This window comes from Gossypium raimondii, chromosome 8 (genome assembly GCF_025698545.1).
Source record: "Gossypium raimondii isolate GPD5lz chromosome 8, ASM2569854v1, whole genome shotgun sequence".
NCBI lineage: Eukaryota > Viridiplantae > Streptophyta > Magnoliopsida > Malvales > Malvaceae > Gossypium > Gossypium raimondii.
Genome location: NC_068572.1, coordinates 49,556,968 through 49,622,570, shown reverse-complemented (window position 1 = coordinate 49,622,570; position 65,603 = coordinate 49,556,968). Strand labels below are relative to the sequence as shown.

General features: G+C 34.8%; 5 protein-coding genes across 6 annotated transcripts; 3 read left to right on the top strand and 2 right to left on the bottom strand.

The window, feature by feature from the left end:
- The first annotated feature begins 8,465 nt into the window (after nt 1-8,465).
- Nucleotides 8,466-11,145, top strand: LOC105791887 (uncharacterized). Of its 2 annotated transcripts, XM_052635313.1 has the most exons (2): nt 8,803-8,946; nt 9,035-11,145. In XM_052635313.1, the coding sequence occupies exon 2, from the start codon at nt 9,076-9,078 to the stop codon at nt 10,768-10,770; it is 1,695 nt and encodes a 564-aa protein (XP_052491273.1). In that variant the 5' UTR covers nt 8,803-8,946; nt 9,035-9,075; the 3' UTR covers nt 10,771-11,145. The 2 variants fall into 2 exon arrangements, with proteins under 2 accessions (XP_012475632.1, XP_052491273.1); XM_012620178.2 differs by having other exon boundaries at nt 8,466-11,145.
- A 935-nt stretch (nt 11,146-12,080) lies between these two features.
- Nucleotides 12,081-15,117, top strand: LOC105791889 (uncharacterized). The gene is made up of 7 exons (XM_012620181.2): nt 12,081-12,404; nt 12,860-13,074; nt 13,654-13,736; nt 13,946-14,032; nt 14,213-14,361; nt 14,468-14,599; nt 14,701-15,117. Exons 2-7 carry the CDS (start codon nt 12,894-12,896, stop codon nt 14,888-14,890), a joined length of 822 nt encoding a protein of 273 aa, XP_012475635.1. The 5' UTR covers nt 12,081-12,404; nt 12,860-12,893; the 3' UTR covers nt 14,891-15,117.
- A 181-nt stretch (nt 15,118-15,298) lies between these two features.
- LOC105791888 (pentatricopeptide repeat-containing protein At1g31920) lies at nt 15,299-17,434 on the bottom strand. Its single transcript, XM_012620179.2, has one exon. It carries the CDS (start codon nt 17,139-17,141, stop codon nt 15,324-15,326), a length of 1,818 nt encoding a protein of 605 aa, XP_012475633.2. The 5' UTR covers nt 17,142-17,434; the 3' UTR covers nt 15,299-15,323.
- An 11,806-nt stretch (nt 17,435-29,240) lies between these two features.
- LOC105791885 (extra-large guanine nucleotide-binding protein 3) lies at nt 29,241-35,701 on the top strand. Its single transcript, XM_012620173.2, has 9 exons — nt 29,241-29,771; nt 30,504-31,609; nt 31,730-31,867; nt 32,263-32,367; nt 32,448-32,627; nt 33,167-33,344; nt 33,560-33,807; nt 34,402-34,574; nt 34,863-35,701. The coding sequence occupies exons 2-9, from the start codon at nt 30,641-30,643 to the stop codon at nt 35,455-35,457; spliced, it is 2,586 nt and encodes an 861-aa protein (XP_012475627.1). The 5' UTR covers nt 29,241-29,771; nt 30,504-30,640; the 3' UTR covers nt 35,458-35,701.
- A 259-nt stretch (nt 35,702-35,960) lies between these two features.
- LOC105791886 (26S proteasome non-ATPase regulatory subunit 13 homolog B) lies at nt 35,961-40,220 on the bottom strand. Its single transcript, XM_012620176.2, has 6 exons — nt 39,905-40,220; nt 38,131-38,577; nt 37,625-37,705; nt 37,031-37,227; nt 36,837-36,936; nt 35,961-36,516 (listed from the first exon to the last, which is right to left on the bottom strand). Exons 1-6 carry the CDS (start codon nt 40,052-40,054, stop codon nt 36,331-36,333), a joined length of 1,161 nt encoding a protein of 386 aa, XP_012475630.1. The 5' UTR covers nt 40,055-40,220; the 3' UTR covers nt 35,961-36,330.
- Between the last annotated feature and the right edge of the window lie 25,383 nt (nt 40,221-65,603).

Below are 65,603 nucleotides of genomic sequence, written 5' to 3'. Positions count from 1 at the left end.
CTTGATTGAAGTTGAAATTTTGAAAGTTAGTAAATTTTTAGATGTTATTTATGTTGAATAAATTGAAAAATTAGGGATTAAATTGATTGAATTTCAAGTTAGAAGTTAGTAAAAGGTTGATTTGTAAAATAAATTATAGGCTTTGAATTAATAGGGACTAAATTGAGAGAATTTTGAAATTAGGAATTTATGGTGAAAATGAAGAGTTAAAATGAGTTTATAGTAAGAATTAAAAGAGAATATGGAGTTAGATTGGGAAAATAAAATTAGTACTGATAAGGGATTAAATTAGAATTTAGCTAAAGTTTAGGTATAATGGAAATATTTTGATGAAATTGTGTATTAATGATTTTTAATTGTTTAATTACGTAGCTAATGTTGTGCAAGAGTCATTGTCCGAGAAAGGAAAGGAGAAGGTGGACAAGGAGTGATTCGAGAAAATTTCGATTAGTATTACCATAATTCAAATTTAATTATTAATTGTTAAAATTTTAAATTAATATACATGATAAACAAATTGAGGTAAGTATTATGATTGAATTGAAAAAAAAATACGTATTGGTATTGAATTTATTAATAGCAATTTTTGAATAATATGTTTAGTAAATAAAAATAAGGTGAATATCGATATTGAATTAAATGATATTGAATTGTGTGTGAATTGAATGAAATTGAAATGAAGTATGGATATGTATGAGCATTTGATGGTATATTGATTGAAAAGTGGAAAATGTATTGGTATTGAATTGCATATTGATTAGAAAGTGGAAATTGAATTTGAATTGCATTGTGATTGAATCAAAAGTGAATTTGAAATAGAAAAATGATTTGAATACCCTATTAACTAGTCGGGCTGAGTCGGATATAGTTGGCATGCCATAGGATTGGAAGTGTTCAGGGATACTTCGACCTTGAGTCGATGAGACATTGGGTGTCATACTGTTACTTCAGATAGATTCGATGAGGTACTGGGTACCAACTAACTTCGACTCTGTCGATGAGACACTAGGTGTCACTTTATTGCTTCGAACTATCCGATGAGGCACTGGGTGCCATTCTGGTGTGTTTGGTTAGATCCGTGTATCCGCCAAGGTCCGAGTCTTGTTAATAGGGGTAAATAATTGAAATGAGAAAATTTGAATAAGTGTGATTGATTGAGCTATGGAAAGAAATGAGAAAGTGAAATTGTGAATTGATATGTGAATTGGAAATCGAGATATGAGATTTGAAGATATGAACCCAAAGTTCATGATGTGATTAAGAATAAATTTTGTTAAATGATATTAGTGAGTACAAATTGCAATAGAATTGATATTGAATATAGTGATAAATTGAATGAATTGTATATGAATTGAAATGAACTATTGGAATGAGATGTGAAAAATTTAATGGAATTGAGATAGTGAAATAAGGTATGAGTACAATTAAATACAAGATTTGAAATATTGCCTATTGTTATTAATTGTCAAGTTGATTTAAAGTATGAGATAATTAATGAATAATTGTAGACATAAATTGAATGTATATAATTTATTGATTAATGTTATTAATTCGAATTATGGTAATACCACTGAGTATTCCCATACTCAATGTCTGATTGTTTCGTCTATGCAGTTAGTAGAAAACCGATTATCCGTCCAAGATCCAAAGCAATCCCGACTTCAGAGAAATTTTAGTGATGTACCTTTCTGTTGATAATGTGGCATGTATCTAGGTGATGTATTGATTAAAGTATGCTATGTATGTTATTTATTTGTGAATTAGTTATAAGTTATTCGATATGTTTGGTAATGCTCCATAACCCTGTTCTAGTGACGGTTTGGGGTTAGGGGGTGTTACAGATTACTAGTATTCAATTGGCGACAACCTATTTTAATCCTATTTTAGAGGGGCTGATAGAGTTTGCGATTTTAATGTTGGAGAGTGGTATTAACCTCGGAAAGCATACAATAGTCACCTTTAAGGAAAATAAAAAACAAAAATTCCTGTGAACCGACAAATGAAGATTTGGTGGTGGGCTTAGGTAGGGATTCTTTTCTGAGTTTTGAGTGAAATTTTTTGGGGAAAAATCGGGGGTTGGTCGGAATGGGAGGAAGTTAAATAAAACAATTCATTATCGGGGAAGTTATTTTTAAGGCGTCTGATAGCCCGCGCGTTCCTTTGTTTGAGTCTTTGAATACCATGGCTGAATTTATCACCTATCAGCTTGTTATGGATGTTAGTGCAGGTAATTCAATCAAGGTGGAAGAGCAGTAGGGTGGCTTGGAGATTCCTAGACAATGAGGTCTCTCTCTTTTTTTATGGATTTAAACTTAACCATTTTCTTATGAAACTATCCAGGATGTCCCAATACCAAATTATCTTGAGTTTTTCGGGAGTATAATTTGGAATATAGACTGGGTATCGTGTGTTTATTGGAGCCTAGAATCAGCAGTAAAAAAATGGATAATATTGTTGCTAATTTGGGTTTTCATTATTTTAATCGCGTTGAAGTTATTGGTTTCTCAATGGGTATTTGGCTTGGTTAGAAGGATTGAATTTGGTTGAGGTGATTCAGAATCATCCTCAGTTTATTCTTATTCGAGTGCTTTGTAATGTCCCTTCCAAATTCGTTTATATTTTCTTTGTGTATGGTAGCCCAGACAGGCAGAAGCTGAGGCTTCTTTAGGATGAGTTGAAATTCATGCCTTAGGGGTCATCACCTTGGGTGACTATTAGTGATTTTAATGTCATTCTTTCACATATTGACAAGAGAAATGGTCGTTCTGTTAGGAGGAGGTGCTCTATTTTTGGTAAGTTTGTTTAATCTACTAAGTTGTAGGATTTGGGGTTCACGAGACCATCCTTGACTTGGTATAGAGGCAGGACATTTGAGAGGTTAGATAGGGCGCTAGCTAATGATTCTTGGGTGTCAGCCTTTTCAAATTGTTCAGTTGCATCTTCCAAGGCTTAAATCTGATCACAGCCCTCTTATCCTTTCTATGAGGCCTAAACTAAACTTTTCCAAAGGTAAGCCTTTTTGGTTTCTAGCTGGATGGATGAAGTATCACAATTTCGCTACTTTCGTGAAAAGCAAGTGGAGTTATTCGGGTAATACGATTGAGTCTTTATCTCATTTTACCTATCGTATTAATTATTAGAATGAGTCTGCTTATGGATATATTGGTACCTAAAAAAAGTAATTAATGAAATCACTTTCGAATATTCAAAGGGGGATGGAATAGTCAAATTTTGATTGATTATCTCAGCTCGGAATGGAAGTACGAGAAGAGTTGAAGAGTGTTCTTAGTAACAAGGAGTTAATGTGGAAGCAAAAGGCTAGGTGTGACTGGCTTAATCTGGGTAATCGTAATGCTAAATTTTTCCACAGTCGTACGATTCAGAGGAGAAAGCTTAATCGTATTGTTGTTCTACAACTTGGTAACGATGAGTGTTCTTTTGATCAGGATGAAAAAACTCTCGTTTGTCATTTTTCCTTGTCTTAACTCTTTGGATTTTTTTTTTTTGGATAATGCTGTCACAAATGAAGAGATTAAGATGACATTGTTTGACATGGCGCCATTGAAGGCTCTGGGTAATGATGGATTTCATGCCCTATTCTTTCAAATTCAGTGGGATGTTGATGGTACTGATGTTTGTGAGTGGGTTAAAGGGGTGTTTACAAGCAAAGCTATTGATGTGAAGTTGAATAGTACTCTGATTGTTCTCATCCCTAAGTTAGCGAATCCTAAAAGCTTTACCCAATTTTGATCGATTAGTCTGTGCTCTGTCCTTTACAAATTTGTCATGAAAGTTATTGCTAATTGTTTCAAGTTAGTTTTTCTTAATTTTATTATATAGGAGAAGGAATGGTTATTGTTGGATGAAATATCACGGATAATATACTTGTAGCGTAGGAAGTTATTCACTCCATGAAAGGAAAATGCAATGGTAGAAAATGGATGACAATTAAAATTGATTTTGAAAAAGCTTACGATAGAGTGAGCTGTGAGTTTATCGATGCTTCCCTTCAGGCTGCAGGTATACCAGATTTTCTCTGGAAAATGATTATGTCTGCTATTTCTTCTTCCACAATGCGTATTCTATGGAGTGTAGTCCCTACTCAGAAATTTAAGCCAGCTAGAGGGATTAGACATGGATGTCCTCTATCCTAGTATCTTTTTGTGTTATGCATGGAATGAATAGGATACAACATTCATTCTGAAATAGGTTCTGGTAACCGGTTTCCTATTCGATTATCAAGATCATGACCTACTTTATCTCACCTTTTCTTTGCAAATGATTTGGTTATTTTTTGCAAAGCGAAGTTGGAGCAAGCACGCTTACTCAAGAGTATCTTAGAACACTTTTATGGGTATTTTAGACATAGGATCAGTGCTTGAAAAAGTAATATTTTCTTTTTTAGAGAAATGGATGATGAATTAAGCAACAATATTAGTGAGTTGCTTGGGTTTCATAAAGTACAAAATGTTGGCTTTTATTTGGGGGTGTCTTTCTTCTATGAAAAGGTCACTAATAGTGCTTTGAGTTTTTTGGTGGAAAATGTACGATGCAAGTTACAAAGTTGGGATGCTAGGAAGTTGTCCTTAGTTGGTAGAGTTACTTTGGCTCAATCTGTCATTATTTCAATTTTTAACTACTTCATGTAGTCTATGATGATACCAAGAGAGTTTGTGCAAAGATTGAATGAAATGGTTAGATAATTTATTTGGGGTTATTCATGAGGGCATAAGAAGATGACATTAGTTGGGTGGGAGTCTATTTATCAACCTTAGTCTCGTGGTGGCCTTAGGTTTCAATATTTGAGAGATCAAAATATGTCGTTTTTGCTGAATATTGGGTTTAATCTGGTATCCAAGGATAGTGCCTTCTGGGTACAAATCCTTTGAGCGTAAGTATGATTTGAAAGAGCAACTACTAGATAGCATTGCGCGAAGTAACTGTTCTTATCTTTGGAGGGCTCTTTTTAAGGTTTAACCCTTATTTTATGATAATTTAGCTTGGCCAATAAGAAATGGCAATAGCATTTGCTATTGAAGGACTCATGGATTTTGACAGTAGGTCTTTTGGTAAGGTATATTCATGTCCATGCTAATTTTTCTTTGGATTGCCCCCTTAGTGAGATGGTTTCACATGACGAAACTTGGAATCTTGATCTTTTTCATGTTTGGCTGGTAGAGGATGTTGTTAGGCGTATAGTAAGTATTCTTCCCCCTCACTCTTCATCAGGGTTAAATAAGATTATTTGGACACGTACGATGGCAAGATTCTTTTTTGTTTAAAGTGCCTTTTTGTCTTTAAAAGAAAATTCTTGGAATCTTAGAAACGATTTCTAGAAGATTATGTGGAAGTATCAGGGGCAACAGAGAGTCAGATTCTCTCTTTGGCTTGACTTTAAACAAAGTTTGCTACAATTGGGCACAATAGTATGAGTTAATCCATAATGGAGCCAAGCTAAGCGATCATGCATTTGGTACTCGAACATTCTTGTCAGGTAATCAAGTGCACTTATTCACTAATGGTGCGGTGAATAGAGGATCTGGAAGTGCTTTTACTAGCGGAGTGTTGTGAGATCAGAATAGAGATTGGATCTTAGGTTATAACCACTGCCTCGAAAAATGCATAGTCTTTAAGGTTGGCATGCTTATTTTACTTAGTAAGGATTTAATAGAGTTATGATTCATAATGATAACTTGGAGGTGGTTCGAGCCCTATAGGATAATATGTTGGTGGAGTCGGGCATTATAGTGCTTAGGAGGGTCCAACGAATTATGAGAACTGAAGGACAACAGTTGATTAGGCATGTCCCTAGAGAAGATAACCGAGTTGCTGAATGTTTGGCTAAGTTGAGTTTAGGATAGCAAACAAGCTTATAGGTTTATGATGAAGTCCCTCATGATGCATTAGGAGTTCTACATCAAGATAAAGCTAGGGGTACTTTCGATTAATTTATTTTGATGTAATCTTTGTTTTGTTTTTATCACCAAAAAAAAAAAAAACTACCAAGTATCAAATTAATTTTTTTATTAAACTACAATGTACTTTTGCCACTATCCCATATAATTATAATTATTATTTTGTAAAAAATATGGATATTTTAATCATTTTCAATTTCCTTGAAAAATTTAATTGAAATTTTCAATTGAATTAGTGTCTATTAACTCGTAACACATAATATAATATAACTAGAAATTTCATCATACATGTATGCGTGTATAAATCATATATGTAGAACACAAATGAATAATTAAAATTAAAATTAAAGTAAAGATTTTGTTGAGTGATAAATTTAAAATTTTACCAATGCAATTAGCTTAGGTTCACATCCCATCATATCTATATTTTCATTGTTTTTTTTTTAATTAAAAAGATCAAAGTACTATTGGACAATATAACCTATTTTAAATATTAAAGGAAATTTTAGTAATTTTCTTAACTAAGTTGGTGTCGGCTGACTCGTGACATTAACTTGGGTAGAGCTTAAATAGAAGTATAGATATGTGGTTATAAATGACAAATTTAACAATAAAAGTACCATAGAAGTCTCTGTATTAGGAGTCAGATTGCATTTTGCCCTCTTTACTAAAAAAAAAGGTAAATTAATTCTTATACATTAGACCAATGAGCAAATTTGTCATTTTGTTAAAAAAATTATCCATCTATTATTAAAAACTAGCATAGTTGGTGGAATAACTAAATAGTGAATGTCACGTGCTACATGTGCTTCATTTTGGTACATGAATAAGTTTTTAATAGTACAAATGAATGAAATTTTTAATAAAAGAACTAGTTTACTTTTTATCCAATCTAGAATAACTAATTTAACCTTTTTTAAAGTAGATAGAGCAAAATTCAATCCAACTCCTGTAACTATAGTTGCGTTTATTTCATAGAAAATAACTTCCGGAAAATTATTTCGGAAAATAATTAGTTTTTGGAAAAGTGATATTTTGGTGTTTAGATGATTTTGCATAAAATATTTTTCGTTGTTTAGCAAGTTTTCCTAACTCATTTTCTAAATGTTGTTCTTTGTTAATTGAAACGACATAAATACATATGTTACAAAATATTATAGTACAATTTCCTTTTGACAATCGAAATATATTTTATAATAAGATAATATTTTGTAATAATTAATATCATTTATAAACTTAATAATAAATAATGCCTAATTGAAACTTAATTCAAATTACATATATGAGAGTATATATTAATACATTAGAGTTGTAAGGTATAAATGAAATTAATCATTATTTAAACAAATACTCATATTAATATAATTAAAATATTCATATTTATATGAGGTTAAAATATGTCATGAGTCCATGTACTCTTCAGTAAATTTGAAATTTAGTCATTGTACTTTTATTGTTGAGAATTTAATCACCTTTTAAATTTCTAAATTTAAGTTCAACTGTTAACACTATTAAACATATTTTGTTAGATTCAAGTTCAATATAACATCATTTTTAGTTAGATGACTACCAAGTGGATTTTTTATTTAAAATATTACATCAACAAAATTAACAAAAAATTAATGGTGTTAATAATTGGACCTAATTTTAAATCTAAAACTAGAGGAACTAAATTCTGAAAATAAAATTAGAGGGACTAAATTCTAAAATTTTAAGGAGTACATGGACTTATAAATATTTTAACCTTTATACTATAAAATATTTATTATTAATATACTTATATTTGTAACATATATTTATTATTAAAATATTAGTAAATATTTTTCAATAATATATGAAGAATATTATTTTAAAATTTATTATTAAAATAAAATTTTAATAAATTATTATATTATTAAATATAAATAATTAAATATGTATGTTTAATAATATTGAAATTATTATAAATAATTTTAAAATTAAAAATTTATTAGTAATATAATAAAATTACTTATAAAGGAATGTCTTTTGCTTTTAAAGAAGGTAAATTATTTTACTGGAACAAGAATTATTTTCTATTGATCTATAAATTATTTTTCGTTAATCAAGTTATTTTCTATTAAAACAAATGCAGACAAAAAAAACTTTTAGTAAATTATATTTTGTGAAACTAAAAGATTCCTTAATACTTTTTTATAAAAAAATTATTAAAATTAACTTAGGCTAGTGCTTTTAGAATCATTTTGACATGAAAATACTTTTGAAGTAAAAATAATGCTAAACAAATAACATTTGAAAGAAAATTTTGATTTTTCAAAAGCATTTTTTCCCAAATGGGAAGTTAAATTACTTTTTATTTCTTCAGCATATGATATTTTCACTTCTTTGGTTAATTGCTTAAAAATATTTAAAATTTATTTTCATATATGAAAATATTAACAATTTGAATATTATTCACCAGGTCTAAAATGAATATTTTCAAAATTACTAATCATTTTTCAATGCAATTCTAGCTTATAAAGCTATGCTCAACAAACAGGCTTTGCTTAAAATTTTTGGCTCTAAAAAACACTTTTACTCATTTAAAAAGCTAAAATTTTCAGCTGATTCTTTAATAGATAAAAGAAAAGGAGGGGAAGGGGTTAGCTGATTTTTGGCTCTAATTTGTTTTTCTTATTGTCCAACAGGAAAAATCGGAAATCAAAAAGTAAAGAAAGGGGGCATTACGATTCCTTGTTACAGAACTCAAACCGACGAAACACACAAAACCACAACTCTGTGGTTAAGCCATCCCCTAACCTAAAAAATTTATTCTCTACCGGTCTCAGAGATGACGACCCACTCAGATGCAGAGCAAGAAGCACAACGCTTGAAAGCACTAGCTGAAACCAAATACAAGAATTCAAACCTCCAATCCGCTCTCAAACATGCCAAGAAAGCCCACCGTCTTTGTCCCAACCTCGAAGGCATCTCCTCCATGCTCACTGCCTTTAAGATTCTCCGGGCGGCTTCCAAACCCAAACATGCTCCCGATTGGTATAAAATTCTCCAGGTAGAACCCTTTTCCCACTTTAACTCCATCAAGAAACAGTATAGAAAACTAGCTTTGATTTTGCATCCTGACAAGAACCCTTTTTTAGGATGTGAAGAAGCGTTTAAGCTAGTTGGTGAAGGGTTTAGGATGTTTTCTGATAAGATTAGGAGGAAAGAATATGATATGAAGCTTAGGATTAGGATTCAGGAGGAAAGGCTTGATGGATTGGAAGGGAATAATGGTGCTGTTGGTGAGACATTTTGGACTGCCTGTTCGCGCTGTAGGTTGTTGCATAAGTTTGAAAAGATGTATTTGGGGCATAATTTGGTCTGCCCAAGTTGTAAGAAGAGCTTTTTGGCTGTGGAGGTTGATGGAGAAGATGATGGTCATGGTGAAAGTACGGGAGAGGAGGATGTCTTGGCTTCTAAACCAGGTGAGAGGTTGAAGAGGAAGATGGATGGTCCCAAAGGTGTTGGGTTGGAGGGGGGAAAGGGTACTGGTGAGACAACTAGAAGTGTAGGCTCAAGGAGGCAAGCTAGTGGTGAGAATTTGAAGGAGGAAGAGAGTGGTGATGTGGGGAAGGGAGTGGATGGTGGTGAGTGGGGTGTGGGGAGGTTGAGGAGCAGAGGCTCAAGGAGGATGAGTACTGTTGGGAAGATATTGGCAAGGTCTGTAGGTGGGAAGGTGGGAGATGATGAGATGGAGGAGAGCTCAAAGTCAAAGAGGGTAAAAGTTGCAGAGGAGACAATGACACTTGCGGAAATGCAGTTGGAAATGAAGCAAAAGGCTAATCAAGGACGGGAAAAGTTGAATAAAAAAGAAAAGGTGAAAGATGCAGGTGAAAAGGAGAAGGAAAGTGAGAGAGATGAACCTAAACAAAGTAGTCTTTCAAAGAATGAGAAACCGAAGGCATCAGAGAAGAGTAAGGGTTTTGAGATTGAGAATCAGGGACCTTCACAGGCAAGTGTAAATTTGGGGATTATGACACGTTCAACTAAGAAAAGAAGTGTAGATTTTGAAACTAAGACTCAAGAGAATGGGAAGAAGAATCAAAATTCAGAGCTCACCAAGCAAGGGACTTCTAGGAAGAGAGTGAATTCAGACATTGAGAAGCGCCGTAGTTCCAAGAGTAGGGACATGGAAATTGTGGCTGTGGAGGATTTGGATTTCTATGATTTTTATAAAGATAGATCTGAGAGGAATTTTAAGAAAGGGCAAGTGTGGGCTATATATGATGATGATGGAATGCCTAGGCGTTATGGTTTGATTGAGGAAGTGTTTTCGGTAAATCCGTTTGAAGTGAAGATGAGTTGGTTGGACTCTCAGAATAATGGGGATGACAAGTTAATTAGTTGGGAGGAAATGGGATTTCATGTATCCTGTGGGAGATTTAAGGTCGCCAGGAAGAGTTCAATTAACTCTCTGAATATCTTTTCGCACATGGTAGAATGTGAAAGGGCGGCAAAGGAATTTTATAGGATTTATCCGAGGAAGGGCTCAGTTTGGGTTCTTTATAATGAAGCTAAATTAGGTGCAGCAGGAAGAAATCGTTCAGCTAGAGATAAACACTGCTATGACATAGTTGTGCTTTTAACAACTTATAGTGAAGTTCATGGATTGAGCATGGCATATCTTGAGAAAGTTGATGGATTCAAGACGGTATTTAAGAGACAGGAGATTGGATGTCAGGCTATTAGATGGCTTGAAAAAGATGACATTAGGTTGTTTTCACATCAGATTCCTGCACGGAAGCTTTCTGGTGATGATGTCCCTGATCTTTTGAAAGACTGCTGGGAACTTGATCCTGCTTCAGTCCCTCCTGATCTTGCTATTGGCTGCTAAAGATGATATGTATTTCAGAAACCTGATTTTGCTTACCTATAGTGTGGAGGATCCATTATGATGCAAGTACCCTGCAGAGAAACATGAATTTTTTAGCTGCTTTATAATTTCTTCAAGATATATTAATAGCTACTGCAATAGATCTTACTAGGAAGAAATAACCTGTGAATACTGCCACCGACTCATGACTTTTTAACATGGTTAAGCAGGCATTTGTTTTGTGATAAGTAGAGGATAGCTGTAGTAGTGCAGTTCAGTGATATACATTTGTATTGATAATCTTTTATTTTGGACAATGGAAGACTGTAAGTTGCTTTTCACGATTCAACTTCACGTATCAATGCTCAAAGGTTTTTAAGCTGATTGCAATAGAAATCCTACAGGCTAGAATGTCATTGCCATGGGACTAGCGATGACCTTGTTGAATCCATCCTTTTAATTTGAACCCCGCAGATAGAAATTATATAAGAATTAATGACTCCCTACACTCCCAATTTGGCATCGGCATGAAAGAAGGATGCAATGACCTGCACAAGCACTTTGTTGGGCTGAAGATAGCTACTTCAAGCGTCTTCATGCAAATGATTTCTGCTCTACATCCAGCTTGAGAAGGATTCCCCATTACTGCAGCTGGGGTTCCCGTAACTTTGAATAAAATCTTCATGAAGCCATGTCGACGGGTTTTCATTTTTTCTGGTACATTAGTTGCCAATAGGGTTATGATTTGTAAAAAATTTCATGCCGGATCTGAGCTACAAGCAGGTATCTTATTAGTTCATCTCATCTTACTCTATATGTCTGAGTAAGGGATTCGGAATTGTAGGCTGATAAACAGGGAGAGATGATGGTGGAACATCATTTAAAGGAAAATGAAGGACAAGCTGGAAGAGTTCCCCAGTATTCAGTGACATCCAATGCTTATTGCAGGATTTTACATTGATCCAAATGGAACATTGGTAAAAAAAAAACAAAAGCTGCGGATATGAATATTTCTATTGACCACAAAATTTTGAATTGCTAGATGCACAAAAAAAAAAAAAAGATCCAATAACCAGAGAAAACATAACATGGAGATACTATACAACAGTTAGCAGCTATAAATGTGGTAGGGAGCCGTATCCAACACTTTCTTACGATGTGTAAAATAAAGGGAAAAGACCCACTGAAATTTTAATGATTTAATGCCTGTTAGTTAAATAAAAATGGAAAAACCACTACTAGTAAAAATAAATAAATAAATAAACAAGGCTGATAATGGAATTAGAGATCTGTTTTTTCAGTCAAACAGGATCCATAGAATAAAAGAAACAGCCTGTTTTGCTTTGGATTGAAATGAATTCTCAAATTAAACATGATCGAGGGGAGAGTTTTCAGCTTCGAGGTCGAAATTTCTTCATCGGTCAAGGTTTTTACACCGTGTATTACAGGGAAATTTTTTAACCTGTTTCTTTAGCTCAGTCATTTTTGACCGTCAGATTTGGTACTTTGATTTCGAGCCGTTAAATTCGATACTGCGATTAATTTTTCTTTTCCCCTCAGTTCACTCGTTCTTCAATTTTTCCATTAGCTGAAGAAAGAGAAAAGAAAACTTTTTATTTTTCTTTTTTCTCTGCGAGAAGAGAAATACGTTAGAGGTATGTATTTTTTTTTTTTACAACTTTGATATCTAAATTCCATTTGAATGAAATTGTGAGTTGATACTTAAAGTTGGGATTTTTCTCTAATCTTAATCGAATTTTTTTCTCATTAGAGATTTGGTTTCTTTTTCTCACTTCTTTAAAAATATTTTTGAATCACAATTTGGCTAATCCTTTTCCTACTGAATCAAAAACTTTGGTTATAATGGTTTCTACCCTTTTTGTTGCTTTCAATTTCTAGTAGAGTATAAGAGAACATGACCCAAAAATTTTCAACTTTCGAATGTTAAAACTTTGAATCTGTCTTGCTCTAAAGAAAAACTAAGCTTTTTACCAAGAGAAAAGACAATGTCTAGCCTTGAACCAGACAAACTTCCTTGCCTTTTAGAAACCTCTTAATTCAGGATTCAGAAAAAGAATTAATTTTTGAATCTGGGTTTTGCGTTTTCTAGGTTTTCATATCCCATATAACCTGAAACTCAAGCGATGGAAGGGATGGAGCAGTGGAAGGATCAATTAGAGCAGTTGAAGATTCAATTGGAGCCATGGAAGATTCAACTGGAGCAGTGGTTGCATCAAGCAATTGAATATTTGGATCAAATACCCCCAATTCAACTCTATGCTGCTATTGCTGTCTTGTTCATATCTACCCTCTTGCTTTTCTCCAGTAAATCCGCATTGATTATTAATAATGATCTTGGAATAGAAATTCTGTTTATTATTTGTTTCTTCAAGAATTAGGCAGTAGTATTTTCCTTAGTTTTCATATTTCTTCTTGGTTTATGCATTTAAGAATTTGAAATGTCATTCTTTTATAGTAGCAAAAGTGATTAAACCCTTTCTATTTATTTATTTTTAAAAGATGTATGGATTTTTCTAAATTTTATTTCATGTGTGAATTGTTAGATTTTGAAGTTAATAATTGATTATTTATCTAACAAATGGTTGTTGGATTTGGTCAGTTGCTCAATGCATAAGCATTTAGATTATCATCTTGATAAAAACCTATTTAGACTGATATAAATATACAAGATATATTACCTTGAAGTTTCTTATCATGCTTTTAATTTAATGAATTCCCATTTAAAAAAGACGTTAGTTTAAACCCTATTAGGGTGAAATGGCTTAAGGTAATGATTTAGCATTCTATGAGATTTCCTTTTTAGGCAATATTATGATATAATCAGTTTCCCATTTGGAGTTTGAGTTATATTTACTTACCTTTTCCTCACTCTTTGTCTTGCAGTCCGCTTGTTCAAGCGCACTAAATCAAATACCATAGTACTCACAGGCCTTAGTGGGAGCGGTAAAACAGTTCTTTTCTATGTGGTACACAGCTCCATTATTTGCTTTGTTCCTTTCCAAACTCTTAAAATCTGAAATATTAAATTCTTCTAGTGATGTCCTGTATGGCTGTGGAACGTACAATATACTATTAGATAGGTATTCTGATGTCCTAAGTTTTTAGCATAGTTGAAATGCTTAGAAATGTGATATTGTCGCTACTCATAACTTTCCTGACATTATTCCCATGTCAGCTTCGTGATGGTTCCTCACATCAGGGTACTGTTACATCCATGGAACCAAATGAGGGCACTTTCGTGCTAAACTCTGAAAGTAATAAGGTAATTCATCTTAACTTGCATTTCTGAAGTTAGTTTATGCTTTCTGTTTTCCTATGTGGCATATGGCATCTTATTTCATTCTGTTGTCATTGATTGGTACTTTTGGATCATTGTCCCGTATTTAACTGACTCCACATCCTCTCTCTCTCCCTCACTTCTAATAAATCTATCATTTAATAGAAGGGAAAAATCAAGTCGATTCATCTTGTTGATGTTCCTGGTCATTCTCGTCTTCGGCCCAAACTGGACGAATTCTTGCCTCAAGCAGCTGGCATTGTGTTTGTTGTGGATGCTGTGGAGTTCTTACCAAGTTGCCCTTCAGTTTCAGAGTAAGAATAGCTACGATAATGCATATGCTACACTTGCAATTCTCTTCCTTTTGCTTTCTGATTACCAAGAAGTATGTTAGATACGATTTTCGCTTTTGTGTAACAGATATCTGTATGATATTCTGACCAAGGCCAGTGTGGTTAAGAAGAAAATTCCAGTTCTTATCTGTTGCAATAAATCCGATAAAGTGACTGCACATACCAAGGAGTTCATCAGAAAGCAAATAGAAAAGGAAATGTACGATCACTAGTTTGTTTCTCTCTATATGTTCTATATTTCTGTAATTATATTTTGCATGTCATTTATACTTAATTTGTCTGTTTTTACCATTTTTATAGTGAGAAACTGCGGGCATCAAGAAGTGCAATATCAGCAGCTGATATTTCAAATGACGTCACTCTCGGAGTATCGGGAGAAGTATTTTCATTCACTCAGTGTAGAAATGCGGTTACCGTTGCAGATGCTTCAGGTTTGAAGGGGGAAGTAGCACAGGTAGAACAGTTTATCAGGGAACATGTAAAGCCCTAAGGCTAAACCATTCTGATTTAATTTTTCTGTAAAACTCTCGTTAAACTGGTTTGAGTATTCATCTTGAACGTTTAGGGCCCATGGAAGACCATTGAATTTGAAAGAAAAAAGCAGAGAGGAAAACTTCGATTCGGACTGATTTACAATACTTGCATCAATTTTTAGAACTATTTTCATATGGATTGGCAACTTTCTTCTTAATATATGATTGAAAATCATTTGATTTATGGCTGCATTCCTCACCATGTGAGTTCTGCACCGATCTTGGCTCCATTTTTCCCAGAAATACAATTGTTTGCAAGAGAAATTTGATTAAAATAACTTTTTTTTTTGGTTGTATAACAACTATCATGTATAGAGTTTAATGCAGAAGGAAATGGCAATTCATGGCAGAAGAAAGAATCAAAATCCTGATAATGAAAAGTTTATCGCTTCACCAGTAATCCCTACAAGAACAAGTTCCATTTTTAAAATGGTGGAACTGATTACGATCTCTTACGGTAATTTCACGTTCATAGATGATGGATATTAGTTTGGTATACGTATGACAGTCACTGCACATCCTGAGGTTTCTAGCTATTCTTATAGGTGTGCCTTTAGACGTATGGATGAGTGCAAATGCAATGGCTAGCTTCTGACTATGACCTTTCAATCTCTGCCTCTTCTCTTCTTCGTCAACATCAAGCAATACCTGAGACGTGTCCGGGGAATAACCCTCGAATTTTAACTGCCATTCCATCTGGTGAATCATCTCATAGACATTTCCGCATCGAGGATGAGATGTATCTTGCGAGACAAACTTGTGGATTCTTCTTCCAACTTCAACCAAGCTAAATCCCGGTACTTGGTTGAAACCTTTTCTAGCCATTTCCGTCCGAATTTTAGCCACCTCCACCCACTTTTCAGCTCGTGCATACATATTCGACAGTATCACATAGTCACCGGCGTTCTGCGAGTTTGACTCGAATAGATGCTTGGCTGCAATCTCTCCGATTTCCAAGTTACAATGAACTCTACAAGCACTAAGAAGGCTTCTCCAGACCACATCATTGGGCTTGATAGGCATGCTGTTGATGAACTCAAGAGCTTCATTGATCATCCCAGCTTTTCCCATGAGGTCTACCATGCAACCATAATGCTGAGCTGTTGGTTCTATTCCATGCTCAGATTTCATTCTATCAAAGCAATTGAAGCCCTCATCAACAAGGCCAGCATGACTGCAAGAACTTAATACGCCCACATAGACTACATCATCCGGGTCCAGACCTTCTTCTAGCATCATTGAGTATATCCCTAGAGCTTCTTCACCATGTCCTTGCATGGCAAGCCCTGAAATCATTACAGTATAGGACATTTGGTTCCTTTTGGTCATCTTCTTAAAGAGTGATAAACCTTTCTCCAAATACCCGCATTTGACATACATGTCTATCAATGAGGTTTGAACTATGACATTGAGTTCACTAATGTTCCTCAGTAATGCCCCATGTGTGCATTTCCCCAAATCCAAAGCACCCAAATGAGTACAAGCAGAGAGCAGAGTAACTAGTGTGCTTTCTTCAGGCCTCCAACATCCCTCACTACTCATGTTCCCAAATACCATTAAACACTCATACCACATTCCCAAACTAGCATTTGCTGCAATAATAGCACTCCAAGAAGCAACACTCTTTTCATCCATTTGCTCAAAAACTGCACAAGAATGTTGTATCTCCCCACATTTGCCATACATATTGATCAAACTGTTTTGTACATAAAGATCACTTTCAAACCCAAACTTAAATACATGCCCATGAATTTGCATTCCTTCCTCTCTTGCCTTTAACCAGGCACATGCCTTGAAAAGTGCAGGATAAGTGAAATTATCAGGCTCAACTCCTCTTTCAAGCATCTCATAATAAAAAACTAAAGCATCCTGAAAGTTCATGTCTTTGACATGAGCTCTGATCATGGTATTGAATTCAAAAGTACCGGGTTCATGGAATTGTTGGAAAATGGAACAGGCATAGTCCAAGCTACCCCAATCTGAGAGAGCACATGCAGCCACCAGATTGCTTGCAGAAAAGGAGTTCCAAAAGAAACCCCATTTGATGATCTGGGCATGAGCTTGCTTGAAATCTTCCAAGTTCTTGCACCTCTTGAGGAGAGATAAGCACTGTTGCTCCTTCAACCTCAAATTCAACTCGGAGAATTGTGGTGGATCTGCAGGCGGTGAAAAGAAGTTGGTCTGCTGAAGGACTGAAGTCCCAGCCATAGTTTTATCTACACATCATGATTTACCAATCTAAAGTAATGCCATGTGGAATAACATGAAAACATAATATGACAGAAGGTGAAATCTATGGACCTTTGGGGTGTGTAAGGAGATTGGCACAAAGGTCAAAGAATTTGAGACTATAGTATGTAGTAGGAGTGAAATGAGAGGAAAAGTGAAAGGAGAATGGAATGGGAGCAGGAGGTTTGGAAGTAGTGAGAGAAGAGTTTGAATGTGATCCATGAGATTGAGAAGAGAATCCCAGCCAGAAAAGCAAAGGTCAGATTATGGAGGAGTAGATTCTGGATAGGATAATGTTTAGGGAGAGCTTGGCTTCATTAGATTCCTTCTTCGAGTTTACAGGGCCTATCATAGTTTGCCATCTCAGCACCAGGGGCCAAGTAAACCAAGAGCAGCAGCCACAACCACAAGTCCTACATGACCCCTGCATATATACATCCATCTCACTTAAGCCTTATGAAAAATATCATCAACTCCCCAAAGCCTGGGAGATAATTGGATTTTAGTGTTGAAGCCCATACATACTAAGGCCAGGATTTTATGCCCATTTTACATGAGGGCAGATGAACTTGATAAATCCTAGGAGGTTCTAGGAATCCAACCCAAGCCCATATATTTGTAAAATATATTGGGACTCAGGGCTTCTAAATTTATAATAAAGTATGATGCACATATATTTTTGCATATATATATTTATATCGTTTTTGAAACTAGGCACTAAAAATTTATATTCATCAACAAAGTCACAGTTGGAGTGATAAGGTTGTTCATTAGTATCAATAGCAAATATTCAAACTTTGACAACTTATCCTCTTCTCAAAATTTGTAACAATAAAAAAAAATATATGGATTGAGTGTTAGCTCAATTGATATCGACATTGTTATAAGTACAGGAGGACGTGAGTTTGAGTGCGCTGAAGTGTATTATCTTCCTATTTAAGAGTTGGGAAGGGACTATGAATAATTCTAGATATTGTATAAAAAAGAACAAATAAAAACGTGAGTTTGAGTGCGCTGAAGTGTATTATCCTCCTTAAGAGTTGGGGAGGGACTATGAGTAAATCTAGATATTGTATAAAAAAGAACAAATATGATGAGAATTTATAATGAGAATAATGTTAAAAAGAAAGCATATATATAAATACTCATTAAGATAATTAATAATAAAACCCAATATGTAATATTCTGAAAAGTAACCATAGATACAACGTATTATAGGCTAATGTTTCTAAAAAGATCGCAGAAAGAAAGCAAGAAGATCTCTTAATTAAGTATTGTTGAATATATAATTTAAGCGTATAGAATTGATCGACCACCATTTTAGGCTCCACAAAAACACCGTATAAGCTAAACTTATTGTGAAACAAAATTTCGGAACTACATTCATTTTAAAATGATACAAATCTTATATTCAAAAAGAAAAAAGATGATAGAATTCTCAACTCAAACCTTCGACTCAATGGTTGAAGAAGGACTAGTTTAGGTAAAGGTCTTAAGCTTTAAACAAAATGGTTTGGTGCTTTCACTGTTACTTTAGACGAAAGGGGGGGAAAAAAAAAGGAAACATAAAAGACCAAATCTTGTCAAAAGTAGTATTAGGAGATCTAATTAGTTTGATTTTGAGTTTAATCAGATTTAATGTGATTGTTGAAAAGAATTTATTTTTCTCGAGTTTAGTGTAAAATACATTTATCTATGATTTCACAAATGCTAAATACTTTCCTCATATTTGAAAAAAATTAAACCCAAATCTATTTGTTAAGCAAATTCTAAATAAAACTACAATTTATATCTTTATTATTAAAATTATTGTTTATCTATGTATTCTCTATTTAGTTTATTCATTTCTCTAGTTTTAATTACAAAATAATAACATTTTAATCACGTGATATAAAATTAAGGGATATAACAATATTTAGACTCTTAATTTGACAACTTTTTCCTAGTCGGTCTTGAATTTTTTGTCCACATTAATATTGGAATTGACAATTTTTCTCAATTTGATCATTGAACTTGAATTATGTTCAAGAGTGATGACATGACATTTTAAAATTGTATTTCACCATCATTTGAAAATTAAAAATATATAAATAAACTCTAAAAAATACAAAAAATAAAGAAATCATAAGATTTTATTTTTAAAATTCAAATGATAATGTGACATAGTTTCAGAGTGATACGAGCCAAGGAGGTGACACTCAAGGGGTTGTTTTTCCTAGTGGTCCAATCACTCGAAGCAAGACACGACAATTAAAATCAAAGATGAATGCTTTTGCCCAAGACTTTGTTGCTACAAATTTAATTCATCATGTTCGTGACATTGACAAATACGAGAATGCAATTCACTGGACCAATCTTGGAATAGTGAAAGCCCATAAATTGGTGGATTAATCTTTTATGTATCTTATTATTATTATTATTTACTTAATTCTCATTGGTTGGGACACATCATTTATGAGTTAAGTAATTTTATTGGTTAGGTTATTATTTATTTATTTTCTTAGATAATTTTAAAGAGTTTTATTAGGATTCAATTACTCTTGTAACTTGTCTATAAATAGGCTTGTTTTCTACACATTGGAAAAGACACATAAAAAAGAGAGTATTTGTTTTCTTCCAAATTTGTGTGAGGCAAATTTTTGAGAGTAGAGTGATTCTTCTCTTGCTATTTAGTTTGGAGTTTGTTACTTTTGAGGGTATTTCGGAGTTACAAATATTCAAATTTCTTCCCGTTCATCGGTGTTTCTAGAGGTTCTTCTTCTAGGGGTTTCGTAGGGAGCCGCTCAATCATTGGCGTTTTTGGTTGCAAGTTAACCAAGGGTTCCATAGGGCAAATCTATTCTTTTGTTATTATTATTATTATTATTATTATTATTATTATTATTTAACTAATTTTATTTATTCTCGTTTTTATTTCTAATTTGTGTTTCTCTTGTGTCTAGATCCGGGGTTCCGCATCACAGAGTGCCACATCATCATACCTTAACAAAATCCAAGTTCATGGACTAAGTTGAGAAAAACTATCAAGTTCAATGACTTGTATGGATAAAAAAATTCAGAGATCAAATTGGAAATAATTACCAAATTCAAGAACTAAATCTTATTTTATCCCATAAAATTAAATGTATCTATTTTATTGAATAAAAAAATTATATTAGCTTCAATTAAAATTAAATATTTTAAATTTATATTCAATTCAATTGAATTATATATTAACCTTGAACCAAGTTGATTAAATCACTTAGGTAAAGTTAATTGGTTAGAAGGTTTGAAAGGAAAATAAATTGATTAAAACATTACAAAATTCATCTTAAAATTAATATTATATTACAATTTAAATTTAAATATTTAATGTGTATTTGCATAAAAATAAAAAGCTAAAACAGAATAAAAACAAATTATAATTGATAACAATTTTTGAAAATAAATTTATGTCAATGAGAAAAGATTGAAGCCCTCCAAACTTTAAAATCATAAGTTCAAGTCTAATTATAACTAAATCATATGTGAGTCATAACGATTTTATTGGCCCTTTAACTTTACAAGAAGTATCATTTTAGCCATCTATTTATTTTTTTATTATCTTTTTTAGTATTTCAGTTTGTATCGTTTGTCAAATCACTAAAAACAGACGAAAAAGTTGGGCAATTTACCAATAAAAGCTCATTTTTGTAAAAAATTACCGAAATGGGCCCTCTATATAATTATTTACTGGAATGGACCATTTTCCGCGAAATCGCGTCCACGTCACCTCGATGTCGAGTGCAGCGTCGAAATCAGCGTCACGTAAGCGCGAGATGCTTACGTGAAAGGAAATCGCTCCCTCAAGGACGCGATTTCCTTCCACGTAAGCATCTCGCGCTTACGTGAACGCGATTTCCTGACGCATACCCCGACATAGCGTTGACGTGGACGCGATTTTGCCGTTTTTCCCACGTTAGGTTTTTTTGGCTTTTAGGGTTTAGGGTTCAGGCTTTTTAGGGTTTTTAGATCCTGGAAGAAATAATTTCGAGTTGATGTTTCTGAGCAAATAGTATAAAATCGCTTTTAGCAGAATGCTCTTTGAGAAGAATTTGTGAAATCGCGGCCTCGTGGACGCGTTTTTGCTACAGTCGGTCATGTAAGAAATAATTTTTTTTTGACTTTTCTGAGCAAATAGTATAAAATCGCTTTTAGCAGGATGCTATTTGAGAAGAATTTGTGAAATTGCGGCTTCGTGGACGCGCTTTTGCTACAGTAGGTCATGTAAGAAATAATTTTTTTTTGACTTTTCTGACCAAATAGTATAAAATCACTTCTAGCAGGATGCTATTTGAGAAGAATTTGTGAAATCGCGGCCTCGTGGTGCCGCTTTTGCTCTGATAGCATGTTTTAATGAGGCTATAAATTAGGCATATAATGTTCTCGAATGCATAAGTCACAATGAAACAATTTAGAGAGGCTAAGAAAGTTAGAGTTTCAAATATGAGTGAACGTATTAGTGCTGTTATTTATTACGATGGTGAGGTTTGCCACACCGAGAATGGTGTTATTTTTTTGTCGGAGAATACGGTGCGACTGGTTTTTAACCAGAATATAGATTTGACAGAACTTCGTAAAAGAATTAGGTGTAAAATTTTCGAAACGACGCCAATGAAAGTTTTGTCCATGACGTATCAATTTTGTTCTTCGTTGATCCGGTGACATATGACTCGTTCGACATAAAATGTGCTCGTAGCTTGGAGGTAATGGTGCAGACTCATCTTGCTAATGGAGCACTTTATATTGAGTTATATGTGCAATTTACATCGCCAACTGATGTACTTGCGACTGGTGTTCGAGATGTATACACGACCCCTGACCGACACTCGGTTAGCAGGTTACAAAATTCAGAACAACCCATGTTCGGTAGCGATGTCAAATGCACATCCCTTGCGAGACACTCTATCGGTAGATGGGACATGTGCGTCGGTGGCTCGACGTTTGATGCTGAAAATACGTACTGGGGAACGGCATCAAGTTCTAGTGGGTGGCCATCTACATCCAATTGGGGACGTTATGAAATGCCCAGAAGAAGGGATGACGTACTCCCTACGACGTCAACCGGTGAGGGGACCTCATACGCTGCAGATGATTGTGGGTTAGAAGATGACTCCGATGTGGATCCACCTCGAGAGCCCGGGCCGAATGGTGCAGAAGTTGGCTTATTTTCTTAATCGGAGCCTATTCCAACAGAAGCTGAAGATGCTGAAAGGAGTTCAGATGAGGAAGAAAATCCATGACTCAGAGCATACTCACCTCCAGCCCACATGCATAATTTCGATCTGTCTGTAGATGATGCGTTAGAGTTTCCAGATCTACCACACTGGTCACGTAATCGTATAAGTTCGGGGGTAGATTTCGGTGAACTTGAAGTTGGTAATCAGTTTACCAACAAGGATAGTTTTATTGGTGCTTTGAAACAACATAGCATCAAAAACGGCGTTAACTACCACGTCGTTAAATCAAAATCTGATAAGTTTGAGGCGAAGTGTGCGGTGCAAGACGGCACATGTTCATGGAAAATCTACGCCTCGTTAAGGAAAAGGACAGGGTTGTGGGAGATAAAAAAGTACAAAGGTCCACATACATGTGCTGCAGGTACAATATTGATGGTATCTGAATAATACTTTTATTATGCAATGTTACATTATTTAATGTACTCCCTTTATAGGTGTTTCACAAGATCATCCCAAAATGGATTCAGCTATGTTAGCTAACTTAATACTGCCCACAATAAAAGCAGATCCTAGGACTTCAGTACCGGTGTTAATTGCCAATATCCATAGCCAAATGGGGTACACGCCCTCTTACCGCAAGGCTTGGATAGTTAAGCAAAAGGCGTTGGAGAAGATGCATAGTGGGTGGGACGCCTCATATAATGAAATATGGCAGTGGTGTCAGGTGCTAGAGAGATACGTCCTAGGTGCCATCACAGACTTTGAAACGGAACATGCGTACTACAATGGCCAATTGCTACGTGGATGCCAAGTGTTCAAATGCCTGTTTTGGACCTTTAAGCAATACCGAGACGCATTTCCATACTGCAAGCCATTGGTACAAATTGACGGTACCTTCATGTTCGGTAGGTATACTCATCGACTATTGCTTGCAGTGGCACAGGATGGCGGTGGGAGAATTCTTCCAATTGCATTTGCAATAACACCGGGGGAGTCGTCTGATGACTGGGATTTCTTTCTCTATAGGTTAAGGAGGCATGTCTGCCCCCAACCTGATATCTGTGTTATTTCAGATCGGGGCGCCGGTATTCTAGCTGCATTTGATTGAGAGGGAAGCTTATGGCAGCGCATACACTATAGATATTGCCTAAGACACGTTGCTTCGAACTACTACAGGCAATATCCATCTAAGAGCGAACGACGACAAGTGACCAACATGGGTATTTAGTCTATATCTGTGTTATTTCGTTTGTCAATTTGAATTAGTTTTATTGGTAGAAGTGGTATAAATTATTCGCTATGATCTTATATTGGCAGGGTATGAAATAAATAAAGATCGTTTTCACGAGATGTTGGCAATTTTACGTTTAATTTACGCAGAAGGGGCGGACTACCTTTGTAACATACGTTTCGAATAGTGGTCACAATCATACGACGGCGGCCTACGATATGGCCATATGACGTCGAACCTGGCTGAATGCATAAATTCTGTTCTTAAAGGAACGCACCATCTACCGATAACATCAGTTGTGCGGGAGACATATTTTCATTTGGCAGCGCTATTTCCAAAACGAGCAGCAGGTTATGCAAGCCAGATGCAGGGAGGCCATGTATGGTGCAGTAAGGTAGTTCAAGAAATAAACAAGGCCAAGGCGAGGGCAAACATCATGTACACAGTGTGTCATGATCGAGACAATTTATGGTTTCGCGTGACAGAGTTTGACAGACCGCACCAAGGTGTTGTTGGCGGGCAATATCGTGTACACTTGCGGAATAGGACTTGTGACTGTGGGAAGTTTGATGCACTTCGATATCCACGCGCTTATGTTATTGCAGCTTGTCAGAAACTCCGTCTGGATCCGATGAGTTATGTGGACGAAGTGTACAAATTAGAAAACATGCACAACGTCTGGAGACACGTTTTCCCACCGGTCCCAGATGAACGTAAGTGGCTGCCCGTATCTCTTGCTCCTTTTAAGCTGTTACCGGATAGAGATTTACGTCGCAAACCAAAGGGTCGACCTTGTTCGACTAGAATACGTAACAATATGGATATCCGAGAAACAACCAGTCAAACAAAGTAGTGTGGATGGTGTAGGAATCCAGGCCATACAAGTCGATCATGCCCTAATCGTAATAGTTGAATGTATTTGTAAAAAAATTAACTTTGTACAATTATTCATTGATAAATTGTATTAACTCAAATTATATAAAATTATTAATGGTTAGTGAAATTATGAAATTATATAAAATTATTAATGGTTAGTGAAATTATGAAATTATATAAAATTATTAATGGTTAGTGAAATTATGAAATTATATAAAATTATTAATGGTTAGTGAAATTATCAAATTATATAAAATTATTAATGGTTAGAGAAATTATGAAATTATATAAAATTATTAATGGTTAGTGAAATTATGAAATTATATAAAATTATTAATGGTTAGTGAAATTATCAAATTATATAAAATTATTAAGGGTTAGTGAAATTATCACTTGAGTTAGTGTTAGGATTAGGGTTTTTAATTAAGTTAGGTTAGGGTTAGGGTTTTTAATTAAATTAGGTTAGGGTTAGGGTTTTTAATTAAGTTTGGTTAGGGTTACAATTTTTAATTGAGTTTGGTTTGGGTTAGGGTTTTTAATTAAGTTAGGTTAGGGTTAGGGTTTTTAATTAAGTTTGGTTAGGGCTAGGGTTTTTAATTGAGTTAGGTTAGGGTTAGGGTTTTTAATTAAGTTTGGTTAGGGTTAGGGTTTTTAATTGAGTTTGGTTAGGGTTAGGGTTTTTAATTGAGTTAGGTTAGGGTTAGGGTTAGGGTTTTTAATTAAGTTAGGTTAGGGTTAGGGTTAGGGTTTTTAATTAAATTAGGTTAGGGTTAGGGTTTTTTAATTAAATTAGGTTAGGGTTAGGGTTTTTAATTAAGTTAGGTTAGGGTTAGGGTTTTTAATTGAGTTTGGTTAGGGTTAGTGTTTTTAATAAAGTTTGGTTAGGGTTAGGGTTAGGATAAACTTCTATTTTATTACATCAAATAATATCAAAATAACTCAAAAATTTCTATTTTTTACATAAAATAATATCAAAATATTCAAAATATTTGTACAAATAAATTTAAATCTGACAATCAATGTCTATGCGGGATTCGATTGCCACATGGCGGTATCGTGATTCTGTTGGATTCCTCCTTTCTCTAGCTTCTGGCGGTGGTTGTTGTTCCTCCGGTGGGGCTTCTGGTTCTTCCGGTTCGGCATCTGGTTGTCAGACTTGGGACGATGATCCACCTTCAAAGAATAGTGTATGTAGAGGTGTTTGCATTAGAAACGGCGACGGTGTTTGAAACCCATACGTTGGTGGGGATTGGTAAAAAAGAGAGCTCCCCGACGGACCCCCTTGTGATCCCTCGTGCGCCGCTGGCTTATGCATCAGCGATCCACTCGGCATAACAGGAAATGGAGCTGAAACGGGCATTTGGCTCCAACCTGCCATAGGACTCGAAAAAGGATACATATAAGGGTAAGGGTACATATAAGGGTTAGGAAACGCACCTGGAATCATCTGAAAAGGCGGTTGCGTGGGTATCATCGGTTGATTTGCTGCGTCGGGTGACTGGCTCGGTGCTCTCGTTGGGCCTGGTGATTGCATGGCTGCTGATGATGCGCCAGGTGAACATCTGGGCCTCGTTGAGCTGCCTTCGTCGTCTTGGATTTAGAGGCCCGCGCCTTTCCCTTTCGACACGTATTTGCCACTGCCTCTGCACTGGCGTCAGTAAATATGGCTTGCCATGGAACCTAAACCATGACATGTATTCTGGAACACACATTAACTCCGGAACGATGGTTGCTTCCCGAGTAGGTATATATTCATGCCGATCTCCCCACATATCTATGTACCTAGACCAGTATCTCGGCCGATCCGTATTCAATTGCTGAAGGTCGATTTTGTGTTGCTCGTCAAACTCCTCAGGATCCACGGGAATCGGTTGTCTACATCTAAACTGTCGTAGCACTCTGTCTGACTGGTGCGGCTCTACAGTTGCGTAGTTGATCAACACGACTTTCACGTGCCAGGCATTTGGATTTTGTAAGAACTCTTCCAAAATTACTGCCGAATTGCCGGATCCTCGTATGGTGTCCATTCAAACTATATGAACATGATAGAAATATTAGTTATATACATAATAATACTAAATACTAAATACTAAATACCAATTGACTAGCGAATGTATGGAAATATCTATTTGCAATAATACTTATACCTTCAATAGTTGGTCCAATAGAAGCCGTATATCTTCAAGAGTGGACGGTAATCGAGCATAACTTGCCGGATGGTTCCACCTAATTATATAAATTTTTAGCATACTTTTATTTTTAAAAATCTACATAATAATTGTAAAATGTAATATAAAATTTACCTCGTTATGAGTGGAAATGTATATGGGTGGTTCAGTCGAGGACGTAGAAATGGAAATCAAAATCGTACCCATGACTGCAGTAGTGACAGGCAACCTCTGATTTTGGCTCTCCTCAGTCGCGTCGCCCCACACATCTCCCGATATAATGTAGCCAAGACAGCAGACCCCCAACTTAATTCATCAGCTGCTCTAAAATCAACGAGTTTCAGCAGCCATCTTAGATGTACGCAGCTCCGTGACGTGTCAGGCATCAGATAACCTCCAATTATTTGAAGAATGTATGCCCGAGTATATCAGATTCTTTCAATTTCAGTTGAATCTTCATTCAGATCAGGGAATGTGTCACGTAACCAGCCCATCTCGACCTTACCTCCCTCCATTTTATCCGAAATTGCGCCCAAAAGCTCGTAAAACACCGCCTCCCAATTGTTAGATTGGGCAGACCCGGTGACCGGGTGCCCGTCCACCGGCAATCCCAATTGCAGATGGACATTTTTTAGAGTGATAGTGCACTCTCCACATGGAAGATGGAATTTGTGTGTCTCGGGTCTCCACCTCTCGATGAACGCGCTGATCAGTTTCGGGTACAACTTGCATCCCCGGCCTACCGTTGCCACGTGCCAGAAACTCGCTTCCCGCAGGTAGTTCTCTACCAACGGTGATGGAGGAGCATGCATATTCCGAATATTGCATTCCAATACCCGATCTACCTCCTTTTATAACAAATAACAAATTAATAATTATCTAAAAATGCATAAATAAAAAATTCTTAAATAATATTTAAAAATTAAATTTAACACTTACCATTTTCATTTGTTCTACCGATATGTGATGCTTATCAAGACGAGTCAATGATGCGGCCATTGATGAAATCGGACAAATTTTTACGATTTATAAAAATATAAAAAAATTAAAATTATTTTAAAAAAGGAAATTGAGAGGAAATTGAAATCAAATATGGATTTGAGAGAATTTTGGAAGGAAATTAAGAGAATTTCGGAAGGAAATTGAGAGGAAATTGAAATTAAATATGGATTTAAGAGAATTTTGGAAGGAAATTGAGAGAGTTTTGGAAAGAAATTGAGAGGAATTGAGAGGAAATATGAGAGAGGATTTGTTTGTGAAAAAATAAAAAGGGGTGGGGGTATTTATAGTTTTTTTTTTACCGTTGGGGGGGCAACGGTCAAATTTTTGACCGTTGGGTACTGTTCACGCGCGGGAGGAAATCGCGTCCATGTAAGCGCGAGATACTTACGTGGAAGGAAATTGCGTCCTTGAGGGAGCGATTTCCTTCCACGTAAGCATCTCGAGCTTACGTGACGCCGATTTCTCGACGATACCTGACGACATCAGTCGACGTGGGACGCGATTTCGCGGAAAATGGTCAATTCCAGTAAATAATGAAATAGAGGGCCCATTTCGGTAATTTTTTTTACAAAAATAGGCCTTTATTGGTAAATTGCATGAAAAAGTTAACATTGGTTAACTTTGCTGACGTGATATCCATGTGGATTGCCACGTCAACAATTAATTAATATTTTAAAATATAAAAATATTTTTTAATTTTCAAAAAGGTAATTAATTTCTAATGGCAATCTACAACTTTATAATCTATTTTGGAGTGATTTGAAGGAGAGATAAAATATAATTAGAGGATTATTTGAATCCATGTTATGAATTAATTTAGATATAATCAAATGTAAATTTATAATATATTGTTTAATTAAAAATGTGAATATATAAGGTCCCAACTCCCAAAGACTAAATCCATTATAGTTGCAGCTGAGGTATACCAACCATAATAAAAACCTTGGTTTATTGACTGGGACCTTCATCCCATGGTCCCCATTTGACATTAATTACTATTCTCTCCTCTCATCTCCCTATTTTCAACTCATTTTTCGGAATTGAATATTCGGGGAAAGAGGGTTCATCACCTTTTTCTCTTATAATAATTTCATTAATTTATGATATACCATAAAAGGTTAAAATCTGCTATTAATCCCTATACTTTAAGAGATAAAGATTCAATCCCTTTAATTTTTCAATTTAAAAAAATATTTCTGCTTATTTTTGTCAAATATATGCTACATCATATGAGGGTAGTTTAATCAGCATGCCAAATTAATAAAATTTTAATATAAAATACTTACAATTTTAATGATTGGAATGATATTTTTAGATTAAAAAAATTAAAGGACTTAATTTCTACTTTTTAAATATAAAGATAAATTTCAAATTTCGTCAAAAGTATAGGGACTAACAACATATATTAACCAATATAAAATTATGATAGATGATGGCCTGGTGGGAATGAGCCGTGGCCCATGGTACTATGATCAGGCCTCTGGTGATGCCTGCTCCGGGTTTTTCACGCCCACAACAAGGAAGGCAAACAAACAGACATAGAAGAGAGAATCTATCACACTCCTTAGAAGGCGCGTGATCCAACACAAATATCTTGGTCGTACGGTTCCACATCATCACCACCATAGGCGCCAACAGTACCCACGCACGAGGCCACACTCAGTAGAGCTCGGGCCTCGGGGCAGCTCATCCCCCCACCCAGTCCTCAACTCAACTACAACAAACATTAAAAAAGTGAAAACCACTCCTTCAGACAATCCTGCAACTGCTGCTGCTACTGTTGTTCATGAAGTTCTTAAACCAAAAAAGAAAAAAGAAAATAAGAAACTTGGGGGCCCACATTTCTCTCTCTTCTTTGTCTGTAGTGTTCACCATTTTCATCATTCTCTACAAAAAAAAAATGGACTGATGTGTTGTAGTGCAGGCTCTCTTTTTTGGTTTTGCAGAGAGGCTTTTTGAAGATTTTATTTTTTATTTTTCCCATCTCTCAGAGTCTGGGATTTCGTTTTCTTTTCTTGGATTTCTTCAAAGCACAGAAAAGAAACAATTCGAAGAAGCGCAGAAAGCAAAGACCTTCTCTACCTTTTCTTCTTCCTCTCTGAGGTTCACTTTCATTTTCTTCCTTTTCTTTCAGGTATCTTCTTGGTTTTTTTTTTCTTTTTTGGGTTTTGTATATAGTATTTGTTTGATTGACCCTAAGATTTTCTATGTGTGGATGGGTATGACTGCCTTTTTTTTATGTTTCTTGAAGTTTCAGTAGGTAAAATGTGATCCCAATGTTTTCCATTGTAGACTGATTCAATTTTGTTCTTTTTAGTTGGAAAGTCATGTTTAGCCTCAAAGCTTGAATGAAGCTTGAAATGTCTATTGTTTGACTATAAATGAATTCAATCGTATTTTTCTTAAAGTTGAAAATTTCTACATGAGCCTACATTACCATTTGACTATCAATTTTAACAATCTTCTATGGGTTTAGGATATTATTTATAGGTAAAAGTCTTCTCTTGGATAGACTTAACAAAATTGATTTTTCCTTTATTTTTTCTGTTGGCTGACTGCCGAATATTTCAGTTACTTCATTCCAAAAGAGTAGGTGTTTAAGCTATATGCGTGTGGGCCTACTTTGTTGTTCAAATTATGCCTGAATCCCATGCTTGGTTTTTGAACATTTGAATTTGCTTTTATTTCATTTAATTAGGGTCAAATGGTTGATCTTTTCCAATATATCCTTTGAAACTGGAAGGCTTTCTTAGGATGGCAATTTTATGTTGAAGTCTGGCTGCTTGGTAACTATTTCTGGTTTCATTGTCAAGCATGCATTATAAAGGACCCGGAAAATCTCACTGTTCTGACAATTGCTTTCCAGGTAATTCGAGCTTATTCATGCACGTCTCTGGATGTTATAGAGCATAGTTTGATAACTATGTGTGATACTTGAGGAGTTGTAATTTGAACTTGAAGCTCTATCCCAGCATATAGCACTTCGGTATTGTATTCAAATAAATGGAGCAAAAGGAGGGTGAGAGTTGGAAAAAGTTGGTCGGGAAGATGCTTCCACCCGGTGCCTCGCTCCCTGAAGATTCATTAGAGCTTGATTACTCCATAGCAATAGAATATAAAGGTCCTCCAGTTGCTTATGAAGTACCTAGAGTTGAGCCTCTGGATGTAAATTCACATGCCATCCCTACTGCAGAAGCTCTGTCAGAGTCCCAAAGATCAGTTGCTAATACTGCGACCCTGGTGATTGAGCCAATCCCCTTGCCAGTGTCTCATATTGCCAGTGTCACAAGTCCACGTACTCAGAGTCCAAGGGTTTCAGCAAGCTCTGAGTCCCTAGTGTCTGTGCTGCAAAATCCTGATTTTTCTTCAGCTTCTCCTTCAGCATCACCTGGCTCAGTTGGCAACCCTCCTAGTAATCCTCCTAAACAAGTTGTTAATGAAGGAAAGAGAGTTCCAGTTGTTACATTCAATACTGTTGAAAAGTCGGATAGGAAAGATATGGATATGGTAAAGAGAGTCTTTCCTGAATATGTTGGGGTTTCAACAGAAAAGAAGAAGAAGAAGAGAAGGGTTTGTTATCGATGCGGTAAGAGAAAGTGGGAAACAAAGGAATCTTGCCTGGTTTGTGACGCTAAGTATTGCAGCAATTGTGTGCTTAGGGCAATGGGGTCGATGCCTGAAGGACGAAAATGTGTGACATGCATTCGCCAGCCAATTGATGAATCAAAGCGCTTACGATTAGGTAAACATTCTAGGCTCTTGTCTCGACTACTCAGTCCATTGGAGGTAAAGCAGATTATGAAAGCAGAGAAAGAATGTTCTGCTAATCAGCTCCGGCCGGAGCAGCTAATTGTGAATGGATATCCACTGAAGCCTGAAGAGATGGCTGAATTACTCGGATGCCCTTTACCTCCTAGGAAGTTGAAGCCTGGAAGATATTGGTATGACAAGGAATCTGGTCTATGGGGAAAGGTAAGTTAATATGATATGCTATTTTATGTTTCACTTGGCTTTTCTATTTGAAGAAGCAAGCAGAGGAACATCTAGAATATCAGGACTTGATTCGACCATCTTTTCTTATTGAATTGGCAGGAAGGAGAAAAACCTGATCGCATCATTAGTTCAAACCTAAATTTCACTGGCAAGCTTAATCATGATGCAAGCAATGGCAATACTGAAGTCTATATGAATGGAAGGGAGATTACAAAACTTGAATTGAGGGTGCTAAAGGTAACAACAATAAAAGTTAATATGGGATCTATTATTTGTTGCTCTTGATCATTGTTTTTCTTTTCTGCTTGATTCCATACATTTAGGACTCTTAATCTCATGTTCTTGTGGTGCTAAGTTGTCTCCTCCTTTTATACTTTATATCATAACCAGTTAGAAGAAACAGATTCCTTTTACAAAACTCTTTTAACACCTTAGTTTTCTGCATTATGCCTTTCTTTTAGACATCCTAATATATGTTTAACCTCAGCATTTGATAAGAATGTGAATGGGAATAAACTATTTATCGAATGCATGTTTTCATATTGTATAACTAATCATGATCTATCCTTCCATTCGGGCTGAAATAAATAAACAAATAAATAATAATTGATGTATCCTTTTGTTGTGTTCAGTTGGCAAATGTGCAGTGTCCACATGACACTCATTTTTGGGTCTATGATGATGGTCGTTATGAGGAAGAAGGTCAAAATAACATTAGAGGAAACATCTGGGAGAAGGTACATAAACTTCTAATAGCCTGAATTGTATCATGGATATTATATGTAATGTGATGTGGGTTTTGGTTTTTATGAGACAGGCAACAACTCGTTTTGTCTGTACCTTGTTTTCTTTGCCTGTGCCCCATGGTCAACCTCAAGGAGTGAGGGAGGAGGCCAGCAATTATAGTACTGTTCCAAATTACCTAGAGCAAAAACGAACCCAGAAGCTTCTTTTACTTGGGCTTCAAGGCTCTGGAACAAGCACCATCTTCAAGCAGGTTTGGAATTTTCTTGTTGCTAATGTACTATTTTCTTTGAACAATTATGCTTTGTGTTGCTATGCCAATTGCTTTAAGTGGTATTGGAAATGAAAGTAAAGCCACTTCAGAAATTTACACCTACAAGGAAGTTAGCTAGATTATCTTGCTTGAGCATGAAGAATGTCTGTCATTCCAATCTATTAGTAGATGAGGAATAATTAAGATGATTAGGAAACTTTAAATCGTGGATTGGCATATAGTTTAACCTCTACAATGCTTTCAATGGCATTGGCTGACTGTGTAGTGGGGATCATATTAGTCAACTTATCTGAATTCTGCTTTTCTTTATGCTTTCTTGGTTTAGAAACAATTGGTATATGGTGTATACATGATTAAGATGTGGCTAATTTCCCATTGTGCTTAAGTGATAAATTCAGTTGCTAGGATCATCTAGAGCTATGTTATCTACCCAATTCAGCACAAACAGCTAGGTTTTTACAGTCTAAAAATGTTGTTGATGCCATTTTATCTAATGTTCACTATGCATTATTGTACAGGCAAAGTTTTTGTATGGAAATGGGTTTTCTGCAGAAGAACTGCAGGATCTGAAGTTGATGATCCAGAGTAATATGTACAGGTATCTTAGTATATTATTAGATGGGCGGGAGCGGTTTGAGGAGGAAGCAATGTCTGGAATGCCAGAACTAGCTGCCAATGATCAGAACTTTGATGCTGGTAATGTTTGCCAACACCAAAATCTTGTCTGCTTTTGAACTAGTTTTGAGCTTTTAAAGTAGAACATGGACTTGTTTCTTAGATGTGTTTCATTGCTTGTTTATAGAAGCTTTATACATGATGGTGCTTCTAATGTCTCTCCAAGCTGGCCTAAAAACTAATTAGCCTCATTGCAACTCTTTCAACATGTAATCAATATTTGAATCTTGTGTTAGGTGGGGAGGTCGAGTCTGGTGAAACTAACCAGTGTGCCTATTCTATCAACCCAAGGCTAAAGCATTTTGCTGACTGGCTTCTGGATATTATAGCCACTGGTGATTTGGATGCATTTTTCCCTGCAGCAACGCGTGAGTATGCACCATTAGTTGAGGAGTTGTGGAAAGATCCAGCTATACAGCACACTTATAGAAGAAAAGATGAGCTTCACTTTCTTCCTGATGTTGCGGAGTACTTCTTAAGCAGGGTATGTCAACTTATTTTTATGTTTGATGTTGGCCTAATCATTGCCAAAATTTAGATGGCTGTTGATATGTCAAGTTATTCATCTTGAAGAAGATTCCCCCCCCCCCCCCAAAAAAAAAAAAAGGCAAGAAATAAGTGAACTCAAATTACAGCAACATCTTGTGTTGCAAGCCTTAGATAGGGATCTAGTCACGGGACGATTTGGCTAGGGTCTTCCATGAGAACCAATGGCGAGAGAATTGTGAAAGAAAGGGTGGAGCTCTCCAAAAAGGGCTACCAATCTTGGAGCTTAAAGAGAGATATTTGCCTATCTCAAAGTTGAATTATTTTCTGCTTGCTCTTTCATTCCATTTGTTGTTTAAATAACAAGGTTAGGCTGACTAATTTAGGTAGTACATGATAAGGATTCTAATCCCTTTGTTATAGGACTTGACTAAAAGACATAAATAAGACTAGAATATTTATAGAATAATTAACTGATATTATTTTATATTGCTGCCTTAATTTGTGAGATCTTGATTGCATACTTGAGTCTTGCGTTGATTCTATTGATTTTTTCCATCCGTAACATGTGATATGCTTTTGTTTCCTTCAGGCTGTAGAGGTGTCGAGCAACGAATATGAACCTACTGATCGTGACATTCTTTATGCTGAAGGGGTCACCCAAGGGAATGGCTTGGCTTTCATAGAGTTTTTGCTCGATGATCGTAGTCCAATTTCTGAAACCTACACAGACAATTTGGAAGCTCCCTCACAGCCATTAACCAAGTAATTCTTTCCTGACATTCTGTTGTTGCCTTATGAAAGATTTCCTCAATAATGTTCCATAGATGCAAGCAATTGCATCACATAGAGTTACTGCACCAATGTTTGCAATAATTTCTTTATCGTATTGTTCATATGAAAAATCATTAAAGAAAATGCATTCAATTCCCGTCCTTTTTTTATTCCCCATTATCCGCAGTATCCGCTCTTACGTACTTCAACCCCAAGGCATATGACTATGAGATTTAATCTTGAATCAGTAAAGCTAATTTAGCCTTTTTGCTTTTATAGGTATCAACTCATAAGGGTAAATGCAAAGGGGATTAATGAAGGATGCAAGTGGGTGGAAATGTTTGAAGATGTACGAGTTGTAGTCTTCTGCGCGGCCCTCAGTGATTATGATCTGATGTCGGTAGCACCAGAGAGCAGTGGCAGTGGACCGCTATTTCAAAATAAGATGATGCAGACCAAGGAGTTATTTGAAACAATGATAAGGCACCCTTGCTTTAAGGATACGCCGTTTGTGTTGATACTAAACAAGTATGATCTCTTTGAGGACAAAGTGAATCGGGTGCCTTTAAGCACTTGTGAATGGTTCAATGATTTCAGTTCAGTGAGACCAGTCCATAGTCACCAGTCTCTGGCTCAACAGGCTTACTTTTACGTTGCGATGAAGTTCAAGGATCTTTATGCTTCCCTTACAGGACGGAAACTTTTTGTGTCACAAGCTAGGGCAAGGGACCATCGGGTGACCGTTGATGAAGCATTTAAATATACAAGAGAGGTTCTCAAATGGGAAGAAGAGAAAGATGAAAACTACTATGGAGGAGAAGACTCATTTTACAGCACAGATGTTAGTTCCTCGCCGTTTGTGCGGCAAGAATGACTGTGCATTTGGAATTTGCTTGTATTCTTAAAATGTAAAGAAAGCTGCGGGAGCATTGTGCTAGCTATGTATTTCATTTTCCCAGAATATCAATTCAATGATATTGGTCATGTTAGGTTTGATTCTTTGTTATGCATGATTCATTACTGCTTTGTAATGCTGAGGTGTTAAGTGTTCCATGTGATTCAGAATTATGTAAAACTAGCAAACTATGAGATTAAAGATGGGGCTTATTTTGAAGAAATATGCAGCTTATGTTTTCTCATTTACGAGTATGGAATCATATACTGTTACCTATAGTATAAAAACCCAACCTGGTGGTATATCAATCAAATAGTTTAATTGTTCAAGATTGGCAATCATCCTATAAGATTCATTCACATCACAGGTAAATGGTAAAACCTAATCAACATATTTGTAGTTAAATAACTAAGTAGCAGCAACTCGTCTAGTAACGCACTGAAGCCAAACAATATATAGATCATGCAGAAAAACATCTAATCTGAAATGAAAATGCACTTTCATCCACATAAAAGTGGATCATATCTGATTGTATCTAATGAAAAATCCCAATACAAAATGAAAGATAAGGATGATGTTTGCGGTTTTAACCGTATCCTCAGGCATTCCAGTGCCATTGTAGATCCAACAAATGCCAAAAAGTGAAAAGTTTAGTACATGAGCCGCTCCTTTCAGAACAAAGATTTAAGGATCAAGCAATACCTACTAAAGGAATCATACAAAGTTGGCTCTACCCGCAAATGACTAACGCTTATCTCTATCCTCATTGCTCATCATTTCACTTTCCCTTTTTCTTGCCCTTTTCAAATAACGAAATTGTTACAATGGCAGAAAGGAACTGGAGAAAAAAATTCATGATGCAACAAGATCAGGTGTTTCAGCCTCAATTGATAACCAAGCGTTATGTACTTTGCCCATCCAATTATCCAACCGGTCACGCAAGGATTTGATCTGTGGAATCCCCAAAACTCTTGGCTGCACCCAAGAGACATGAATTGTTCCCTCAACTTGATCAATTATGCCCTCAATCAGACGAACCTGCAGTCATTATTCGCAAAAAGGTTATACAAGTTATCTTTAGAATTTTGAACCCTCTGAAGTATAGCTAGTTGCTACATGCAGGCTTCGAATCAAATGTATACAATGGTGCATCGTCCATACGAAAAATTGAGACTTGGACTTCCACAAATGTTCACTATTCATGATAATTTGTATTTTCCTTGGCTAATATCCAAAATTTATTGTGTCCCCTTATAGTTTGCATTCCCTATTAAGGTGTCATGAAAAAACTGAAGATAAAGGAAAATGAATACGTGTAAAACAAAGATGACAACAATATTATGAATATTTTAACTTACAGACAGGCTCTTCATGAGAAGATACTCAACATCCTCAATTGACAATTTTGTTCTCTCAGCAATAACTTTTAAAGGAATAGTTCGATCATCAGAAGGGCGGCTGCATTGAAACATATTGTACTTTAGTTTTTAACCACATACAATTATCAACAACTTTGACCTGATCTCTTAGGGTACACTAAAACAATACACACCTGAAGATAATCTCCATTAAGCATAGAATATTGATTTTTTCCAAGAGCTTCTTCTCATTCTCAACCAAGGCTGGTTGAGCACTCAGTGCAGCATTATGCACGCGACACAATTCTTCATAGCGAACCAAATTCCCAGAGTTGAAGGATTGGAGGATATAATAAAGCCACTCCACCTTGGTCCCCAGAAGACTCTTTATCTGTAAATGATGCCAACAGTCATCATCTCAAACATAACAAAATAAAAACATCAAAGCAAAGAAATTCAGAAGGGAAAAAAAGAAAAAGAAAAAAAACTACAACACACAAACTCCCTTTTAAATCAATCCAACACAATGAAAAATAAGAATGCATTCATGCAATTGCAATAGCATGAAAAGAAATGCAAAACGAAAAGAGGCTCTTAATAGCAGGCACTTTTCAGTCATTAAACCTCCACATACATTAACATGAGTATCATAAACGAGGCCTATGAACCTTATCTTTGTGCAATTAAAAGCACATTTTCTTAATCAAGACTGCATCGATCATCTCCATAACAATTGGACCAGTTGCAATATATAGTGAATTTAAGAAACTTGATAAATATATGCTTACAATTGGATGAGCAAGGAGTTCTCCAAAGTTGTAGATGTTATCTCCCAAAAGAGCAGAAAGGGACAGATCAAATGCCAAATCCTATATCAAAAGAGTTCAAATAAAATTAAATGAAATGAAGTCAATGGACAAATATATTCCTAGCAATTTCTTTAGTTCATTTATTTCCATCAATATTATGACTGGGGTGTAAGGGGCTGGAAAACAGAATATTTAAGCACATCAGCCATCAGACTTCGGAGGCACTGCTGTTAGATGAATAGGTTGATAAAATGATAATTACAAGAAAAAAAAAGCAGGGGGACTCTGAATAACAAGAACTTTTAACATAAAAGCTTGATATGAGTAAAATGGCTTGTTGGTACAGTGTTAGACTTCCAATAACCATATTCAACTCTACACAGCCTAAAATATATTAAAAAACAGAAAAAAGAGTAAACTTAATGAGCTCCAATAATATCACAAGGCAGTACTATTGGACTGGCAGAGAACACATAGAAACATACCAGCTTAAAAGATTCTGAGAGAGACTCCACTGATGTGTATGCAAGATAAAGGAGAGCACTTCTGTAGAACTCAGCAAATTCTTGGCGAAATTTATGGTATTGAGATGAAACCCAGTAATAGGTAGCATATACAGATGGATCTATGTCAGTCATACTGTCAAGGGTACTCTTCCCATCTTCAAGAAGTTTCTTGCACTCCTTTTGATCACCTTGCTCAAGCTTGAATTTGGAAATTTGCATCTTAATATAAAGAATTGGCTCTTCTATGCGCTGCTCCTTAGTAGCCTGAAGCTTTTCAATCACCCCTTCAAGGAAACTAATAGCAGCCTCTTTCTCTGCGTACTGCTGAGAAACTATAACAGCGAAATGTGCAAGCTTGAGAGGATTAATCTTCGTCTCAAAGTCAGTGATAAAGTTACGATACAACTTTATCAATGCATCTCCAGCCTGAAATTTGCGAGAAACAAGTGCCATAGGAAGTTAGATGACCTAGCCAATATCTAGCACATGGGGTGCAATTAGTTCATTTGCTACCATATTATTTACGTACATATGAATCACTAAAACAAATAGAAAGCCGAGTTTCTTGTAAATGAAAATGATCAAGTAAACCACACTTCAGATTAGTTATCCATGCATTATTCACTGAGGGACACGAGAGCAGTAGGAAACCACAACTGAAATTTCCAGATGTACTCTACGAAAACAAGAGGTGTAAAGGAACATAACTAGGGATGGCAACGGGTTAGATATCTGTAATTTCAGTAAAATTTGGATTCGAGTCCGCAAATCTGCTTTAAAATCCAAATCATTATAAGCAGCTTAAATATGAGTATTACTATCCAAATCTGAAATCAAATTAATTAAATTATTAGTCAAATAACAGACTTGGCTAAATAAGTACAAAAATGTTTTTTAAATAAAAATTTCAAAAAGTAAAAAGGATAATGGATTTGGATATCCGAATCGTTATTCATATTCGTAAAGTGAATTCGCATACCTATTATCCAAATCCACATCCATTACCAGTGAAAGTAAAGTGGATTCGGATAATGAATACCGAATGTTAAAATCTGCATCAGCTTTGAATAGCTGGGATAGTAATTAGAATTTCTGAATCTGAATATTATCAGAATCCACAATATTTGAATCTATAAAAAGCAAGTTGGATGTCCACAAATATCCCAATCCGCATTATCCATTGCCATCCCTAAGTTACATAACATCACCACACTTCAAATTTCTACAATTCAGAGAAGAATTTTGCCCTAAAATAAACATGCCAGAGCTTTAGATGCTAATTATTGTTATTCATGTACTTTATCCAGCATATAATTCATGGAAACTGAAGATTTCCACTAATTCTTTTTTTACTGCAAGTTAGCAACAATTCTATGCAAAAACATTACAATAAAAAAATTAAAGGCAAAACCCAAGTGAGTATACTTTCTTTAATAAGCTCCGAGTTGTTGAACATCAAAGCAATAAAGTATAAACAATTCTTATTTATTTCGTTTCAAATTTAAGACTAAATAGTAAAAAGTAAAATAAAAAACAAAATGGTAAGAGTAGTATTAAAAACCCTAATAAATCCTCGACAATGAGATCCAAATTCTACTATAAACCCCTAGGGGAAAAACAAAAAGAAAAGAAAAAAGTAACCAGCTCCATTCAAAAACCCTAACTCCTAAATTCTTAAAACCATAATATAAAAGAGATCTACGAACTCTAAACCCAAACAACACGGAATATATATACATAGAGAGAGAGAGACCTGGAAGACGGTGAGACCAACGAACTGCTCAAGCTTGAGAGTGAGCTGATGCCAGAGCTTCTTTTGATACAGATCTGCAAGAGAATTATACCAGTCGGCTAGCTCTGGATGCTCATTTCGAAGAGAGTCTAGGTATTGCAAGGCCGCCATCGATCCCAAATTTACTCCACAGAGTCGAAACAGAGAAAGAGAAGCTGAAGCCTTAAAGATTTAGATGCGTATGTTCTTTTTTTTCAACTTTGGTTCTCTGTATCTATATGAATTCTGAAGGGGAAAACAAAGAAAAGCCGTCAGCTCAATCGACCGAAGGAATAGAAAAAAAACATACCCAAAAAAGGGAAAATTATATGTCGGGTCGGCTTGTGGTGTGGGTCGGATCATTTAAGACTTTGGTTCATAATGGGCTTTGCTTTTCCGTGTTTCATTATATTGTTTTTGCACAAATGATTTGGCCTTCCATTAAGCTAGTAATTCAGGGCAAAAACTAAAATTTGGATTTTAGGATTTTGTTGTAATTCTTTATGATTTCATATGTGCAGTAAGATTAGATAATTATTGTAATTGTCATCACGATTTGAAAAAGTTCCTAACAAGTTAGATATGAAAATATAAGTAACGTTAGGATTAGAGTTCAAAAAGAGAAAAAAATATAAGTCCAAAAATGGCTTAAATGGTACAATTTTTGGTCCGTGCCTTGAATCAGCTGTTTTATTTTTGATTCGTTGTTTGTTTTACTACTATTTTATTATTATATTACTATTATTTTGTTTTCATTATTTAGATGTTGTATAACTTTTATTTTATTCTTAATTTTGTTATTATTTTAAGGTATTTGTTTGTTAAGTTATAATTATTTTAATGTTATTTAAATATAAACTTTTTTAAATATGTTTTCAATTTATTGAGAAATATTTATTTTAATATTTTTAGTGTATTTAACGTATTATATTTTTAAAATTTATTTTATATAAAAAATAATCTAAAAAAATTAATACAGGCGGGTAAGACTCAATTTTAGCATTTTTAATTTGAGTCAAGTTTGAGTGAACTTTTAGGTCTATTTTTCGAGCTGAGCTGAACCCAAACTTAAAAAATAAGCTTAAAATTTTATATCCGAACCGGTGACCAATTTAAGATTATTGTGGTTAGCCAGAAAAATAGATTTGATATACTGGGTTTGGTTTGGAAGTTCAGTATTGCAAAGAAACTATATGACATTTTTATTAGGGCTTTCTAAGTTATTTAACCAAAGTTTCATAAATTAATGACTTCAATTAAGAAATCAAACAGAAGATTAACATAGATATTAAACAAGGTTCAAAACCAAATATGAAATAAAAAACAACGCTAAATATGCTTGGGCATTAATGAACAATTAATAATCCCTGTAACATATAAATTTCATCAAGAAAAAATAATTAACCAAGAATGAAATAAATAAAAAATTGAATAATGAAGCAGAAACCAGATAAACAAAATTAATTAAATTTGAAACTAGATTTAAAAAAAAAAAAAGTGCTAAACGAAGAAAAAGACCTGATTGTAAACATGCCAAACATAGATGAACCTTGCAAGCAATTAATCCCACAAACAAATAAATGTCAACTGCTCCACGTGAGCAGACAGCTTTGGTTCAATTTTAAAGCTGCACTTATTTTCTCCGTTTGAGGACTTGGAAGTTTTGGAAATTTCTCTCCGTTTGCTGATTCTTGGTCGTTCCTTTTGGTGTAGAGTTCCTTATTTAAAGTCAAAACTAGTTTGTATTCATATACAATGCACTTTTTTTTCTTTTTTATAATATTAGGTTTTTTTTAATTTTTAATGAATTTCTTCAAAAAAATATTTAATAAATTTAAAAATAATGTAATTATAAATATTTTAAAAAATATTTAATTAATTTAGAATTAGTTACATTAATGTTATTTAATTTTAAAAAATTAATATTAAAATAATATAAAAATTCATCATGATTTGAATGTTAATATTAATATATTATAACATAAATAATAATATTAATAAATTCTTACAAATTATTATTTTAATGTTAAAATTGAAGAGGATGGAAAGCATCTTTTTGGAGAATGTAATTTTGTCGAAATAGTGTGGTTTGGCTCACAATACAAGATTCGCACCGGGGAAATCAGTATAAGCTAAGTGAAAGAAAGGATCCTACAAATCATGAAACTTACACTATGAGGCAAATAATTTGTGTCAAATGAGCTTATAGGGTTGGCAACTTATATTATGGAAAATAGGGTGCAAAGAAACAAAGTAATTTATGTGTTGACATCATTTTTATTTTGAAAAACGGGGTTGACTTGGATTTTAAAAAAAATAAAAATGGGAGTCGCCACCGATCCTTTTTATTTAGGTGTGATCGGGTCACCTCAAAAAGTGATTATTTTTAATAAGCAATTTGACTTTATTAAAACAACAATTTTGGTCCATGAAATTCAGAAAAATGGGTTCGAGAGTCGGTTACGTACGAGGAAGGATTAACACTCTCGTAACGCCCAAAAATTGGTACCTAATTAAATAATTAATGTCTTAATGTCGAAAATAGAAAACTTTGAATAGATTTAAAATACGATCTTTTTTTTAAAAAAAAACTTATATAAAACAAGTTACTCGATAAGACCCTCTCATTTCGAAAAGAGAAAATGTCACACCCAATGAGTTAGGGCATGATATTTCACTGCCTCAAAAACGAGCTTGTCCAAAAAAAACTCGTGCAATAAAATTTAAAAGGATATTCAATTGTTTAAGTCAGATGAAAAAATCGCAGCCCAATATGTTAGGGCACAATTTCTCAAAATTCTAAACATTGAATATTACCTTTATTATTTTTAGAAAAAATCCTCATATCGAGAAAACAACGTGTCATATCTAATGCGTTAGGACACAACGTATTGAATTCTCGATAATGAGCTTTTTATTTATGTTTTGATTAAAGAGCATTCTCGATTATTCAGATTCAACGAAAGAGTTGGAACCCAATACGTTAGGGCCCAATCCTCTTGAAGATTCCAAATGCCGAGTATTGCCTTTATTTTTCAAAATTCTCTTTATACGAATTTGGGTAAAAATTATAAAATATAAATATATATATATATATGTACATATTTTAATATGTAAAAAAGTATGTATATAAAATTATGAAACATAGAAAATATATAAAAGTATGTGTATATATATATTTATAAAAATTAAAAATGTGTACGTATATGTATATATTATAAAACGTATGTATGTATACATGCATATATATAACAAAATTTGAAATTTAGAGGCATAAAAAGTAAATAATAATGATACAAGATTAATGATGTCACATAATAGTATTAATAATATTAAAATAATTAATTTAATAATAAAAAACTAAAATAACAAATAGAGGATTAAATAGCATCAATAATAAAAGACCAATGAATTTAAAACAAAGAGTATAAAAAAATATAAGGCAAAATAAAATGTAAACAAATTTGAAAATAATGAATTTGAAAATGAATAAAAAAGGGAAAAAGAGATTTGAAATCAACAATATACAAATCAATAAATAAATTATACACAAATCAACAAAATAAGAACAAGCTAAAGAAAATAAGAACGCAAGAGAGAGAGAAATTTGAGTGAATACTCTTAAGAATTATTATTACTCCCAACTCCAGTCCTCTACAATGAAGGGAGAGACCTCTATTTATAGTTGAGCCTCCCCAAATCCAACGGTACAGATCAATTACATCAACGGCTAAGATTAAAGGGTATCTACAAATTACATCTCTAATATTACAAAATCACATCTTCTAAGATTGCATATATCATATCTAAGATTGCATATCATATCTAAGATTGAATATCCTTGAAGATTATGTTTCCATAAGCTTGTAGATGGACCTTCAACCTTTTCAAGTAATGGGCCATTCCGATCGGGCCAAATGATATAATTTTGTACTGGACATAAACTTTGTTTTATTATTTTGGGTTTATTATTTTTTTTTGTGAGTTCGGACTAAAATTGGGTATTACATTATGAACGAGTCAATCCAAACCCTTTCACAATAATCTAGGAAGCAGAGGAATACATTAAACAAATAAAAAAAAAGCATATGCTAGTTGGGACTTCACTAAAGTGAAAGACAAAGATAAAGAAATAATGCTAATAAGATCAATGAGCATCAACACATATCACATCACTTTAAGAAGGCATAGAAGGAATGAGATGCTAGTGTCAGGGTAGCAGATCAAAGCCCGTGACGAATGCATATAGAGCATCTCATGAAGGTCAACTAATTAAATGAGACTCATTTGACTCACTTGAACTGTCCCGACTCGTGGAACATATTGAGAAGTTCATCTATTTGAAGCCTTGGTGGCCCAATGGAACACTCCAATAAAATTAGAGTTACTGTAACACCCCTTACGTTCATCTATTTGAAGCCTTGGTGGCCCAATGGAACACTCCAATAAAATTAGAGTTACTGTAACACCCCTTACCCGTATCCAACACCAGAATAGGGTACGAGGCATTACTAAAACACATACACTTGTAAACGTATTTAACCGAGTTATAAAATTTCATCTAAATTAAAACTTTAAAAATAATTAACATGCTTCTATAACTTTTCACAATATATCCTCAAAATATTATAATCATAATAATTAGGGCCTACGAGACCCTATACATACTCATGCAATTCAATGCTTCATTTCCATTCCATTCAATTCACAATTTCTCATACTCACAATTTAAATCATATCACTAGCAATTTCCATTTAATTCACGTACAACTCAATGACATTAAGTTCAACACTAATACATACTTACCATTTAACTCAACGTTTATCGATTATACCATTCAATAACACATTTATGAAATTCTCAATTTTGCAATGAAAATGTCACTTTAAAATAACAACATCATCCTCGTATAAATACACTACCTCTTAACCATTTACTTTAATTCTTTTGGGCCCATTTTTCACTTACCATCTATAATCAAATTAGGGAACGGTTATGGAAAATTGAGTACTTCACTTCCACTTTGCCATAGTATAACTATGGTCTTATGTATAATCACTTATCACTTGTCCCTGATCAGATAAGTGTAGCTAGGCTACCACTTATCACTTTGTCACTTGATCAGATAAGTGTAGCTAAAGCTACCACTTATCACTTTGTCACTTGATCAGATAAGTGTAGCTAAAGCTACCACTTATCACTTTGTCACTGATCAGAAGTACTCAAATCCGACGTTCCGCTCAATTTGATCATTTATTAGGTTTTCACATTTTTATTTTATTCTCATTTCAACAATAAATATATCTCATCATACATTATATAATTCATGAAATTAACATTTAATCATTAATTTTCAGCCATAGTGCTAATTCAAACATATCATTCAACCATAGTGGCAAACTAGTACATTGAAACATAATTCTTTTTGGAAATAATCACATAATAAACCATTTCACTAAAGATTTCATAATTTAAACCTTACCACCCCTTTCATGATCACAATATTTATTCATATATCAAACTTTCCAACATGTGCTAATTCAATACCCATTCACGACATTACTTCATGCCAAATCATATACCAAAAATACAATACACACGTACTATAAACTTTATTTTCCCACATGAGCTTAAACCATGACCAATACTGCAGAAATATATGCATCATTTCTATTTCATCGTTTAACAATTATAATTAAGCATATGACCAATTATACACAAATCATTCATATATTTCCCCATTTTTCCTCCTCATCCTCTCCATTCCACATCCTTAATGTGTATAACACACTTAAACAACACTAGCTATAATTTCACTATTCACTCACATGTATATTCAAAGCTATTTATCCGAGTCAGAGTCACTAAATTATTTTTATCCGGAGCTACAGAGCTCAAAATTAAGATACATTAATTTTCCTGAAACTAGACTCACATACCTTCTTACCATAAAATTTTCAGAATTTTTGGTTCAGCCAAATAGTATAGTTTATTCTTTAAAGTTTCCCCTATTTCGCTGTTTGACAGTTCCGACCACTCTTCACTAAAAATGAATTATCTAATTGTACAGAATTCAGATGATGTTTTCGTTTATTTAATTTGAAAATAGACTCATTAAGGATTCTAATCATATAAATTATAACTCATAATTATTTTTATTCAATTTTTTATGATTTTCCAAAGTCAGAACAGGGGAACCCGAAATCATTCTGACATTGTCTCACAAAATTTATTATATCTCATGATTTACAATTCCATTTCTTACATTGTTTCTTCTATGAGAAACTAGACTCAATGAGCTTTAATTTCATATTTTATTCACCCTCTAATTCAATTCCCACAATTTTTGGTGATTTTTAAAATTTATACTACTGCTGCTGTCCAAAATTGCTTTAGTGCAAAATGTTGATTTCCTTTTTGCCCCAAATTTCACAGTTTATACAATTCGGTCCTTTCTCAATTAACCCCTCAACTAATTTAATTTTATAAATTAATACTTTACCTTTATAAGTTGTTTCACAACTATTGAAATTCAAAATTTCCACATATAACTCTATTTTCAAACTCTTTTACTATTAGGTCCCAAACATTCACTTTCTATTCAATTCTTTCAATAAAATCAGCATATGAACAATTTAAAGCTCTAATTCCATGCTCAATCATCATATACTTCCAGCATGTATTTATAGCAACTTTCAACTTCTTTCATAGAATCAAAAACTAATGAATAAAATAACTGGGCCTAGTTGTAAAAGTCACAAAAACACAAAATTTTCAAGAAATAATCAAGAATTGAACTTACCTGCAGTAAAAATAGGAAGAACCAGCTTAAGGAAACCCTTCTATGGTGTTTTTTCTGATGAGAATGCAGAAAAATAAAGAGAAATCTAGATAATTTCACTTTGGTCCTAACTTTATTAAGTAAATTTTGCAATATTCAAATTTTGCCCTTAATTCTTCTTACTTTGTTGCTGATTTCATGCCTTTGCCGTCCAGCCCAAATAGACCTTAGGTCTATTTGCCTTTTAAGCCCTCTTCCTTTTATCATTTAAGCTATTTAATCATTTTCTATAATTTTGCATTTGTTACAATTTAGTCCTTTTTGTTCAATTAATTATCGGAGCTTTAAAATTTCTTAACGAAACTTTAATACTAACTTTTTAACACTACATAAATATTTATAAAAATATTTATGGCTCGGTTTAAAATCCTTGAGGTCTCGATACCTCATTTTCGATTCTAATTATTTTAATATTTATTTCTAGTGAACTATTCACTATTTCAAAAATTTTCTTAACTTCACATTTAACTTATACTCACTAAATTAATAATATTTTCTACCCATTTGTCGAATTTGTGGTCCCAAAACCACTGTTCCGACTAGACCCAAAATCGGGCTGTTACAGTTACCATGGTGAATATTGTAAAATCATAAAGGATAAGATTGTATAGAGTTTAAATCTATTAGGACTCTTATATTGTAGATAAGCTTTAATCTTAACCATCGGTGTAATTTAAATTGTATCATTGGATCTAGGGGAACTCAACTATAAATAGAGACATTCCCCCTTATTTGTAATCATCCCATCCCATCCTATTCAGAGTTATTAAATATACTTTGAGAGAATTTACTCAAACGCATAGTGTGCATTGCTTTGTATGGCTTTTCAATTCTTTCGCTGCTCCATCACTTTTGAGTTTGCTTTTGCTTTATTTTGGTTCTTTAAAGAATTTCCTCTATGAATTCTCATTTTTGAGAGTTAGGCTAACTTAGATGGATTTGAAGTAAATAAATCGCTTAAGGCCGCATGATTTGTTAGATGAAAGATCTATCCCTATGATAGTTGGTATCAGTGCCAATGTTTGAAGGTATTGGTTGAGATGACGAAAAGAATAGGCGAGCAGAATGTCTTAATGGAAACTCATGAGAGGACTAGGAAAAATAGTAGATTGAGGGATACTGTGTCGACTTTGGAAAAATCGAATGTCAATTTTGAGAAATTCAAGGGTGATGTAAAGGAAACACTTGAGGTAGTTGAGGGATGCATCGATTAGTTAGACTTGATGTAAGAGTAACTCAGGGACTATATAGCAGATGCTCTCAGTTCCAATCGGGATGCAATATAATAGGCTTAATGTTGCCACAGATGATCATATCAAGAATTTGACTAAGAGGAATAATGCTCTCGAAGTTATAGTTGTGGCTTTGAATAAAGAAACTGAAGCCATAGTGTTAAAAATTGAGGAGCTCGAGGGAGAGCTCGTTATGTGTAGAACTGCTGTGGGTGTTGGCTTTAGTTCCTAAGTAGCGTAAGATGAATGTCCTCAAGCCAAAAGAGTTTAAGGGGAGGGGACAAGGTTCATGAGGGATGTGGACAATTTTCTCTAAGGTATGAAACAATACTTTCGTGCGATAGGTATTAAGGATGATCCTACTAAGGTAAATACTGTTACAATTTATTTTACTGATGTCGCTCTCTTATGGTGGCGTCATAGATCCACATATGAGAAACGAGGTGGGACCGCGATTGGGACCTGGGAGGAGTTTCAAAAAGAATTGAAAAAATAGTTTTACCCACGGTATGCCGAGAAGGAGGCTCGAGCTAAGTTTTGTTGACTTACGCAACAAGGCTCTATTTGGGAGTATGTCAAATACTTCAATGAATTGATGTTTCAAATCTCTAACTTGAGTGAGAAAGAAGCAATCTATTTGTTCAAGGATGGGTTAAAACCATGAGTAAAATAGGAGTTGTGCCAATAAGGAATCATTAAACTTACAGTAGCCATGGACGAGACAAAGTCCTTTATTGTGCTTGGCCTGAGGATAGACAAGTTCGAATCTTCCAAGTCTAAAGAGAAGGGAAATGATGGGGGAGACCATAAGGGAGAGGGGCAAGTTAAAATTGGAAACAAGGGCAATGGTAAGAATAGTGGTAATAGGAAACCACATAATAGGATGTGGAAGCTTAACAACAAGCCAAAGAGGCTGAAATAGGAGTGCTCTTATTAATACGGGGGTATCAGACTTGTTCATATTGGAGAAATTCGTGAGTAAACTTGGTCTTTCAGTTAGCGAATCGACTAAAAAGATTAAGATAGTAAATTCCGAAGAGGTCCCAACTGTAGGAGTAACATAAGAAATTGAGCTACAAATCGGTGAGTGGGAAGGAAAGGAAGACTTTGAGGTAATCCATTTTGATTAACTTCGTGCTTGGCTTGAATTTCCTTAACAAGATTAATGATCTTTTGGTTCCTTTTGTCGATTGTATATGAATCTTAAATACTCGACTACAACAATGTGTAGTGTCGATGAGCTGAGACATAAGGGATGAAACCAAGGTATTGTCGGCAATCCAACTAGTTAAGGATGTTCCGTGTGGTGGGAATAATGACTCGATAGATTGGAGTGCTACGAAGACCTTCTTGAAAATGCTAGAGGTGCAGAAAGCAATATCAAGCCTTTTGAGTTATTAGTGGAGCTACCACCTATGAGAGATGTGGGTTGTGCATCAAACTTTGTGGTAAAAGTGTTGATGCAAGCTGGGCAGTTGAACAGAGTAAATGCGACGAGTAAGGTACATTTCAAACACTTTCCCAGTGTTTTATATTATGACTTACCATTGGCTGGGAAAAGGCATAGGGACCCTTTTAGAGTTCTAAAGCAGGTAAGCCAATGGCTTACAAACCAGAGTTAGCGACAATACTCAAGGTTAACTTGGTGTTCAATGTGGGTGTGCCGAAGCTTATTTGTAAGGATCAAGGGGATCCCAATTGAGGTGAGTCGCAATATGGCAACTAAGAGTGACGACCTCTTGTAATCAAAATGTACAAAAGAGAGAAATAGTTCAAGTTAGATGACGAAAAAGATATAAGCCGAGGCAAAGGTTTTGAGAGAAGGGATTACTCGACAAAGAGACTAGTTGGGAATCAATCGAGGCATTGAGGCAGTTCCAAAATGAGTCAAGCTAGTGTCATTTCAAGGATATGATAAGGGCGTTGCGAGAATGGGTGGGGGAGAGTGTCACGGGTCATTGATCAAAGCCCATAAAGAATGCACACGGATCATCCCATAGAGGTCAACTAATTAAATGAGGTTCGTTTGACCCATTTGAACTGGCCCTATAATACCCTAACCTGTATCAGTTGCTAAATTAGAGTTACAAAGCATTTCCGTACAAATTAGAACATTTAACTTCAAAACAGAAATAATTTTGTAGCTTAATATAATCATAGTAAAAATACTCTTACGAGCCTTTGACTAAGCCTTCGGGGCCCTAAAAATAACTTGAAAAAAATCAGGGATCAATTTGAAACAAAATAGAAAATTTTAGAAAAACTTGAAAATAATGGTCACACGGCCGTGTGACATGGCCCAAACCGTGTGGATATTCAAAATCTGGACACACGGCCATGTCCCAGCCCGTGTGTTCACCCGTATGGGCATTCAAAATAGGGTTACATAATGTGTCGCAGACTATGTGCCAGACCTTATGTGCATTCAATGTTGAGCCACACAGCCGTGCTGTAGGTTGTGTCTTAGACCGTTTAACATATTGACTTGAAACACACGATTATGTGGGGTGATTGTGTCCCAGGCCGTGTGCAGCATAATTTGCCCCTAGACAAGCCAAAACATCAACCTTTTCCTGCACAACAAACCATACCATTTCCAATAATTTTCACATGACCAAAACACTTTACAACATACCAAAAACATACCAAAATGAGCCAACTTAGGTGCCTAATCAGTGTACCTTAAATTGACACCACAATTTAACACATCAACTTCACTCAATTCAACATTTCAAGTTCATTCATTAAACATAAATCATATATACCAAATAATCGTTTCAAAGCATACCATTCAACCATATTTTACCTACTTTCATATGAGCATACATAAATGTTACATACCATATATTTTTACTTTCATTTGCAATTCATTAACTAACAACATTAAGGCACACATAAGCTTGGAACAAACTTAAAACAAGCCAAGTTATCAAATCAACATTCATGCCTTATTACATTTAAATAAACTCACACTCAATGCCATAAATTCATATTTTAAACTTACATCACACATCTACCCTTTAACCACTTCATTCACACTTCAATGAACCAAAAGCCATCTAAATCATAAGGCAGTCACAAGTGACTAAAACCCATACTTACATATACATTTATAAGCCCACATTATGACATATAGGCAAATAAACTTAAACCATATCACATTGGTAAATAACATAAAATAAACTCTTATTACATGCCATTTACAATTGTTAACCAAAACAACCAAAAATACCAATATGACGAATGGATAGTGTGATTGTGTTTCAACGAGATTTCAACCGATTGAGTTTTTCGATGACTTACAAGATAGAGAAAAACAACTACATAAGCAACTAGTCATTAGTAAGCTTGTATAACGAAAACTTAAACTTACTGAACACAAAACGATTAAACCATTAAACATGACTCATTCGATCATATGGATATTCTTCTTTCCTATCCAAAATACTTCACATAGTTAGTAGATACATTTAAGGACATATCAACCAATGAAACATGGTACATATCATGTAAAAGATTTCAATATATAAATCATCCATCATATAATCCATTTCTTACTTTTTTTCCTTCCAATTTTACATATTATGTTTTCCGTTCCATATTCTCAATAATGTAGCTCATTTCATATACATACCTTTTAATTTTAAACCTGAATGACCCGTTGAATCAAATGAAACAACATCGAATACTCAGAAAATACTCAGATAACCATTTAATTATCTAAACACACCACAAACATAACTAGATAACATATTTATAGACATATGAAACATATAATTACTCCAAGAGATTTATATTCATTATCAAACTATACTAATCAAAACATTCATCTCATTTTCATACTTATGGTACATATCTCACTTGAAACATATTACCTGCAAATGGTTGAAGGATGAGTTATCAACCTTTTCATTGCTATCCTTTTCGATCTTTTCATTTATATCCTTTTCGGATAATATCCTTTTCAACTTTCTCATTTGATATCCTTTTCGGATAACATCCTTTTCAACTTTTTCATTGATTCGGAAAGACCAAATATAATGCCATTGTATCTTTCAACCATGGTTTTTTTCCTTTTCGAGTATAATACCATGATGTATTTCAATCACGGACTTTTCCTTTTCCCAATCAAGACCATCTCAACACCAATTCATTGATACATATGTAAAGATATCAATTAAATTTATAAATTCAAATGTAATATTTTAAAATGAAATACAAACTTACCTTGATTAATCCGACACATTAGCTTTTTCTCGATTTAGATCCTTTTAATTGATTTTGATCTAAATAATAATTTTCATTCAATTAAACCATTCAAATCACTTAATATAATTAATACAACTTATAACCTTATCAATGAGAAATTTACAAGTTTACCCCCAATGATTTACCTTTTATGTAATTTAGTCCCTAAACCCGAAACTTGCAAATTCATCATTTTTAACTAAAGACCATGCTAGTTAATTATTACTAAGTTCACAAACAGCCCATGTTTTTCCTCACTTCACACAATTTACATTGAATTTTACTATTTCAACAATTTACTCCCTAGACATTAAAATCACTAAGAATCGCTTAACAAAATACTTATATTTAACTACCACTTTAATAATCTATCAATTAAAATAAAAAAAAAACACTTCAAACTCATTCATGGCAAGTCCCTAGAATTTTAACAACTTTACAAATTGACTCCCGAACTAGTTAAATTAAGCTAATACGAACTCAAAACCATAAAAAATTACTAAAAGCGGGCATCAAACACATACCATGTATGAGAAATTAAGTTTGGCTGAAAGTTCTCCCTTCAACAATGGTGTTTTTGGCTTGGAGAATATGAGAAAAAAAAAACTAAAGAAAAATAATGTGCTTGGTTTATTTTATTTACCTTAAGTTTCTTTTTAATTATTATTATAAAATTATAACATATAAATTAATTAAACAAAGCACTAACTATGCATGCTACTAAGATTTGGCACAATTTCCATAAAATCCCTTGTAACCATATTAATTTAACCTTTTAGTACCTTTAACTTATAGAAACCAACTTTTGCAACTTTTACAATTTAATCCTTTTACCTAATTAACTATTTAAGCGTTAAAATTTCTTAACCAAATTTTAATATGACCCTAACAACACTCCGTAAATATTTAATAAAATATTTATGGGCTCGTTTATAGAAACAAGATCTCAATACCTCCTTTTCTAAAACCACTTGACTTTAGGGATATACCACTTGAGCCTAATTTTTCATTCAAATAACATAAATTATCAAATAAAATTTATTATATTACTATATTTGACTCGTAATCTTTACGGAGATTTATGGCCTTGAAACCACTAGTTTTGGCACTATTAAAAAATGGGTTGTTTCAAGCTCAATTTGTAGAACATATAGAGATTGTAACAACCTGATACAGTGGTGTTGAAAAGTACAGTTTCAGGTTTCGTTTTAATGAATTGAGTCTAGTTGATTTGAATCAAGGACAAGTAATTTAGTTGATTTGAGTATTTAATTTAGTACAAGGATTAAATTATAAACTTAGATCGCTATAAATTTTAATTTGAAAATAGTTAAAGGAACTAAAATTGCTAATAGCTCAAAAGTTTAAGATAGCAATAAAACATGCCAAATTTGTGTTTAAAAAAACACCTGGCTCTTATGTTATTATTATTTATTATAAAAAAATAAAATTGAAATGATTTAAGTGGAAGGAGAGAGAAGATTGTCTTCTCCATCCTTCTACGCACGAGAAAAAAATAGAGAAAAGAAATAGAGGAAATTTGCTTATGGTTTTCAAGCTTTAATCCACAAATTGGTGAGTGTAGTTTATTACTTCTCTTATAAATTTTTTGTTTTTGAGATTGGAGAATCATAATTTAACCAACTTGTGTATCAATTTATAAAACTGTTAAGGTTTTAGAAATTTACTATTAATGATTTTTCTATGTTTTGATGTTAAATTAATAGATTTTAGAGTATACATGAAAAATGACTAGATTTTGAAGTTAAATGTTAGATTTTTCACCGAGAAAATAAAGTGGATATCAAGTAGAGTTGTTATGAGATTTTGTTAGAAATCGATAATAGAGGGTTTAAAATAGAAGGAAATGAAGTCGAATTATAAATCAATGCTTAGAATGACGAGTTATGCTTATTTCGATTTTAAGAATTTAAATTGAATGAAATATAAAGGTTGTTTGAGATAATAATTGACTGTGAATTGGGTGAATTATTGATGGTGTTATTTGTTTATGTTAATTCATAGCTACTAACGATCCAATTTCTTCAAAAGCGAAGGAAAAAGCTGAAGTCACCGACGAATAGTTCGAAATTCCCTTTAATTTCATTGTTAGGTAAGTTGGCAAAATGAAGGAAGTTACACAGGAGTGACTAACTAGAAATACAATATTGAGATTAATTATTTTGATAAAGAGTTAAATTGTATAAAAATTTGAAATAGTATAATTTAGTAAAGTTGCGCATTTGGCTTGAACATGAGACAAATCATGCCATGTTTTATATGAAATGACATTCAACAGAAGAGTTGTTGTTGAGATCAATAGAATGGAAATTGTACTGAGAATGAAATTAGACTATGGGTTGTTGTAGTAATTGTTGGGAAAAGTTGAGAATAATTAATGAGTTATAGAATCGAGTAAAATAACGATAATTGCTTCGACTATAAGTCGATGAGTGCTAGGCGCATTTTTCTTCAAACATTCCAACCTTGGCTTTCACAATTACTACTTCAGCTCAGCCGATGAGTACAGGGCGCGAATTGTTTACGTTGGATGTACCGATATAAAATTACTTTGACTATAGGTGAATGAGCGTTGGGCGCACTAACCATCGGACGTACCGGCAAATGCTGAGCATGATTATTACTTCAAATTAACCGATGAGCATTGGGCGCAATTTGTTTAGTTTGTGACATATCAATGAGGCACTGGGTGCCAAATTATAATATTAGTAGGATCCATAAATTAGTTTAGATCTGAGCTATGTATTAGTGAACATAAATATTGAACAGGAAGAATGGTTTGATTCAAATTGGTAATGTAATGCAATATGAGAAAATGAGACAAAATCGAATAAGGTTGCATACATTGTTAGCATAAAGTGTTAATAAGTTCGTTAAAATAGACTGGTTAGTTAAAATATCGCATTTGGTTTGTTTGGGATACTTATGTATAGTAATGTATTGGATAAGCTTTGATATGAAACATACTTGAATTGGTTTAAGGAAGAAACAAATCAACTGAGTCCAATTATTTAAATTTTATGCTATATTGAGTAAGTGATAGTAATACCATTTGAAATTAATACACACTGAATGGTCTTGTTTTCATATGCAGGCTAGGTGTATTTTGAGATTTTGTACTCAGAGTCGTCAGGATCCGACCGAAAAATCCTAGACTCAATAAAGTTCGTATATTTTGTTTTGTTTCAAGTTGGCATGTACTTCGCTTTTAGTAAAGTCATTTGGCTATAGATATGTATTTGTGATATAAAAAACAAACTTTTGGTTGCCGTAATTATAATATTATTAGTGAATTAAATGACTTTAATGTGATATACTGAGTTTGCGGTATGTTTCGAAATATCGAAGTGTTGGGAGTTGACTTGGGAGATTATTTGAATATGGATATATTGTGAAATCTAAATTTTGCAGGGGGTTTTTACATAAAATAAGCATAAATGCTGCCAAATTTTTTTTAAAAATGATTTTACCACTACACTACCATTTCAATAAAGTGAAATAGTAAAATAGGTTGTTTCGGCATTTGAATGTGACATTTTATATTCGGATCCTCTAATTGGGTAGGCTATAAGGTGTCACAGAGAAACCCATTTACTTTTGGTGTTGGTAACCCAGTGGAACACTGTAGTAAAATTAGAGTTGCCATGGTGAATATTGAAAATCCTAAGGATAAGATTGTATAGAGTTTAAATCCCTTAGGACTCTTATCTTGTAGATAGGGTTTAATCTTGACCATTGATGTGATTTAAATTGTACCGTTGGATCTAGGGGAGCTCAACTATAAATAGAGGCCTTCCCCCTCATTTGTAATCATCTCATCCCATCCCATTTAGAGTTATTAAATATACTTTGAGAGTATTTACTCAAACACCTAGTGTGCATTGCTTTGTGTGGCTTTTCAGTTCTTTTGTTGCTTCTTCGCTTTTGGGTTTGCTTCTACTTTTTCGGTGCCTTAGAGAATTTCCTTTATGAATTCTCATTTTTTGAGGGTTAGACTAGCTTAGGTGGATTTAAAGCAAAAGAACTACTTAAGGTCGCACAGTTTGCTAGACTAAAGTTTTAACCCCGTGACACTAGCATGGGTGCTCCATATAAGAAATTCGAATAGAAAAACTGGATCAACATATGAAAGAAGATTTCAACAAGAAAATGAATCAACAAGAAAATGAAATTGTAAGGAAATTATTAATGTTACGAGTAGCACTAGTAAATTCCCTGCAAGTAGGCATTTTCTCTTTCGTGTATTTTTAAAACTAAAGACAAATTGATTGGTTGTATCATCGGATAAAAAACATTTTTTTCAATACATTAAACACTCAAACCATTATTAGACGGCATCCACATCCTAAGAGAACAAATACAGAGCATACTATAGACTAATGAGAATAATGACACACCAATTTGGACAAAACGTAGAGCTAAAAACCTTTTAGGGTAAGAGTAATTATGCATTTACCTTTTGTAACTTGTGAACTTTGGTCATCTTATCAATATATATTTATATATATACCTACTTCATGCTACTAGAATCATTTACCATAAGTAAGAAATAAAAATAGGGGTTCAATGTTCATCGAACCACATAAGTCATCATGAATTAATTCAAGACAAGTAGAAGCTCTCTAGGCTTTCCCAACATGAAATAGACTTCTACTTTGCTTTTTATAAATACAACCCTCAGATAAATCAAGAGAATCAGTTTTTTGTAATCCAATGACCCAACAACTTCAGCCCCTTGAAACGAATACGCTCATACCTCAAGTGCCACATATCAGAGTTGTTTTGTACATCAGTAACCAAAGCCAAGTTTTCCACATTTGAGAATTCAAATGGAAAACACTTTGTTTTTAGTCCAAACCCTGAACCAATCTGGACTGTGAGGTTGAAAGATAAATAGTTCTTGCTAACTCAGTATTTTTTTATTGACTCACTATTTCAGTGGACATATCGAAAGATCATGTTGGGGTATTGACTAGTTGATCGAATAAGAAAGCCCGTGATGACAGTTGATTATGATTACTGGAACAAGCTAATCACCTATGCCTAGATTTGATACATATTTCTTTATTTGATTTCTTGTTTTTCATTTATTTAATTTTCTTTTATGTTCTTAGTATAGTTTATTAAAACTCTTCTTTTAATCTTTCGTACTATAATTTAATTAAAGTATTAATTATAACTATTTATGTTTAAATTAGAACTAATTTAGTGCCTGCCTCCCTTGGGTACGATCCTTAGAGTAGTTACATACTCCGTTGTAACTATATTACAACTTGACCTGTATACTTGCAGATACCTTTTGTTCACATCTTTTGTGTAGGATTTTTACTCTAGACATTGGAACGTCTAGAGGCAGTCAGGTATCGATACCTTTTCATAAAGTATCGATAAAATTGTTTTGGTATTGATAATTAAACTCCAACGGTTACTGAATTTAACATTTATTGCAAAAAAATATTGATACATTTTTATTTGGTATCGATACTCGCTATTGCAGGTGTATTAAATACTCTAGTTTCATATCCCAACGAGTCTATTAACTACCACAACAACCTCAAAGGTTGGAAATGTATTAGAGGGTATAAATACCAACTTCGAAAGTTCCTACAACAACAAGAAAGCATATTGAAGAAAAATTATCAATCAAACAACCTTTGTACTCAATACTTCCATAATTCTCTTGTATACACTTATGAGCTTTTATTTTCTTTCTTTTGCTCAAGTGTATTATTATCTATTTATGCTTAATTTGCAGACATTCTGATCTTGTTAGGATTATCTCTTTGTTTGCTTCCTTTTAATTCTTTGAGAGGGTTTATCTTAAGATTTGGGGTAGAAATCTTAAGAGGGTTGTAAGGTTAAACCTTGTCCTCAAAGGTTGAACAAATTAGTGAATTTAGAAAAGTTCTTAGTTGTGGAAAGCTAAGGTAGTGCAGTAGGCAATTGGGCCGAACCACTCTAAATCTTTGTGTTCATTGTTTCATATTCTTTCAATACTTCCACCAAAATTTTTAAAAGCCAATTCACCCACCTTTTGGCAATTTTAGTTTGATTAATTGAGCTAACAGAGACCATGAGGAAAATGGACAAGTTAAAAATGAAAATGGGGAAAATGGTAAGAATAATGGTAAAGGAAACCACATAATAGGAGGTGGAAGCCTAATAACAAATCAAAGAGGCCGAATAAGGAGTGCTCTTATTGATACGGGGGCATCAGGCTTGCTCATATTGGAGAAAGTCGTGAGTAAACTTGACCTTTCACTTAGCGAATCGACTAAAAATATTAATATAGTAACTTTCGAAGAGGTACCAACTGTAGGAGTAGCACAAGGAATTTTGTAACACCCTAAACCCGACCTAGACATCCAGTCCAGGTTTAGGAAGTCACATTATCAATACTCAAATACCACATATATAACACAATAACACTAAACCATACGTCACATAATATTCATCACAACGATTAGTTAAGTATGTAATCTTCCAAAGTCCTACTATCATAGTTTATTGAAATTCCTAAAGTAGTATTTAAAAGAAAGATAAAAGCTGAACCAAGCTTCCGCGGTGCTTACCCATTCAAGACTGAGAATCACCTGAAATCCAACCAACACTAAAGTGAGTTGTGAACTCAGCGCATGAAGAAGTTTGTTCACATAAACACATTTACCAAACAGTGTCCTTATTCAAAGATTCGATCTGATAATAGAAACATTTCTAGTTCAGATCCAAGACAAATTAATTTCAAATGCAGAAACAATTTCAGTTTGATATACAGAACAGATCAGAGTCAGATACAAATATTCTCATCCACTACACACCATCTTCGGCCATCCCAACACATTGTTAAGGGCGTTCAATGCTAAACCAACCCTACACACCATACATTGTCTATCTTACACATTTACAGAAATGCAGCTTAGCTGCTAGGTCGTAATGCGACGAAACACCGGGATCAGAGTTATACATATGATGGCTTAGCCACTAATTTAGAATAGATCACTTCCTTCTTCATAATATTCCAACCAATACATATGCAAAGAACCAATATCTACAATATGTATTCAGTTATTCTAAATTGTTCCACAAGTAGATAGCATAGTTCAATGTCAGACTAAGTATCATAGAGCACATACAGGTATAGAATCCATGCATATGTCACAAGTCAGACCATACATACTATGGGAACTTCAAAATCAGTCTTAAGTAACATTTACGGCCTCAAAAATAGTTTTCAAGCCCTTTTATATACGCCATACGGCCTGGGTACACGCTCATGTCCTTGCCTGTGTGGTTTTAAAGCATAAATTAGAGAGTTACATGGCCTGGACACACGACCGTGTCCTTGCTTGTGTGACTCACACGGCCTGGGAACATGCCCATGTGCTTGCTCATGTTGTCTTAAGTCACAAACAGTGAGTTACACGGCTTAGACACACGCCTGTGTGAACCCTACACTAATATTGTCACACACGGACTGGACACACACCCATGTTCCTTTCCCGTGTGGCTCTAAATTGATGAACAGTGAGTTATACGGTCACTTACACGGCCTGTCACATGACCGTGTGGCTCACACGGCCTGTCACACGACTATGTGGCTCACACGGCCTATGCTCGTGTGGTGTTGACAACCACCATTTTTGGCAATCGAAACTTGTAAAAGTTAAGGTTTTCGGTACGCATTTGGAGAGATTTCAAAGTAACAACAACGAAGAGAGTCTCTGAAGCCTAAAACGACTATCCAATAACTCAATCAACCAACTTTATCGACAATAACGTACATTTTACACATAATACTTTATCTCTAAGGTTTCGACACAAAACCTTCAATGAAATCAAACTTATCGGAAAGTCAACAACGGTTGCTCAATTTGTCGAGTTGAGGTTTGCTGCTCCCAACACCTTCGCCTAAGAGGAAACCAAGCGACTAATTATTAGGGATTACATAATACACTCGAGATGCCCAATTAAGAACATAAACCCTAGAATTTAACGAATTGTCAGTGAAACTTACTTACTAACCTTTTGATCAATGTAATTAACAGCGTATAACTTCATCTAGACCCGTACTTACTTATGACCGTGATTAAAATGAATGAGAAAATTAAAGAATTGAAAAGAAAAAGAAAGGGAAGCAGGAAAAAGGAAAAAATAAAAGACATTAAAAAAACAAAAAAAACCGAATAGAAGATGACGAAAATTTTAATTCCTAATAACTTCCAGTTAGAGATACTAGAACTTAGAAAAATGAATGTTCCCTATCACATACCCTAAGAATTGAACTCAGAACCAGACAAAATATAGACAGATGCTTAACTAGTAAACTAGCAGGCTCATTCTTGTCATAGGTTTACACTGAATTGTACTTAACTATATAACACATGGACAAGAGTTGTTTAAAAAAACAAAATAGTTAATGACGTGACTCGAACTCAAAACCTTAATTACAAAAGTAGAGCACACAACCATAGATACAGAAACTTAATTACTGCAAATTCTCACAATCAATTTCTCAAAATTTTTGGGGTGTTACAACTCTCACCCCCTAAAAAAATTTTAACCTCAAAATTTACTTGACTCAAACAGATACAGATACTGCTGTCGGATCGATTCTTCATGTTCACACATGGTCTCCTTAGTACCATGGTTTTGCCATAAAACTTTTACTAGAGGAACAGTTTCTTCCTCAGTACCGTAACATCACGTTCTAAGTTCTGGACAGGTTTATTTTTGAATGATAAATCCAGTCGCAATTCGATCTCGTCAACAAGAACAACGTGCGATGTATCCAATCGATACCGTTTCAACATTGAGACATGAAACACATTATGAATTCGTTTTAGCTCTAATAGTAATTTTAACTGATACGTAACTGGTCTGACACGCTTCATTATACGGTAAGGCCCAATGAACCTCGGGCTCAGCTTGCCATTGCGTCCAAATTGAAAGACCTCTTTCCATGGTGATACCTTTAGAAACACTTGATCACCTACAGAATACTCAATATTTTTTCTTTTTAAATCCGCATAAGACTTCTGTCGGTCAGAGGCTGCTTTCAGGCGATCAAGAATCACTTTCACAGTACTCTCAGTTCACTTAATTCTATCCAACATAATATAGTACGACACTTACGGCCATACAAGGCCTCGTAGGGTTTCATCTGAATACTTGTTTTATACAAACTTAGCCAATAGTAGATACTTCTCCCAACTACCTTAGAAGTCTATCACACGACTCTGAAACATATCTTCCAGAATCTGAATGACTCGCTCAGACTGTCCGTCGGTCTGAGGGTGATACGCAATACTAAAATTAAGTCGCGTGTCTAAGGCCTCGTAAAGTTTCTTCTAGAACCGAGATGTAAATTGTGGGTCTCTATCAAAGATAATTTAGATTGGAACCTCGTGTAATCTCACAATTTTAGTAATATACAGTTTAGGTAACTTTTGTAGGGAGTAATCTATTCGGATAGGAATGAAGTGGGCTGATTTTGTCAACCGATCAACGATGACCAAATTGAATCTTTCTTAGTGGGGGTTAAAGGTAACCTACTAACAAAATTCATCGTTACCCGCTCCCACTTCTGCTGAGAAATTTTAATTGGCTTTTGACACGTCAGACAGTGGGATACAAAAGTGACTACCTCCTGTTTTAGTTTGGGCCACCAATAAAGCTCTCGGAGATCTCGATACATTTTGTTCCTACCAATATGCATAGCATAGGGGCTACTATGCGCCTCCTGTAGGATCGAATGCCTCAACCCTTTATCATTAGATACACAAATCTGACCTTTGAAGCACAACACATTATCGCTGTTCAAGTTAAAATCAAAAGTCTCGTTCGAACTAACATGTTACAATCGCTGAACTAAGGACTCATCGCTCAACTTTTTAGCTCGAATATGCTCCACCCAAATCGGTTTAACCTATAATTCTGCTAACAACCCCCCATCCTCAACCAAACTCAGACGAGCTAACATTGATCTCAGATTAGTAATCGCTCTACGGCTAAGGGCATCAGCTACCACATTAGCCTTACCCGGGTGGTACTCTATCGTGCAATCATAATCTTTAAGTAATTCAACCCATCTGTACCGCCGAAGATTTAATTCTTTTTGAGTTAACAAATATTTGAGACTTTTTTGATCGGTGTAAATGATACACCTTTCACCGTAGAAATAGTGTCTCTAGATCTTCAAAGCAAACACAACCGCAGCTAGCTCAAGATAGTGTGTAGGGTAGTTACCCTTGTAAGCAACTATTTGACCACCTTGCATATGCATACATCCTAGCCCAACATGTGATGCATCACTGTATACCAAAAATTCCCGACTTGATTTCGGTTGAACTAAAATAGGAGCCTGTGTTAGAACAGACTTGAGTTTATCAAAACTAGACTACTGTGCCTCAGATCACACAAACAGAGCACCTTTACGTAAAAGTTTCATTAAAGGTGACGCAATTAAAGAAAATCCCTCAACGAATCGTTGGTAATAACCGGCTAAACCCAGAAAACTACGAAGCTCAACTGTTTCTACTCAACTATAGCTTCTATTTTCTTGGGATATACTCGGATCCCCTCCACAATTACCACATGATCTAGAAAAGTGACTTCCTGTAACCAAAACCTGCACTTACTGAACTTGACATACAATTATTTTTTCGGAGTAGTTGAAGTACAGTACGAAGGTGATTATCATGTTCAATTTTAGTTTTGGAGTAAATTAGGATGTCATCGATAAAACCACTACAAAATAATCCAAGTGCGGCTGGAACACCTGATTTATTAAGTCTATAAAGGCGGCCGAAGCATTCGTCAAACCGAAAGGCATCACCAGGAACTAGTAATGTCCGTAACGAGTCCTGAAGGCGGGTTTGTACACATCAGTCTCTTTGACTTTGAGCTGATGGTAATCGGAGCGCAGATTAATTTTGGAGAAGATGGATGCTTCTCGAAACTGGTCAAACAAGTCGTCAATCCTAGGTAATGGGTACTTATTCTTAATTGCCAACTTGGTCAACTGGCTATAGTCTATGGATATTCTCATCGACCCGTGTTTTTTCTTAGCAAACAGTACCGATGCCACCACAGAGACATGCTCGATCGGATAAACCTTCTGTTGAGAAGTTCATGAAGCTGCACTTTTAGCTCGTTAGCTCTTTCAGTGCCATGCGATAGGATGCAATGGACACCGGAGCTGTACCTGGTAACAGATCAATACCGAATTCCACCTCCCAATCCAGAGGTACCCCAGGCAATTTCTCAAGAAAAACATCCAAGGATTTCTGCACAGTATGAATGTCTCACACAGAAAGCTTTGCGAAAACATAACCGAATACGTAGGCAATGTATGCTTCGTACCCCTTTCGGACTAACTTATCTGCTACAAGAGCTGAGATTACATTAGAGAGGTAAACTTGGCGCTCACCGACCATGACTACTTCATCATTCTCATCCGTTCTCAGAGTAACTCTCTTGGTTGCACAATCTAGACTGACCCGGTATTCTACAATTCAGTTCATTCCCAGAATCAAATAAAACTCATTAAAGGGTAATTTCATTAGGTCAGCTGGAAATACCATACCTTGGTGCTCTAGGGGTACCTACCTATAAATTTTATCAACTTGAATTGACTGACCCAAATGACTAATCACAGAAAACTCTCTAGCAGTATTTTTTAGCAATTAAACCCAGATTTGTAGAAACAACACTAGCTATGTACGAGTGAGTAGAGCCAATATCAATGAGAGCATAGTACAGAATAGAATTAATAAAAAAAGCACCTGCAATGATTTTAACATTATTGCTCTTCTCGCGGCGTCTCACCACATAAACCAGTGCCGGCTGACGAGCCCTAGTTTGACTTACACCTTTACCTGATACCCTCTGTCCTCTCATCGTACTATTACTGCCTCTATAAGTACTGTGACCTCTAGGTGGTTGCTGAACCATTCTCAGAGGTTGAATAAAACTCGGAGTCAAAGTTTGTACAGCAGCTAGCACCTGATTTGGAAGACGAGGGTAGTCTCTAACTCAATGCTCTATCGACCCACAACAGAGGCATGCTCCTAACTTCCTCCAGCACTCTCTTGGATGGTGTTTCCCAATATCACTGTATAGTTGAATCTCAGTTATTACAGTTGGTGTATCGGCCATCGGGGGTCGGTCAAACTCGTCTGCTTCTTAGGGCGCTGACCAGAACCAGAATGGCCCGAATCCCTCTTAATCTTGCTCTGATCCCTCTCACGATCATGCCACTCGCGCTTAGCGCGTTTCACTTCTTCTACTATCTTTGCTTTGTCAACCAGAACCATAAAAATCCACTCCCTCTGAGGAGCTATTAGAACCTGCAGATCAAGTCTCAATCCATCATCAAATCTTACACACTTGTCGTAGTCAGACACTACCAAAGTCAGTACATACCTACTCAGTCGCAGAAACTCGGCTTCATATTCAACCACAGATCGGGCGCCCTAAACTAGGCTCATAAAATCATATTGGTGAGCCTTAATATAACTCAACCCTACATACTTACCCTAGTAAATGTTCTTGAAATAATTCCAGTTAACCTGTTCAAACTGAGCACATTGCTCAACTGTCAACCATCATTGATAAGCTTCATCCCGAAGTAGGGACACAGCGCCCCTCAATTTCTGAGTGAGAGTACAGTCAAAATCAATCATAATACGCTTGGTAGCCTAGAGCTAATATTCAGCAACAGTAGGAGCGACTCCTATGACGCCCTTGAATAATTCAGTCCCATTCGACCAGAGTCGCTCAGTAATCTACCTTCGGCCTCCTGATCTTGAATGTGTCCCTGCGACCCTCGCCAGTGCTCAAATTATGGCCTTAGACATTGCGTCGTCTCCAGTTGTCGAAGTTTGAGACCCCGTCTCAGCAGTGGGAGTACCAACTGTCTCTTTGGTCTCTAGATTGGGCATACTACCCATAGAGGATGACTCTACTCAATCTCCTCCTCGGCGTCCTTGACGCCCCCGAATACCACGTCCACGACTACCGCGCGAACTCATTATGACAACCTAGCTATAATGTCAGAGTGCACGGATCAATTCAGACATCCAACAGGATGATTTCACTAATTCACATTAAAACATTTAACCACTTTATAACAGAACAAAAATACTTACAGGGTCAGCATCAGAGGCTTGGTCATTCACTAAAGTTTTAGTTTTTCCATATTAACTCAGATACTAAGTTATCACCAAACTACTGTTCTCACACATTATGAGCCCAAAAATAGTCCGAGTGTCGACAAATCTAGCTCTGACACCACTAAATGTAACACCCTAAACCCGACCTAGACGTCCAGTCTATGTT

Excerpts from the sequence above, each read along its gene's own strand:
- LOC105791887 (XM_012620178.2), top strand. The coding sequence starts at position 8,725 with ATGACGACCCACTCAGATGCAGAGCAAGAAGCACAACGCTTGAAAGCA.
- LOC105791886 (XM_012620176.2), bottom strand. The coding sequence starts at position 40,054 with ATGGCGGCCTTGCAATACCTAGACTCTCTTCGAAATGAGCATCCAGAG. Across the intron at positions 36,937-37,030 it reads TTAATGGAGATTATCTTCAG|CCGCCCTTCTGATGATCGAA; the intron begins GTGTGTATTGTT and ends GTTTCAATGCAG. Across the intron at positions 36,517-36,836 it reads TTCTCATGAAGAGCCTGTCT|GTTCGTCTGATTGAGGGCAT; the intron begins GTAAGTTAAAAT and ends TAATGACTGCAG.
- LOC105791885 (XM_012620173.2), top strand. The coding sequence starts at position 30,641 with ATGGAGCAAAAGGAGGGTGAGAGTTGGAAAAAGTTGGTCGGGAAGATG. Across the intron at positions 31,868-32,262 it reads TTGAATTGAGGGTGCTAAAG|TTGGCAAATGTGCAGTGTCC; the intron begins GTAACAACAATA and ends TGTTGTGTTCAG. Across the intron at positions 32,368-32,447 it reads GAGGAAACATCTGGGAGAAG|GCAACAACTCGTTTTGTCTG; the intron begins GTACATAAACTT and ends TTTATGAGACAG.
- LOC105791888 (XM_012620179.2), bottom strand. The coding sequence starts at position 17,141 with ATGGCTGGGACTTCAGTCCTTCAGCAGACCAACTTCTTTTCACCGCCT.
- LOC105791889 (XM_012620181.2), top strand. The coding sequence starts at position 12,894 with ATGGAAGGGATGGAGCAGTGGAAGGATCAATTAGAGCAGTTGAAGATT. Across the intron at positions 14,033-14,212 it reads TAAACTCTGAAAGTAATAAG|AAGGGAAAAATCAAGTCGAT; the intron begins GTAATTCATCTT and ends ATCATTTAATAG. Across the intron at positions 14,362-14,467 it reads AGTTGCCCTTCAGTTTCAGA|ATATCTGTATGATATTCTGA; the intron begins GTAAGAATAGCT and ends TTTGTGTAACAG.